Source organism: Musa acuminata, chromosome BXJ1-8 (assembly GCF_036884655.1).
Source record: "Musa acuminata AAA Group cultivar baxijiao chromosome BXJ1-8, Cavendish_Baxijiao_AAA, whole genome shotgun sequence".
Classification (NCBI taxonomy): Eukaryota; Viridiplantae; Streptophyta; class Magnoliopsida; order Zingiberales; family Musaceae; genus Musa; species Musa acuminata.
Window position 1 is genome coordinate 18,892,503 of NC_088334.1, and position 72,089 is coordinate 18,964,591.

At 41.0% G+C, this 72,089-nt stretch overlaps 2 protein-coding genes across 2 annotated transcripts; one reads left to right on the top strand and one right to left on the bottom strand.

The window, feature by feature from the left end:
* Positions 1-35,713: 35,713 nt before the first annotated feature.
* Positions 35,714-37,867, top strand: LOC103994819 (annexin-like protein RJ4). Its single transcript, XM_009415256.3, has 6 exons — positions 35,714-35,841; positions 36,567-36,712; positions 36,795-37,010; positions 37,085-37,297; positions 37,388-37,477; positions 37,571-37,867. The coding sequence occupies exons 1-6, from the start codon at positions 35,766-35,768 to the stop codon at positions 37,766-37,768; spliced, it is 939 nt and encodes a 312-aa protein (XP_009413531.2). The 5' UTR covers positions 35,714-35,765; the 3' UTR covers positions 37,769-37,867.
* Positions 37,868-40,650: 2,783 nt separating this feature from the next.
* On the bottom strand, positions 40,651-41,024 carry LOC135680307 (uncharacterized). Its single transcript, XM_065194189.1, has one exon. The coding sequence runs from the start codon at positions 40,792-40,794 to the stop codon at positions 40,651-40,653; it is 144 nt and encodes a 47-aa protein (XP_065050261.1). The 5' UTR covers positions 40,795-41,024.
* Between the last annotated feature and the right edge of the window lie 31,065 nt (positions 41,025-72,089).

Consider the following 72,089-nt stretch of genomic DNA (forward strand, 5'->3'; position numbering starts at 1 on the left):
AAACGTTAGATTTTTTGTTGTTCCATTAACTCATAAAGAGTTTTGAAAAGTAATGGTCTTACTAGAACTCTATTCATGACATAACATGTAGTATTTATGGCTTCGGCCCAAAAATATTTGGGTAGGCTATGTTTGTTTAATATGGTTCTTGCCATTTCTTGTAAATTTTTATTTTTTCTTTCTACTACTTCATTTTGTTGAGGATTTCTCGGAGTAGAGAAATTATGGTTGTATTGATTAGATTCACAAAAATTTTAGAAATCATGATTTTGAAATTCGTCACTATGATCACTCCGAATTGATGAAATCATAAAGCCTTTTTCATTTTAAACAAGTTTACAAAACTTTAAAAAATACCTAAAGCAATCACTTTTGTGTGCCAGGAAGTATGTCCAAGTGTATCTACTATAATCGTCTACGATGACAAAGACGTATTTGCTACCTCTTAGGCTTGATGTAGTAATTGGTCTGAACAAGTGATCAATTGCAATGATTTAAAGGTGCTTATTTGGTTCTTTGGTTTGAAACTATCCTTTTTTTATTTTCCTAGTTGACATGCATCATACATATTGTCTTTGATGAACTTAATGTTATGAATGCCTCTAACAAGTTCTTTAGATAAGATTTGAGAGATTAGTTTCATGCTAGCATGACCTAATCTCTAAAACCAAGCATTGTCATTAAAAACTGAAAAACACATTTCATTACAAAGATCATCAATATCGATAGTGTATACATTATTTTGTTTTAATGCAATCATAGATTTGTTTTGGTGTGGTTTTTTAATAATGCAAGCATTGGATTCAAATATAATGATGTATCCTTTCTCACACAATTAACTAATGCTCAAAAGATTATGCTTTAAGCCATCAACCAACAATACATCTTCAATAAAAAAATTAGATTTGTTACATATGGTTCCTTTACGAATGATTTTACCCTTGTTGTCTCCGAAGGTGACATATTCTTCGTTTAGGCTAGTGAGCTTAGAGAATTGAGATAGATCTCCGGTTATATGCATTGAGTATCCACTGTCAAGGTACCATCTATTGCTCCTAACTTGTGATGGTAAATATTTTTACAAAAGATGGTGATTTTTAGGTAGTCATTTAACCTTGGATACCTTAAAAATCGATCTACTCAACTTATCATTTTGCATAGAGTTCTTTATGGTTCTTTTAGAAACCCCAAATCAATTTGTGTGAACTATATCTCTTAAGTGGACATTTATAGGTAATATGTCCAAGTTTGCAATAAAAGTTGCATTTGATGTGGGGTGGGTGATACATGCAAGGTAGGGCTTTTAACAAAGGTGGTTGGATTTTGGTGAGAGCTACTCACAAATCCGATTCCGCCTTGAACGTGCCTTTATTGGCAAGGATCATGTTCAAGGACTTGCTACCAACCTCAAACTTTTCTAAGGTTTCTTTGAGTAGTAAGTTTTTCTTTTTAAGCATTTCTAATTCATAACATTTTGTACAAGGAGCTAAACTATTATCATGCTCAATTTTTAGTCTATCAAAATCACTAACAAAAGAAGCATGCTCCTTTTTTAACACTTTATATTTTTTACTAACTAATTTACATTCATTAAATAAATCATAAAAAGTGCTTAAAAGCTCATCAAAAGATAAATTTGTATCTAATGAACTGCTTACCTCATCTCCAATAGTCATTAGTGTATAGTGAGCAACTTGCTCGGTGTTGGTTGGCTCATCTTCTTCAAAAGCACTTAATCGTTCCAAGTTACTTTAAGAGCATTCTTCTTCTTTGGTTGCTTCTTTTTTGCCTAAGGACATTCACTTTTGAAATGTCCCGACTTCTTGCATTCGTAGCATATAACTTGTTTTTTCTTAGGTTCAAATTTATTTTTAGAGTCATTTTTAAATTTGTTCCTTTTTATGAATTTTTTGGACTTTCTTGTCAAGAGTACCAAGTCATCATCATAGTCCTTATCACTTAAATTTTCTTTCAAGTGGTCTTCTTGAGTTCTTAGTGTCATATCTTTCCTGTTCTTTGGAAAGTTATTCTCAAACTCTTCATTAGCATTACAAGTCATCTCATAGGTCATTAGTGACCCGATTAGTTCCTCGAGAGGAAAGTTATTTAAGTCCTTGGCCTCTTGAATGACCGTTACTTTAAGGTCCCAACTCTTTATAAGGGATCTTAAAATTTTATTAACAAGTTCAAAATCTGAGAAACTTTTTAGACCATTGATGACATCTGTAAATCGGGTGTACATGCCTCCAATGGTATCACTCGGTTTCATCCAAAACAACTCATAAGTATGAACTAAAAGATTATTTTTTTACTCTTTTACTCTACTAGTGCCTTCGTGAGTAACTTCGAGTGTGTGCCAAATATCAAAAGCCATTTCACAAATAGACACTCGATTGAACTCGTTTTTATCTAAAGCATAAAATAAGGCATTCATAGCCTTAGCGTTTAAAACAAAAATCTTCTTCTCCAACTCATTTCAATCGTTCATTCGAAGAGAAGACTTTTGAAAATCATTTTCGACAATGTTCCATAGCTCAAAATCCATAGAAATCAGAAAATTCCTCATTTTAGTCTTCCAATAAGTGTTTTTCATTCCATTGAACATGGGCGGACGTGTAATTGAGTGACCCTCTTGGTTGTCGGAAAATGCCATCTCTCTTAGGTTTTGACACTTTCAAATTAACATATCTCCGAAACAGTTTTCGTCGAAATCAATTTTAATCGAACGAAAGATTTTTAAAACTGACATTTTTATCCGCTGCACTAATTCACCCTCCCCCCCTCTTAGTGTCGACTCGATCCTAACACGACCATTCCTGCTCATAGCGATCAAAACAAAGCAACCACGACCACCACAGCCACCGTCGTTTCCTCAACCGCACACGATCCCTCGACGTCACCAGTGCCTCCTTTCGCAATACGACAGAGACAGAGCAACGCTGCCTTCCGAAGAGCCTCAATATAGACGGAGATGCAATCCATGTTAGGATCAATAGCACTAAGAGGGGAGAGGGGGGGGGGGGGGGGGTTGGGGTTTGGGGAGGGGGTGAATTAGTGCAGCGAAAAACTTTCGATGATTTAAAACAACGTTCATACTATAAAAACACTTTCGATGAAAAACCAATTTGGAAAGTTCTTCAACTTAAGATTAAGCGAAGTACAGTTGAAGAAAAGCAATGGAGGCAGTTTGTAGTTAAGATAGAGAGCAGAATGTAAATGCAAACCGAGATTTAGAGTGGTTCGGTCAATCTTGACCTATATCCACTTTTGGCTTCCTCCTCCGATGAGGCCACTGACGTCCACTAGAGGCCTTCCTTCAATAGGCGAAGGCCAACCACCCTTTTACAGCTTTACTCCTTTTTACGGGCTTAGGAGACAACCCTTACAGATTTTCACTCCTCTCTTGAATGATCAAAACTTAGAAGGAAAGAGCGAGAAGAACTTCTAGCCTTTTACAACACTTTTAAGCTCTCAAATTCTTAGAATAAATGCAAGCTTTTGGTGCCCTTTCATGCAGGAAAGGGTGGGGTTTATATAGGCCCCAACTGGTTCAAATTTGGAGCTAAAAAATGTCATCTCCCGGATTTCTGGGGTCCTAGCGGTACTACCACCATAACTGGGTGGTACTACTGCCCGACATAGCTCGGAGACCGAGCTCAAGCGGTACCACTGCCTAACTTCGCTCGGAGACCGAGCTCAGGTGGTACCACCGCCTGATAAGGGCGGTACCACCGCCTAGCATTCCTGGGAGACTGAGCTCCTAGGCGGTGACACCGCCGGCCAGGAATTCTGGGTCCAAATAGGCTGATCTATTCGGCCCAATTTGGATATGTCAAGGGTCCAATTGCCCCCATATTAAGTTAATGGGATCACCTCCCATTCCTAACTTAATCTACATGCTAACTACGATATTTAAGACATTAATACTGTAACTTGCTCCGGTGCGTCAATCGCTTCTTTCGGTGAGCTTCCTGCAAACTTCCAGTGAACATCCGATGAACCCTCTACGATGCTCCGGTGGACTTTCGGCAAACTCCTGGACTTGCGACGATCCACTTGGCGAGTTCCGACGAGCTTCTTTGGCAATCTCCTGGACTTCTCGGATTTGTTCCCGTAGAATCTCCGACGATCGTCCGGACTTCCGTTGAACTCTTGAACCCCTAATATGATCATGGTCTTAACTTCGACGTAACTCCTACTGCATGTCTTACTGCCATCGTCGTTAATCCTGCACATATAAAATAAACTTCGATATAGACAATTAATACTAAGCATTAATCAAGTTGTCCGGCATGTCATTGGTCCCTCGATGCTTCATCCGATTCTTCGGTGCATCATCCTCTCCTGCGGCTTATTACCCAATTGGCCATTTGACTCCGTAACTCCGATATCCTTGGCGCAATGTCCGCTCTTCTTAGCCCGATGCCCGAATCCACGGCCTGAAGCCTTCTGTCGATACATTGACCGATCCACCGGCCCGACGTCCAATCTTCTGACATGTTCCTCTGGCCCAACATGATTTTTCCTGCTTTAATTGTCTCATCCTGATTGAAGCATCCTACGTCACTCAAAACGCAGATTAAAACATAAACATAATTATCAATTGGTTTCATTATCAAAATACAAAATTCAACAATCCAGTGATATGATTAGTATGAAACTTGCCATGGAGTTCCCTCGTGGAAGCAGTTCAAGAGAGAGCTTCTTGTTCGCTTTGGCCCATCAGAATACGAGAACGTTGATGGACAGCTCGCAAAAATTCGTCAGACTTCTACAATGTTGGAATATCAGAGTAGGTTTGAAATATTATCAAATCAAGCTAGAGATTAGTCTGAATGACAACTCGTGTGTACATTTATCGAAGGACTCAATCCAGATATTCGGTGTGAAGTTAACGCTCGTCAATCACGTACTATGATAGCTACGATCTCATTTGCATGCCTACATAAGGAAAAAATCAACATAGAATATCGTCGAAATAGATGTGTCAATAAATAGGTGATCAATAAGCAGCCCACCCCATCTACTCCTAGTCAAAATCCTAACACTCGAAGACTAACCCGAGAAGAGCTCAAAGAAAGATCAGCGAAGGTTTTGTGCTAGCATTGCGATGAAAAGTAGAGTAAGGAGCACCGATGCAAACAAGAGAAACTTTTAATGATTGAGCCGAACAAGGAGGAACCAGAAGTAGAAGAGTTGGACTCCGATCATGAAGGTGTGAAAACTGATGAAGATACTGAAGCCATCACATATACAGTGCATGCATTGGCTAGCTACACTAACCTACAAACTATGGAAATTGGAGAAACTTTGAAACATTAGCCTCTCACTGTTTTGATTGATATTGGTAGCACTAACAATTTTATGGACAATAAGGCTGCCGACCGATTTGCCTACCATATTGAAGGTTGTGACATATTCGAAGTAAAGATCGCTGATGGACGGATTTTAACTTATGATAGCAAATGTTCAAAGAAATTGATTATACAGGGCCAGGAGTTTCTTGCAATGATTACTACACTGAAATGTTGACCTATTGCTTACACTATAAAAAAGTGGAGACCATACTTACTTGATCAATGCGTTGTGATGTGCTATAGATAGCCTATGACTGAAGTGTTGAAAGAGAAGCTCTCCGAGTTTAATGCTGCTCAACCTTAAGGACAAGGTTGATTTGAAGAGAGAGGAATTGCTAGAATCCTGTTATTTTCTAAGCTTTTGAATAATATTTATTGAGTATGTTTAGTTTAGTTAGGGTCGAATAGAAGTTTATTTAATATTTATTATTAGAGTTTAAGTCCTGGTTGACTCTATGTGTAACTCTATGAATAGTGATGTAATACAATGAAATATTATTCAATCTTTTGACAAACCCTAGGAGGTCGATCCTCTCAAAGTGATCAAAGAGACTGATCCCCTCGAAGCGATCATTCTCTTTTCTCCTCTTTCTTTCATGATAAAATCCTAGGGTCTTATCACTATGATGAGGAGTTGTTATTTGGGTAACAAAAGATAAGAGTCTATGTATCTTTGTAGAGTTGTGTTGAATCTTGTAATCATTAGACATAATAATAGCATGACACCAAGTTGATAGCAATGTGGAGTGACGATTGCGTAATAGTTTGTTGTTTCAATAGATATATGAACACCGTAGAGTTAGCAATTAACCTACATAGGAAAATATCATAATCCTTATCAAGATTAGATTCTTCATTGATCCAAGTGTCTTGTTCTCAAGAATTGAAGAATTTGAAAGAGTAATTGAGTTTAGATTCCACCAATATCTAGCAAGAGGAGACATAGGAGCATATAAAGAAAATATAAAAAACTAAATCCTGAAATAAATTATAGATATGACAGGGAGATATTTGAGAATAATAAATTCTCGATAACTATGATGAAATTGGGCACTGACGCCAAATAATCTTCCAAATGAATATTTTTACCTTTGGAGGTATATTGAGGGCTCAAACCATCTTTTCAGCAATCCAGATGCTATCAAAAACTTGTAAGCACCTTAACTGCTACTGGCATTGAGAGGGTGTGGCGTCCATATCTATAAGCAAAAGGAAGCATAGGGACCAGAATAGCTAAGACCTCTTCCACTAGATCATGTGAGAATAACCAATAGCACTTGAATAGTTATGCAGCAGCTCGGCTACATTGTGAAAATTATTGATTTCATCTATGTTAATAAATGTAGTTTCCTTACCAATAAGCTTCCTAAAGCTTCTTTTTGCTGATAAGGCAAAGTAAATCCCTCAAAGCCTATGAAATCCCTTTAGATGCATTCGAGCTCCCGAGGAAGGGGATCCATCCTTGGCAATAAATAAATAAGCCAAAAGTGTCACATCCTAGATTTATAAAATATAATAAATTATCATTTTATTATTCATAATTTATTTTTTTCTTTATTTTTGAATTCAAATTCTTTCATTTAAAATGATAAATATTTTATTAACTATAAAAAGGATTACATGGTAGGATTATAAGTCTCTTCCACCCAACTTCAGATATATTATAAAATAATAGATTATTCTGAAAATAAATATAAGATAAAAACATATCAACAACCATAAATGCGAGTAGGAACCTTTGAAAAATCATAAAAATAATCTTCAATATTTATAAAATATATAAAAATATCAATAATTTAATAAAAAATGATAATATATCGATTTCTCATAAAACTTATGCATCAGAAATATAATATAATTTCTTATATAATAAATAAAATCATGCATTAGCCACATGTAATATATACATAATAATCAGATAACAAAGGCATACATCACACTTGATAGTGCACTCTTCCAACAGCGGATGGAGAGGCATACTCCACGAGATAGATTCCTCCCAATAGCGGATGGAGATAACCCATATCGTACTCCCAACAACGGATGGAGTGATATTCCTCACATGCCCAAGTGGGGACACATTCCTTTCAATAATGGATAGAGGAATCATCTAACTGTCACGTATGATGGCTTGATAATCCTCGAAAGGAATCATCATACCTGTATTCGACAAGGATACATAAACATTTATGATCATTCATTTACATTTATCCAATCACTCACGCATGCATGAAGAAATCAATATAATTAAATATTATGAGAGACTATGCTTGATAAATGATCTGCTATACTATGTTCATTAGTGGCTCCATACTATAATGGGCCCACAGTTCATTTCATAGGTTGCACTTCCAATGTGAACCACTAGCCTAGCCACATTTACTAGTCATAGGTGCCCTAAAAGCTAATCACGTGAGTGATGACACGTGTGACATAACACACAGTCTTTTTGCTTATTATTATTATGATATTTTCTTACTTTATACTACTTGATGCATAAGTATATTATAATATTCATGGATCTATGCAATGAGAATCACATTGTGATAATATCACAATAATGAGATTGATTCATCTTTAAACACGGGCTCTAAATAATCTTCGTCATAGGTTACTCGAGAGGAACATCGAGATTACCGGAGAGATCGGTATGTTGTATACCTATCCATATGATAGAGGCGTCTGGTTTTATAGTTGTTTATGTGGGGACAATAGGGCTATAGTGCAGGTGCTCATTAGAGAATGAGTTCACTAATTGATTCGCTCACGGAATACTAGATGGTTGATGATACCTCATTGTCAAATAGTGATTCTGTCATTCCAGTGGTGTACCTAGTCCTTAGACTTGAGATACTAAGAACGTCCTGTATGAGTACTCCACTATTTGATTCCGGACTTATAGGTTTGAAAGTTATAGATCTAGTACAACTGGTCACTAGGAGTGACAACCAACCTTACAAGAGTTATTGAGTATCGATAGAGGATTATTCACTCTCGGAATCATGAGAGGAATATCCCATGTATTCTTACTTAGAGAAATCCTTAGTCAAGGTCATTCTGATTGAGAGAGAAAGAGTTCTCTAGGACAATCCGATTAGAGTGAGACTTAAGGAGAAACCATATGGGCCTGACAACACCATGCCAAGTATACGAAATATGGGATGTTAAATGAATGAGAGACTATAGGTACACGGTAATTGAGGATATATAGGTCCAAAGGATTGGATTCCTTTATATTGTTTAGGGACTACGACGTAGTGGTCTAGTACGTCCATAGTCAATAAGTCGAGTGAATTATTATAAAGATAATAATTCACTGAGCTAGAAGGAGTTTTGACAAGTATGAGCTAGTCATAGGTGCTAGTTATAGGTGCATTGCAAGCCAATCATATGAATGATGACACGTGTGATTTGACACATAGTATTTTTGCTTATTATTATTATTTGATATTTTATCACTTTATATTACCTATTGCATTAATATATTATGATGTCCATGGATCTGTGCAATGAGAATCAGATCGTGATGAGATCATAATAATAAGACCGATTCACCTTTAAACACAGATCCTAAATAATCCTGATCATAGGTTACTCGAGAGAGACATCCAAATAACTAGACAGACTAGTGTGCTATATACCCATCCATATGATGGATGCAGTTGGTCTCATAGCTACTCATGTGGGGACACTATAGATACAATGCAAGTGCTCATTGGAGAATGAATTCACTAATTGATCCGCTCATGGAATGTTGGATGGTTGATGATGCCTTATTATCAAAGAACGATTCTGTCGTCCTAGTGGTGTATTTGGTCCTTAAACTTGAGATACCAAGGATGTCCTGTATGAGTATTCCACCCTATGATACCGGATTTATAGGTCTAGAGGTTCCAGATCTAGCACAACCTATCATCGGGAGTGGTAGCCAACATTACGGGGGCTATTGAGTGTCGATAGAGGATCATCCGCTCTCAGTATCATGAGAGGAATATCCCATGTGTTTTTGCTCAGACAAATCTCTAACTAGGGTTATTCAGATTGTGAGAGAAAGAATTCTTCAAAAGAATTCGATTAGAATGAGAATCGAATAGAAACTATATGGGCTTGATAGTGCCATGCCCGGTATACAATCTCTAGGATATTAGATGGATGAGGGACTATAGATACACGGTAACTGAGTATAGATAGGTCCAAAGGATTATATTTTCTTGTATCATCTAGGGATTGCGGCGTAGTGGCTCAGTACATTTGTAGTCGATGAGTCGAGTGAATTATTATAAATATAATAATTCACTGAGTTAGAAAGAGTTCTGATAGGTATGACTCACGACCAGCTCGATATTGGGCCTAGAGAGTCACACATATATAGTAGGTGTTGCGACGAGTAGAGGTTCGGATATGAGATATTCGTTGGAGCCCCTATCTTATTGGATATCCAATAAGCCCCTAAATTATTGGATCCTATGAATGAGATCCTACTAGTCATATGTGCCTAGCAAGCCAATCACGTGACTGATGGCATGTGTGACTTGAAATGTAATCGTTTTACTTATTATATTTTGGCATTTATCACTTTATATTGACTATTGCATATATGAATGTATATATTATGATGTCGTTGGATCTATGCAATGAGAATCAGATCATAATGAGATCACGATAATGAGACCGATTCGCCTTTAAACACAGATTCTAAATAATCCCGATCATAGGTTACTCGAGAGGGACATCGAGATAACCGAACAAACTTGTGTGCTGTATATTCATCTATATAATGGATGCAGCTGGTCTCATAGCTACTCATGTGGGGACACTAGGGATACAGTACAGGTGCTCATTGGAAAATGAGTTCACTAATTGATCCGCTTACAAAATGCTGGATGATTAATGATACCTTATTGTCAGACATCGATTCCGTAGTCCTAGTAGTGTATTTGGTCCTTAGACTTGAGACACCAAGGATATCCTGTATGAGTGCTCCATTCTTTGATACCGGACTTATAGGTTTGGATGTCCCAGATCTAGTACAATCGGTCATCAAGAGTGGTAGTCAACCTTACGAGGGCTATTGAGTGTCGATAAAGGATCATCCACTCTCGGTATCATGAGAGAAATATCCCATGTGTTCTTGCTTAGACAAATTTCTGGCTAGGGTCATTCGGATTGAGAGAGAAAGAGTTCTTTGGGAGAATCCGATTAGAGCAAGACTCGAGAAGAAACCGTATGAGTTTGACAGCACTATACCCGGTATACGATCTCTGGGATATTAGATGGATGAGGGACTATAGGTACATGGTAACTGAGGACAAACATGTCTAATAGATTGGATTCTCCTGTATCGTCTCGGGACTACGGCGTAATGGCATAGTACGTCTGTAGTCGATAAGTCGAGTGAATTATTATGAAGATAATAATTCACTGAGCCAGAAGGATTTCTAATAGGTATGACTCACAACCAGCTAGATATTGGGCCTAGAGGGTCACACACATATGGTAGGCGTTGCGATGAGTAGAGGTTCGGATATGAGATATCCGCCAAAGCCCCTATTTTATTGGATATCCAATAAGCCTCTAAATTATTGGATCCCATGGACGAGATCCAATAAAAGCCCATGAGAGATTATTGGATAGAGATCCACTAATCTAAGAGGCTTGGGTAGTTGGATGAAGATCCAATGCCCAATAGGGGAGGATCCATTAGGGTTAAGATGACAGGGGACCTCTATAAATATGAGGGATTCAGTGGTTCATAGGCTAGAGCCTTTGCTTGCCTCTCCTATTCTCCTCTCCCTCTCCACCTCAAAGCAAGCCTGGAGTTTGGAAGAGTGTCATCGCAGCCCTACTGTGTGAATCACCACTAGAGATGAAGGCGCTTGACCTCCTTCGTCCTCTCCTAGAGATCTGCAAGGATTCAGGGATATACGATCTCCCTAGGTAACACAATATGTTCTATATGTAGTTTTAAGTTTTGTGAATTTTTGCGCTCCAATCTTCACACAACGACGAATAAATCTTTGGGAAATTAGGGATTTTATTTTCTATTCTTCTGCTGCGCATGTGATGTTGCCCCCAAGAGTACCCAACAGATCTAATAAGAGCTAATAAGAGATTACTGGAAAGAGACCTACTAATCTAAGAGGCTTGGATAGTTGGATGAAGATCCATGCCCAATATGGCAGGATCCATTACTGTTAAGTTGATATGAGGCCTCTATAAATAGGAGGGAACCAAAAACCTATAAGCTAGAGGTTATTTTTGACTACCTCCTCCTATTCTCCTCTCTCCCTCTCCTCCTCATACTACAGCCCCTATTTGGGGTGTGTAGACAACAAGAAGGGGCAACCCCTTCTTGATTGCGTGGTGGGCACGAGGAAGAGTTTTAGGCAGCGATTTGAGGAACATCTTCGTAGCCCCTACCGTGTGGATCACTATTAGAGAGGAGGACACTTGACCTCATTCATCCTCTCCCATAGATCTGTCGGGTTTTAGGGATATACGATCTCCATATGTAATTCTCTTACGCATAGTTTTTCGGTTTCGCGGGTTTTTACGCACCAACTTTTGTACGACGATGAAACCTTCTTTTCTATGAGAATTCTAGGATTTTGTTTTTTTGTTCTTCCTCTATGCATGTGATATCGTCCTAGATTTCCCAATAATAGGTGCCCTACAAGCCAATCACGTGAGTGATGTCACGTGTGGTATGACACGCACTCTTTTTTTCTTATTATATTATTTGATATTTTATCATTTTATATTGCTTGTTCCATGAATATATATTGTGATGTCTATGGATTTGTGCAATGGGAATCGGATCGTGATGAGATTACGATAATGAGACTGATTCACCTTTAAACAGAAACCCTAAATAATCCCAACAATAGGTTACTCGAGAGGGACATCGAGATAACCAAACAAACTGGTATACTATATACTCGTCTATATGATGGAGGCAACTAGTCTCATAGCTGCTCGTATAGGGACACTAGGTATACAGTGTAGGTGCTCATTAGATAATAAGTTCATTGATTGCTTCGATCATGGAATGTTGGATGGTTAATGATGTCTTATTGTCAAATAATGATTCCATAGTCCTAGTGGTGTATTTGGTCCTTAGACTTGAGACACCAAGAATGTCCTATATGAGCACTCTACTATTTGAGACCAGACTTAGAGGCCTGAAAGTTTTAAATCTAACACAATCGGTCATCGGGAGTGATTGCCAACATTACGAGGGCTATTGAATATCAATAGAGGATTATCCGCTCTTGATATTATGAGAGAAATATCTCATATATTCTTACTTAGACAAATCTTTGGCTAGGGTCATTTGGATTGAGAGAGAAAGAGTTCTCCGGGAAAATTCGATTAAAGCGAGACTCGAGTAGAAATCATATGAGCCTAACAACACCTTGACCGATATATGGTCTCTAGGGTATTAGATAGATGAGGGACTATAGATATATGGTAACTAAGGATAAACAAGTCCAATGGATTGGATTCCCCTATATCGTTTGGGGACTACGACGTAGTGGCCTAGTACGTCCATAGTCGATGAGTCAAGTGAATTATTATAGAGAAAATAATTCACTGAGCTAGGAGTTATAACATATATAACTCATGACTAGCTCGATATTGGGCGTAGAGGGTCACACATATATGGTAGACGTTGTGATGAGTAGAAGTTTGGATATGAGATATCCACTAGAGCCCCTATCTGATTGGATATCTAATAAGCCCTGAATTATTGGATCCTATGGATGAGATCCAATAAGAGCCAATAAGATATTATTGGGTAGAGACCCACTAATATAAGAAACATGGGTAGTTGGATAGAGATCCAGTACCCAATATGGTAGGATCTATTATGGTAAGTTATAGAGGACCTCTATAAATATAAGGGAACCAAAGGGCCATGGGCTAGGTTCTTTTTGGCTGTCACCTCCTATTCTCCTCTCTCCCTCTCCTCCTTATACTGCAGCGCCTATATGGGGAATATGGACAACAAGAAGGGGCAGCCTCTTCTTAATTATGTGGTACACGCGAGGAAGAGATTTGAGTAGTGATTTAAGGAGTGTCTTCGCAGCCCCTGTTATGTGGATCACCACTAGAGAGGAGGACAATTGGCCTCCTTCATCCTCTCCTATAGATCTATAGGTTTTCAGGGATATATGATCTTCTTAGGTAACACATCTTTCTTATATGTGTAGTTTTTTAATTTTACAAGTTTTTGCGCACTAATCTTTACATGACGATGGAACCTTCTTTTTTTTATGGGAATTCTGGGATTTTGTTTTCTGTTCTTCTACTGTGCATGTGATGTCACTCCAGATTTCCCAATAGTATAACTCACGACCAGTTCGTTATTGGGCCTAGAGGTTCACACACATGATAGGTGTTACGACAAGTAGAGATTCAAATATAAGATATTCACCGGAGCTCCTACCTTAGTAGATATCCATTAAACCCATGAATTATTGGAACCTATAGATGAGATCCAATAAGAGTCGATGAGAGATTATTGGATAGAGATCCACTAATCTAAGAGGCTTAGGTAGTTGGATGGAGATCCAATACTTAATATGGTAGGAATCCATTAGGGTTAAATTGATAAAAGGCCTCTATAAATAGGAGAGAACCAAAGGATTATAAGCTAGACCTTCTTGGTTGTCACCTCCTATTCTCCCCTTCTCCTCCTCCGATAGCAGGTGTGGAGATTTGAGCAGCAATTTGAGGAGCTTCTTCATAGCTCTTGCCATATAAATCATCGCTAGAGAGGAGAGCGCTTGACCTCCTTCATCCTCTTCCATAGATCTGCAGGAATTCAAGGATATATGATCTCCCTAGGTAACATAACTATCTCACATGTTGTTTTCATTTTTGCGGGTATTTGCACATCAATCTTCGTACGACGATGAACACCTTTTGAGAAATTTAGGATTTTTATTTTATGTTCTTCCTCTATGCATGTAATGTCATCCCTAGATTTTCCTACAACATCTACTACACGATAACAATCATATCAATATCATAAAGTTAAGAAAAGTAAAAAATAAATAATTATTTTTAAATGACATCTTTAAATAAAACCTTTAAGTTTATCAAATCGTAAGAGCATGAAACATCAATATCTTAATAGTCCTCAATCAACCGAAATCCTAATTGGATTAGCTTAATTGACTTAACTAAACCCAATTCAATTATTACCTAATAGAACTAACCTTAAATCCTTATAGACCCAATTTGGAATCACCATCTAATTTAGATTTAATTGATCCCGATTAAATCAAGTAGATTTAAACTAATCAAGTTCATCTAGAATCACCCTAAACTAACTTAAACCGATCAAACATATCTAATTCAGTCAATTAACGAGCTTAAACTAATAAAAGAAGAGGAATCAGACTATATCGTATAGTGCTTTCCTAAATTGAACTGACCACTTGAGTCTTGGACGAGTCACGTGTGTCGCACATGCTTATCCCAAGTAATAGGTTGGGCTGAAGTACAACAGGTTGGATAGAGGAATGACGATATGCCTAGTGCCAATCGCATAGCTGAGCATGCTTAACTTCACTAACTAGGTTAAGCCTCATTTACAAGTTGAGTTGAGCTTTACCACTAAACTAGGCCATGCTTAGCTTGCGGGTTGGGTCGTGCCTAGAGACATGAGTTGGGGTCATGTCTAACCACATATACTAGGTCGAACTTAGCCACATGAGTTGGATCATGCTTAGCCATATGGTTGGGTCATACCTTATCTCATAGGCTAGGTCTTACATAGTCATATGGAGTAGATCGTACCTGGCTAAATGAGTTGGGTCGTGCTTGGTCATATGGGTTAGGTCATATCTCGCTTTTTTGGGCTAGCTTTTACTTGTTCACATGGGCTGGGTCATGCCTAATCACATGGGTTGGGTCATACCTAGCCACATGGGCTAGGTCGTACATGAGCACATGGGCTGAGTCGATTCAATCAAACAAATCAACCTAACTCAAGTCAAATCCCAATTAGACTCCTCTTATCAAATTATATTTTAATATTTTAAATTATTAAAGAATAACTCAAATTCGTGAATTAAAAAAAATAAATTTATGATATGAAATTTAAAACTAATTACATCATAGAAATTCATACATAATTATTGAAACATAGATATATCTAATTAAATAAATTAGAACTATTGTGTTAATCCAAAAATAAGAATTTTAATAATTAAATCAATATTAAAATTTACTTAAGCTTAAAGAATTAATATAAATCAAATAATCATTCTAACATCACAAATCAATTATTATTATTTACTAATCATAAAATTTTAAAATTAAAACATCATTATGCATCATAAAGTTATAACAATCCCAATATTAAGATTTCAAAACATAAATCAAAACTAATTAAGAAAGGAAATGATCTTATCTCTCCTCGATTATCCTTTCTTTGAAATCATCTCCTCGGAAAGTCCTTTCCTCAATCCTCTGTCAAGCTAGGTGAGGAATGTAGGAGGAAGAGCTCCCTTTATATAAGAGAAGATGAGATATTTGAAAGGTAAGTAATAATTTAATTTTTATATTTAATTTATTTTTATTTTACTTTCACACGTAAAGAGAGAAATATAATATTCATTTCTTATGATTCATACACAAAGAATGTAAACTATTTACTTCCTAAAAATTAAATCACTCATTAGAAAATAAATCAATTAATAATTTAATTGATTAGTAAAATTTTTAACTTATCCACATGATTAAGGAAATCAAATTTAATAATTTCCATAACTATAGTACATAAATATGAAAGTTAATAATAAAGTAATACATTATTTATAGTAATTAATTTATGTTAAGAGAGAAATTATCGGTGATTACATTTCTCCCTCATTTAATAGAAATTTAATCCTAAGTCAAAAGATAATATTAATAGAAATTTAATAGATTAAAATTTAATAGAAATTTAATAGATTAAAATAATATTAATCAATATATTTAGCCCTTAAAATACTAAGTCAAAAGATAAATCAAAATTAGCTTGAAAATTATTTAGATCAAATGTGCCACTCGAAAACTTTTAGTCAATATATATATATATATATATATATATATATATATATATATATATATATATATTGTATATTTTCTTTTTTTAACATAAAATATATAAGAAATTAATGAACCCCATTCAATAATTTGGTTTTAGATTACCCAAAACAAGCATATCAAATTTTATATCTAATACATCACTAGAATTTTTAAATTTTAAAAATTAATTGATTGTTGACATAAAATATAAGTTAAGGTGTAACTCAACAAACAAAACAATTGAAAAGATGAAAATTTATCTAACTATTCAATATATATTCTTTTATGTGCCAAAGAAATAATATTATATTTAATTCTCATTAGATCTTGTCATTACATTAGATAAATAACGTAGTATTCAACTAGCACTTTTTACTTTACTTAGATATGTGCAAACTAACAATTTTTTATTCTCTTTTGAAATGTGGAAGTTAGCACTTTTTACTTCTCTTGAGATATGCAAGTTAGCAATCTTGCTTTTCTTTCTCCCCTTTATCATTAAATAAAAAAAGGGAAGGATATAAAGGAAAAAAAAATTACATTAATATTTCAATCATCACTTGAGAGATATTAAAGATCATAAAAGATCAATATGAAACATCATGATTCATTTTAAAAAATCTCTTCTATAGCAAAAAGTAAGAATTCATGAAAACTTAAGTCATGAAAACCAATACCAATAAAAATCATAGTGAACGATCTTGATTCTTAAGAAAACTTAAATAATGAAAATTAAAAAATTAAGATAAAATATATGAGAAGAATTCATGTGTTTGAAAATTTAACATGTCTAACTCTCTTCTAATAAAATCAAATTGTTCCTCATTCAATGGTTTAGTAAAAATATTTGTTAATTGATGTTTTGTGTCAATAAAATTTAAAGATATATCATTATTATTAATTTGATCTCTAATAAAATGATGTCTAATATCAATGTGTTTAGCTTGAATGAGATTCTAAGAATTCTTTTAACTACTTTAAGATGAGATAACTTAGGATTATATTGAAATCTAGTACAAAGTCCTACACTAAACATGATGTTCGGTCTAGTTACGGTAAGGTATAGTAAACTATCTATCATATCCCTATAAGTTTTTTGATCAAAGATTTCTTCACTTACGTCATTGTTTAACTTAGTGGAGGTACTCATAGGAGTATTGATAGCCTTTGAACTATTAATATTAAACTGTTTTAGTAAGTCTAATGGATATTTTGTTTGACTAAGAAAGATATCATCACTTAGTTATTTGGTTTGTAAGCTTAAAAAGAAAGTTAGTTCACCCATTAAACTCATTTTGAATTCTTGGCTCATACTTTTGGCAAATGATTTGCATAATGATTCATTTATAGAACAAAAAATAATATCATCAACATAAATTTGAACAATAAGAAAATTATTTTTAAATTTTTTAATAAATAATATAGTATCGATCTTGCCTTTAGAGAAATTATTTTGGATAAGAAAGGAGCTAAGTCTCTCATACCAAGCCCTTGGGGCTTGTTTTAATCCATAGAGAGCTTTAGTCAATTTAAACACATGATTCGAAAAATTATTATTCTCAAATCCGGGAGGCTGTTCAACATAAACTTCTTTGGAAATAAAGCCATTAAGAAAAGTACTTTTAACATCCATTTGAAATAACTTAAAATTATTACAACTAGCATAGGCAAGGAGTATCCTTATGACTTCTAATCTTGTCATAGGAGCGAATGTTTCTTCATAATCGATACCTTATTCTTTGTTGAAATCCTTGGCCATACTAATCTAGCTTTGTTTCTAACCATGATACCAAATTCATCTTGCTTGTTTCTAAAGACTCATTTAATACCAATAACTAAATGGTCACTTGGTCTTGGAACAAGCTCTCATACCTCATTTCTCTTAAATTGGTTCAACTCTTATTATATTGTGATAACTCATGAATCATCTTTCAAGACCTCGTTAATGCATTTAGGTTCAATTTGAGAAAGAAAAGCAGTATTGGTACAAAAAATTTTAAGAGAAAAATGAGTTTGAACCTCTTTTGATGTATCTCCTATGATTATCTCCTTAGGATGAGCATCTACGTACTTCCATTCCTTGGATAAGGATGTTTTAGAAGAAGATGTATCCAAGTTGCTAGTTGGAGGAGAGGGTTCATTTAAATTTAAAGTATCGAAATTAAGATCATCATCAAACTCATTTTTCTTAAATTTGAAAACTTCATTAAAGACAACATGAATAGACTCTTCTATAATCAAAGTTCTTTTGTTAAAGATATGAAAGACTTTAGTAATAGAAGAATAACAAAGAAAAATGCCTTCACCAGATTTTGCATCAAACTTTCCTATGACATCTTTTTCATTCAAGATAAAACATTTACAACCGAAAACTTTAAAATATGAAATGTTGGGTTTTTTGTTATTCCACAATTCATAAGGAGTTTTGGAAAGTAATGATCTTACTAGAACGCTATTCATGACGTAGCGCGTCGTATTAACGGCTTTGGCCCAAAAATATTTGGGTAGGCTATATTTGTTCAATATGGTTCTTGCTATTTCTTGTAAATTTCTATTTTTTTCTTTCTACTACTCTATTTTGTTGAGGATTTCTCAGTGTAGAGGAATTGTGGTTGTATTCATTAGATTCATAAAGATTTTGGTAATCACGATTTTAAAATTTGCCACTATGATTACTCCAAATTGATGAAATCATAAAGCCTTTTTCATTTTGAACAAGTTTGCAAAACTTAAAAAAATACCTAAAGCAATCACTTTTGTGTGCCAAGAAATATGTCTAAGTGTATCTACTATAATCATCTATAATTAAAAGGGCATATTTGCTACCTCCTAGGCTTGATATATCAATTGATCCAAACAAATTCATATGGATCAATTGTAATGGTCTAGAAGTGCTTATTTAATTCTTTGGTTTGAAACTACCTTTTATTTGTTTTCCTAGTTGATATGCATCACACACATTATCTTTAACAAACTTAATGTTAGGAATACCTCTTACAAGTTCTTTGGATGAGATTTGAGAGATTAGTTTCATGCTAGTATGACTTAATCTTCTATGCCAAAGCTGAGCATCATCATTCAAAACCGAAAAATATATTTCATTACAAAGATCATCAATGTCAATAGCATGCACATTATTTTGTTTTAGGGTAATCATAGAGGTTTTTTTGTGTGGTTGTTCAATAATACAAGCATTGGATTCAAATCTAGTGATATATTCTTTATCACATAATTGACTAATGCTCAAAAGATTGTGCTTTAAGCCATCAACCAACAACATATCTTTAATAAAAAAGTTGAATTTGTTACCTATGGTTCCTTTGCCAATGATTTTACCATTGTTGTCGTCTCCGAAGGTGATATACCTTTCGTCTAGGCTAGTGAGCTTAGAGAATTAAGATGAATCTCTAGCCATGTGCCTTGAGCATCCACTATCAAGGTACCATCTCTTGCTCCTAGCTTGTGATGGTAAATATTTCTAAAAAAATAGTGATTTTTATGTACCCATTTGACCTTGGGTGCCTCAAAAGTCGATCGACTCAACTTATCATTTTGCATGGAGTTTTTTATGGTTCCTTTAGGAACCCAAATCAATTTGTGTAGACTATATCTCTTAAACGGACATTTATAAGCAATATGTCCAAATTTGTAACGAAAGTTGCATTTATTTCAGGATGAAATATGCAAAGTTGGGCATTTAACAAAGATGGTTAGATTTTTATGAATGTTACTCATAAAGTTAATTCCATCTCTTATATGAACATGATTCTTATTTGCAAGGATCATGTTTAAGGATTTGCTACCTATTTCAAATTTTTCTAAGGTTTCATGTGTTAGGATCGAGAGCACTAAGAGGGGGGGGGTGAATTAGTGCAGCGGAAATCTTACAGCGATTAAAAACCAAAAGCTGCGTTCGTTAAAAAAAAAAAACTATTATGATGCAAAAGCTAATTCTCAGTTTGTATCTAAGTGCAGTTTGCGTCTAAGCGCAGATTGCGTCTAAGCGCAGTTTGCGTCTAAACACAGTTTGCGTCTAAGCGCAGTTTGCGTCTAAACACAGTTTGCGTCTAAGCGCAGTTTTACGTCTAAGCGCAGTTTACGTCTAAACTCAGATTTACGTCTAAACGCAGTTTTACGTCTAAACTCAGATTTACGTCTAAACGCTGTTTTACGTCTAGACGCAGATTTACGTCTAAACTTTGAAACTCGTTTGTATACTCGCAGAAAGCAGTATGCAGTTGAAATCAAGACGTAAACGTGAACTGAGAACTGATGATTGTGAGAGGAAAGCCGATTTACGTCTAAATGCAGTTTTACGTCTAAATGTTGAAACTCGTTCGTAAAATTGTAGAGGACAGTTTGCAGTTATCAATAGGATCAAAATATAAGTGTAAACTGCAAAGAAACTCTTTCGTAAAAGCACCGAAGACAGTTCTGCAGAATCAAACGTAAACGTAAACTGTAATGTACGAAAATACGAATTTACGTCTGAATGCAGATTCGGAAGAACAGCACTTAGAACTTGTTCGTGAAAGCGCAGAGAGCAGTAGTAATGGAGGAGGTTTGCAGTAATGATAAAGTGCTCAAAAATAAACGCAAACCAGAGATTTAGAGTGGTTCGGTCAGCCTTGACCTACTCCACTTTTGGCTTCCTCCACCGACGAGGTTGCCGACGTCAACTAGGGGCCTTCCTTCAATGGGCGAAGGCCAAACTGCCCTTTTACAGTTTCTCTCCTTTTAACAGGCTCAGGAGACAACCTTTACAGACCTTTCTCTCCTCACTTTACAACTGAAAACTTGAAGAACAGAAGGAGGAGACTTAAAGGCTTTACAACACTTTTGAGCTCTTAGAATCACAGAAAAGATCAAGATTTCGGTGTGGGTCTGTTTCATTTCAGTGCTGAATGGGTGGGGTATTTATAGGCCCCAACCCAATTCAAATTTCGAGCTCAAAACGATCAAATCCTGAAATTCCGGGATCAGGCGGTTGCACCTCTTGACTGGAGAGGTGGCACCGCCTGGCAGAGCTCGAAGTCTGAGCTCAGGCGGTTGTACCTCTCGACTGGAGAGGTGGCACCGCCTGGCAGAGCTCGAAGACTGAGCTCAGACGGTTGCACCTTCTCTGTCAGGGGTGGTTGCACCTTCCTGCCAGAGCTCGAAGACCGAGCTCAGGCGGTGCATCTCCTGACCAGAGAAGTTTCTCTTCTCTGCCAGAGGTGATCGCCCCTTTCTGCCAGAGGTGGTTGCACCTCTCTGCCAGAGGTGGTTGCACCTCTCTGCCAGAGCTCGAAGACTGAGCTTAGGCTGTGCATCTCCTGGCCAGAGAGGTCGTACTTCTCTTCCAGAGCTCGAAGACTGAGCTCGGTGATTGCATCACCAGGCAGAGCTCGAAACTTGAGCTCAGGCGGTGCTACCGCTTGACAGAGGAGGTTGCACCGCCCAGTCTCGCTTGGAGACTGAGCCCTGGGCGGTTGCACCGCCTGGCTGGAGCGGTTGCACCTCCCAGTCTCGCTGGGAGACTTAGCCTGGGCGGTGGCACCTCCCTGCCTGGGCGGTTGCACCTCCCACAGCTTCTTGGGTTCGAATGGGTTGAACCATTCGACCCAACTTGAGTTCTTCAGGGGCCCAATTGCCCCAGGATTAAGCTAATGGGATCACCTCCCATTTCTAACTTAATCACCGTGCTAACTACGATTAAATCTAAGACAATTTCTACAGCTTTGCTTCGGTACGTCAATTGCTTTTTCCGGCGAGTTTCCGGCGAACTTCCGTCGATCATCCGATGAACCCTCGGTGATGCTTCTGCGGACTTCCGGCAAACTCCTGGACTTTGCGACGATCCACTTGGCGAGTTCCGACGAGCTTCGCTTGGCAAGCTTCTGGACTTCTCGGATCTGTTCCCGCAGAACCTCCGACGACCGTCCGTACTTCCGTCGAACTCTCGAACTCCCAACGTGATCATGAACTTGACTCCGGCGCAACTCCTGCTGCTTGTCTATCTTTCATCGTAGTTAATCTTGCACACTTATCTCAACACATAGATTAGACAACAAATGACAATTGACTTCATCATCAAAATCCGAGATTCAACAATCTCCCCCTTTTTGATGATGACAATCAATTGATAATGGAGTTATCCTTAACTCCCCCTGTCTATATGCCATAGTTGAGATAAGTCAACCTTGAATTCAAGACCTAAGAATTCAAGTGACGTATTGATAAGTTAGATCAGTTAAACTTATCAATACTCCCATCATGATACCTATCATGATGTATCTCTTCAAGGATGATGTCAAAGCTTGACATTCATCATCAAGTTTGTATGATAGTGTTTGTGACTATTCATCATGTAATTGAACATTATCATTTAAAGCTCGAAGGACTATTACATGATGCACACATATTATCATTCTAGCAAGTTTGCATTTACTTCACAAAATAGGATATCAACTCAAGACATAATGCAAACTATAGCACATGTTTCATATATCTCTTGGTGATGCAAGGATGGCATTGTGCAAACATTATTTATAGCATCACTCAAGGTATTTCTAATCACAGTGTTTATCAATTCATATATTTCTCCCCCTTTGTCATCAACAAAAAGCATTGTTATACAAGGAAGACCAATTTAGACGAAAGCTTATAGAGGGATTTTACATAGATTGCTTTGAAAACTTCTTCCCCCTTTTGTTATAATTCATTTTACCCGTAAAGATATTACAGAATGACATACATATTCAGGAATCACTTTATCAGATTTATTTCAAAAAACTCATTTTTCATGAAAGTGTACGAATAAATCTGTTTTATAGCATTCGAACAACTAAGATGCATTTGGACAAGATTTTGTTACAGATATAATCATAGAAAATGGCATTCATGTGATCTGATCATTCAATATAGTCCGAAAAATAATTCTAACAAGTTTATTTATTCGGACACATGAGCATTCCTAACTCTCTTCTAATGAAATCAAATTGTTCTTCACTTAGAGGTTTTGTAAAAATGTCAGCTAGTTGATGTTTAGTATCAATGAATTCTATGGTTACGTCATGATTGGTGACATGATCTCATATAAAGTGATGTCTAATATCAATATGTTTTGTTCTTGAGTGTTGTATAGGATTTTTGGTTAAGCATATTGCACTTGTGTTATCACATTTAATTGGAATATTTTTGAGATGAACTTTATAATCTTCTAAGGTATTTTTCATCCATACAACTTGTGCACAGCATGCACTTGCTGCAATATATTCAGCTTCGGTTGTTGATAGTGCAACTGAGTTTTGTTTCTTTGATGACCAGGAAACAAGGGCATGTCCTAAAAATTGACATGATTCTGATGTGCTTTTTCTATCTAATCTACACCCAGCAAAGTCAGCATCAGCATAAGCAATTAACTCAAAATTTTCTGATTTTGGGTACCATAATCCTAGATTTGTGGTACCATTAAGATATCTAAATATTCTTTTAACTGCTTTGAGATGAGACATCTTAGGGTTTGATTGAAATCTAGCACAAAGTCCTACACTGAACATGATGTCTGGTCTGGTTGCAGTGAGGTAAAGTAAACTTCCTATCATACCCCTATAAGTTTTTTGATCAAAGCTTTCTCCACTTTCATCAATTTCTAATTTAGTGGAGGTGCTCATAGGAGTGTTACTGGCCTTTGAGTTGTTCATGTTAAACATTTTTAATAAATTCATGGCATATTTAGTTTGACTAATAAAGATGCCATTGCTTAGTTGTTTGATTTGTAAACCTAAGAAGAATGTTAATTCTCCCATTAAGCTCATTTCGAATTCAAGACTCATAGTTTTACCAAACGATTCACAAAGAGATTCATTTGTAGAGCCAAAGATGATATCATCAACATAAATCTGAACAATGAGAAAATTATTTTCAAAATTCTTGATAAACAATGTAGTATCAACCTTGCCTTTTATGAAATTATTTTCAATGAGAAAAGAACTAAGTCTCTCATACCAAGCCCTTGGGGCTTGTTTTAAACCATAGAGAGCTTTAGTTAGTCTAAACACATGATTAGGGTAGCCATTATTTTCAAATCTAGGGGGTTGTTCAACATAAACTTCTTCGGAAATGAAACCATTTAGAAAAGCGCTTTTAACATCCATTTGAAATAACTTAAAATTATTGCAACTGGCGTAGGCAAGGAGCATCCTTATGGCTTCCAATCGAGCCACAGGTGCGAAGGTTTCTTCGTAATCGATACCTTCTTCTTGGTTGAAACCTTTGGCCACTAATCTAGCCTTGTTTCTAACCACGATACCATTTTCATCTTGCTTGTTTCTAAAGACCCATTTAGTACCAATAACTAAATGGTCATTTGGCCTAGGAACAAGCGTCCACACCTCATTTCTCTCAAATTGATTTAATTCATCTTGCATTGCGATAATCCATGAATCATCTTTCATGGCTTCATCAACACATTTGGGTTCAATTTGGGAGAGAAAGGCGGCGTTGGCACAAAAGTTTTTAAAAGAAGATCGTGTTTGAACCCCCTTTGATGTGTCTCCTAGGATTAGCTCCTTAGGATGAGCATCTATATACTTCCAATCCTTGGGTAAGGATGTTTCGGAAGTGGATGCATCCAAGTTGCTAGTTGGAGACGGGGTTTCGTTTAAATTCAAGGAATCAAAATCATCATCAAGATCATTTTTCTTAATTTCTGAAATCTCATTGAAAACAACATGGATGGATTCTTCAATAATTAAGGTTCTTTTATTGAAGATACGAAAAGCTTTAGAAACCGAAGAATAACCAAGAAAGATTCCTTCATCAGATTTAGCATCGAATTTTCCTAAGTTATCCTTTTCATTCAAGATAAAACACTTACACCCAAAGACTTTGAAATATGAGACATTGGGTTTTTTGTTATTCCATAACTCATAAGGAGTTTTGGTGAGTAAGGGTCTTACTAGGACTCTATTTAAAATATAGCATGCAGTGTTTACAGCTTCGGCCCAAAAATATTTGGGTAGGCTATGTTCATTCAACATTGTTCTTGCCATTTCTTGTAAATTTCGATTTTTTCTTTCTACTACCCCATTTTGTTGAGGATTTCTTGGAGTAGAGAAATTATGGTTATATCCGTTGAGTTCACAGAATTCTTGGAAGTCATGGTTTTGAAATTCTCCACCATGATCACTTCTAATTGACGAAATCATAGATCTCTTTTCATTTTGAACAAGTTTACAAAACTTGGTAAAATATCTAAAGCATTCATTTTTCTGTTTTAAGAAGTAGGTCCATGTATATCTGCTATAGTCATCAATAATGACAAAGGCGTATTTGCTACCTCCTAGACTCGATGTAGAGATTGGTCCGAACAAGTCCATATGGATCAATTGTAAGGGCCTAGAGGTGCTTATTTGATTCTTAGCTTTGAAGCTACCCTTAATTTGCTTACCTAATTGGCAAGCATCACATACATTATCTTTGATGAACTTGATATGAGGAATTCCTCTTACAAGTTCTCTAGATGATACTTGAGTGATTAGTTTCATGCTAGCATGACCTAATCTTCTATGCCATAGCCAAGCATCCTCATTCATAACGGCAAGGCACATTTCATCACATAAGTCATTGATGTCAATAGTGTATACGTTGTTTTGTTTTAATGCAATCATAGATATATTTTTGTGTGGTTTTTCAATGATGCAAGCATTAGATTCAAATCTTATAATATATCCTTTATCACATAATTGACTAATGCTCAAGAGGTTATGTTTTAAACCATCAACTAGTAAAACATCTTCAATAGAGAGGTTGGATTTGTTACCTATGGTTCCTTTGCCAATGATTTTACCCTTGTTGTTGTCTCCGAAGGTGACATATCCTTCGTCTATGCTAGTGAGCTTAGAGAATTGAGATGGATCTCCGGTCATATGCCTTGAGCATCCACTATCAAGGTACCATTTCTTGCTCCTAGCTTGCGATTGTTTAGTTTTCTACAAGAAAGGATGATGTTTAGGTACCCATTTGCTTTTGGGTGCCTCATAAATAGATCTACATTTTCTATCATGTTGCATAGAGTTTATCATGGTTCCTTTAGGAACCCAAATTAATTTGTTTGGACTTATTTTCTTGAATGGACAACAATGTGTCTTGTGTCCAGATTTGCAACAAAAGTTACACTTGGTTTGGTGTTGAACATGTAAGATGGAGCCTTTTATGAAGGTGGTTGGATTTTGGTGAGGATTTCTCACAAATCCAATCCCGCTCCTTTTTGGAATGTGACCCTTGTTTGCAAGGATCATGTTTAATGACTTGCTACCAACCTCGAATTTCTTCAAGGTGTCCTTGAGTAGCAGGTTTTCTTTTTGCATAGTTTCTAAATCATGACATTTGATACATGAATTTAAACTATCATGATGTTTGACTTTTAACTTATCAAACTCACAAGTAAGACTATCATGCATCTTTTTCAGCAATTTATATTTTCTACTTATACTCTTGCATTCGTCAAATAAGTCATTGAAAGCATTTAATAATTCATCGAAAGATAAATCAGCATCTATTGAATTTGTTACCTCGTCTTCGATGGCCATTAAGGCGTAATGAGCAACTTGCTCGGTGTTGGACTCCTCTTCCTCAGATGCGCTCGAATCATCCCATGTTGCTTGGAGCGCCTTCTTCTTTGTTGTTCTTTTCTTGACTTGGGGACAATCACTTTTGTAGTGTCTCGGCTTTTTGCATTCATAGCAGATCACTTGGTCCTTTTTGGGTTCAAGTTTATTTTTTGCATCATTCTTAAACTTGTTTCTTTTAAAAAACTTTTTAAACTTTCTTGTTAGAAGTGCCAAGTCATCATCACAGTCCTCATCACTTGAGTTTTCTCTCAAGTGGCATTCTGACGTTTTGAGTGCCATATCCTTCCTGTTCTTTGGAAGGATGTCTTCTTGCTCTTCATGAGCTTTACAAGTCATTTCATAGGTCATTAGTGACCCGATTAGTTCTTCAAGAGGGAAATTTCGCAGATCTTTTGCCTCTTGAATAGCGGTGACTTTAGGATCCCAACTCTTAGGAAGGGATCTTAGTATCTTATTAACAAGCTCAAAATCCGAAAAGCTCTTTCCGAGTCCTTTTAGACCGTTGACGACATCCGTGAAACGGGTAAACATGTCGCCAATGGTTTCACTCGGTTTCATCCGAAAGAGTTCGAAAGAGTGTAACAGCAAATTGATTTTTGACTCTTTTACTCTACTTGTGCCCTCATGGGTCACTTCGAGTGTGTGCCAAATATCAAATGCAGTTTCACAAGTTGAAACACGGTTAAACTCGTTTTTATCGAGTGCACAAAATAAGGCATTCATAGCCTTTGCATTTAGAGCGAAAGCCTTCTTCTCCAAATCATTCCAATCGATCATTGGAAGAGAAGACTTTGAAAAACCATTCTCGACAAGATTCCATAATTCAAAATCCATAGAAATAAGAAAGATCCTCATTCGGGTTTTCCAGTAGGTGTAGTCCGTCCCATTAAACATGGGTGGACGTGTAATAGAATGGCCCTCTTGGTTTCCGGCGTAAGCCATCTCTCTTGGGTTTTAATCCTTTTGAGAGTTAACCGGGCTCTGATACCAATTGTTAGGATCGAGAGCACTAAGAGGGGGGGGGTGAATTAGTGCAGCGGAAATCTTACAGCGATTAAAAACCAAAAGCTGCGTTCGTTCAAAAAAAAAACTATTATGATGCAAAAGCTAATTCTCAGTTTGTATCTAAGTGCAGTTTGCGTCTAAGCGCAGATTGCGTCTAAGCGCAGTTTGCGTCTAAACACAGTTTGCGTCTAAGCGCAGTTTGCGTCTAAACACAGTTTGCGTCTAAGCACAGTTTTACGTCTAAGCGCAGTTTACGTCTAAACTCAGATTTACGTCTAAACGCAGTTTTACGTCTAAACTCAGATTTACGTCTAAACGCTGTTTTACGTCTAGACGCAGATTTACGTCTAAACTTTGAAACTCGTTTGTATACTCGCAGAAAGCAGTATGCAGTTGAAATCAAGACGTAAACGTGAACTGAGAACTGATGATTGTGAGAGGAAAGCCGATTTACGTCTAAATGCAGTTTTACGTCTAAATGTTGAAACTCGTTCGTAAAATTGTAGAGGACAGTTTGCAGTTATCAATAGGATCAAAATGTAAGTGTAAACTGCAAAGAAACTCTTTCGTAAAAGCACCGAAGACAGTTCTGCAGAATCAAACGTAAACGTAAACTGTAATGTACGAAAATACGAATTTACGTCTGAATGCAGATTCGGAAGAACAGCACTTAGAACTTGTTCGTGAAAGCGCAGAGAGCAGTAGTAATGGAGGAGGTTTGCAGTAATGATAAAGTGCTCAAAAATAAACGCAAACCAGAGATTTAGAGTGGTTCGGTCAGCCTTGACCTACTCCACTTTTGGCTTCCTCCACCGACGAGGTTGCCGACGTCAACTAGGGGCCTTCCTTCAATGGGCGAAGGCCAAACTGCCCTTTTACAGTTTCTCTCCTTTTAACAGGCTCAGGAGACAACCTTTACAGACCTTTCTCTCCTCACTTTACAACTGAAAACTTGAAGAACAGAAGGAGGAGACTTAAAGGCTTTACAACACTTTTGAGCTCTTAGAATCACAGAAAAGATCAAGATTTCGGTGTGGGTCTATTTCTTTTCAGTGCTGAATGGGTGGGGTATTTATAGGCCCCAACCCAATTCAAATTTCGAGCTCAAAACGATCAAATCCCGAAATTCCGGGATCAGGCGGTTGCACCTCTTGACTGGAGAGGTGGCACCGCCTGGCAGAGCTCGAAGTCTGAGCTCAGGCGGTTGCACCTCTCGACTGGAGAGGTGGCACCGCCTGGCAGAGCTCGAAGACTGAGCTCAGACGGTTGCACCTTCTCTGTCAGGGGTGGTTGCACCTTCCTGCCAGAGCTCGAAGACCGAGCTCAGGCGGTGCATCTCCTGACCAGAGAAGTTTCTCTTCTCTGCCAGAGGTGATCGCCCCTTTCTGCCAGAGGTGGTTGCACCTCTCTGCCAGAGCTCGAAGACTGAGCTTAGGCTGTGCATCTCCTGGCCAGAGAGGTCGTACTTCTCTTCCAGAGCTCGAAGACTGAGCTCGGTGATTGCATCACCAGGCAGAGCTCGAAACTTGAGCTCAGGCGGTGCTACCGCTTGATAGAGGAGGTTGCACCGCCCAGTCTCGCTTGGAGACTGAGCCCTGGGCGGTTGCACCGCCTGGCTGGAGTGGTTGCACCTCCCAGTCTCGCTGGGAGACTTAGCCTGGGCGGTGGCACCTCCCTGCCTGGGCGGTTGCACCTCCCACAGCTTCTTGGGTTCGAATGGGTTGAACCATTCGACCCAACTTGAGTTCTTCAGGGGCCCAATTGCCCCAGGATTAAGCTAATGGGATCACCTCCCATTTCTAACTTAATCACCGTGCTAACTACGATTAAATCTAAGACAATTTCTACAGCTTTGCTTCGGTACGTCAATTGCTTTTTCCGGCGAGTTTCCGGCGAACTTCCGTCGATCATCCGATGAACCCTCGGTGATGCTTCTGCGGACTTCCGGCAAACTCCTGGACTTTGCGACGATCCACTTGGCGAGTTCTGACGAGCTTCGCTTGGCAAGCTTCTGGACTTCTCGGATCTGTTCCCGCAGAACCTCCGACGACCGTCCGTACTTCCGTCGAACTCTCGAACTCCCAACGTGATCATGAACTTGACTCCGGCGCAACTCCTGCTGCTTGTCTATCTTTCATCGTAGTTAATCCTGCACACTTATCTCAACACATAGATTAGACAACAAATGACAATTGACTTCATCATCAAAATCCGAGATTCAACATCATGTAGTTATAAATTCTCCTTTTTAAGCATTTCTAATCCATCACATTTTGTGCAAAAAGCTAAACTATCATTATGTTCAACTTTTAATCTATCAAAATCACTAAGAAGAGAAGCATGCTCCTTTTTTAATACTTTATACTTTTTACTAACTAATTTATGTTTATCAAATAATTTATGAAAAATACTTAAAAGCTCATTGAAAGATAAATTTGCATCTAATGAACTACTTACCTCATCTTCGATAGCCATTAGTGCGTAGTTGGCGATCTCCTTGTTGCTTTGTTCTTCGCCTTCGAAATCGCTTGAGTCATCCCATGTTACTTTGAGCGTATTCTTCTTTTTTTTATTGCTTCTTCTTTACTTAGGGATATTTGCTTTTGAAATGTCTCGGCTTCTTGCATTCGTAGCATATAACTTGTTCTTTTTTGGGTTCAATTTTATTTTTAGTGTCATTTTTAGATTTATTTCTTTTTATGAAATTTTTAAACTTTCTTGTCAAGAGTGACAAGTCATCATCATAGTTCTCATCACTTGAATTTTCTTTCAAGTAGTCTTCATGAGTTCTTAGTGCCATATCCTTCTTGTTCTTTGGAAGATTGTTTTCAAGCTCTTTATGAGCATTACAAGTCATCTCATAGGTCATTAATGACCCAATAAGTTCTTCGAGAGGAAAATTATTCAAGTCCTTGGCCTCTTGAATAACTGTTACTTTAGGGTCCCAAATCTTTGGAAGGGATCTTAATATTTTATTAACAAGTTCGAAATTAGAAAAACTTTTACCAAGTCCTTTTAGACTATTGATGACATCTGTAAACTAGGTGTGCATGTCTCCAATGGTCTCGCTTAGTTTCATCCGAAACAACTCATAAGTATGGACTAAAAGATTAATTTTAGACTCCTTTACTCTACTAGTACCTTCATGGGTGATTTCGAGTGTGTGCCAAATATCAAAAGTCATTTCAAAAATAGATACTCGATTGAACTCGATTTTATCTAAAGTACAAAACAAGACATTCATAGCTTTGGCATTTAAAGCGAAAGTCTTCTTTTCCAACTCATTCAATCGTTCATTGGAAGAGAAGACTTTTGAAAGTCATTTTCTGTAATATTTCATAAATCAAAATCCATAGAAAATAGAAAAATCCTCATTCTAGTCTTCCAATAAGTATAGTCTGTCTCATTGAAATGGGTGGACATGTAATTGAGTGACCCTCTTGGTTGCCGGTAAATACCAACTCTCTTGGGTTTAAATCCAAACCGAGAGTGACCTTGCTTTGATATCAATTGTTAGGATCAAGAGCGGCACTAAGGGGGGAGGAGGGGGGGGGGGGGGTGAATTAGTGCAGCAGAAAAAATTATCGGCTTTGTAAGAAATTCGTTCGTTGAAAACCAATCTCGGAAAGTGCTTGACTTTAGAGTAAATGAACTAGCAATTAACTTAGAAAGTAATGGCAGTAATGAAAAGTAGAATAAAAATGAGCACATCGAAATTTATAGTGGTTCGGTCATTGTGACCTATATCCACTTCTAATTCCTCCTCCGTCGAGGTCACCAGCATCCACTAATGGTCTTCCTTCAATGGGCGAAGACAAACCACCCTTTTGGAGCTCTCTTCTCCTTTTCATGGGTTTATGAGACAACCTTTATAAGACTCACACTTCTTTTGAATGATCATAATACTAGAAAGGAAGGAGGAGGACTTTTTGCACTTTTACAATATTTTCACACCCTAAGACTTCAATATTTTGTTCACAATTTTGTGCCCTTTCATGCAGAAAAGGGTGGGGTATTTATAGGCCCCAATGGATTCAAAATTGGAGTCAAAAAGTGTCTAATCCTGGATTTCCGGAGTACTGGAGGTACCACTGCCATTATTGGATGGTACTACCACCTACAAATTGACACTGGTTGGTACCACCGTTCAGTTTGGGCGATACCACTGCTCAGTCTAGGCGGTACCATCGCCTGGCAGTATTAACTACCGATGATACCACCGCCCAGACCACTTGGGAGATTGAGTCACCAGGCGGTGCCACTGCCAGTCATGACTTCAGGTGCTGAATAAGCTATTCAACCGGCCTAGTTCAGCCCTGTTAAGAGCCGAGTTAGCCCCTAACTGAGTTAGTGAGATTACCTTCCAATCTTAACTCAACTTAGGTCTAACCATGATAATTAAAATATTTAAACAGTCAATCTCTATCCGGTATGTCGATTGTTCTTTTAGCGATCTTTCGATGAACTTCTCAGTGAACTTCCGACGAACTCCCAACGAACTCTCAGCGAACTCCCGACGAACTCTCGGTGAGCTCCCAATGAACTCTTGGTGAGCTTCCGGGAAACTTCCAGCACATCGTCCGAATCTTTGACGTATCATCCGATCTTTGACTCTGGCCCAACATCTGCTTTATGCCTTACTATTAATCCTGCACACTTATCTCAATATATAGATTAGATCAAACACTTTACCAATTGATTTCATCATCAAAATTCGAGATTCAACAAAAATAAATCTTTTAAATGAGGATCTAGATGAAAAAAATTACATGGAATGACCTAAAGGATTTGAAGAGAAAAGAAAGAAAAGTTTAGCTTGTAAACTTAGGATATCTATAGCCCCTAGATAGTGGTATATAAAAGTTTTATAATACTATTATTTCTTTTAAATTTTAAAAAAATATTGTTGATTAGTATTTATATTTGAATGTCAATGGAAACAAATTTATTATACTAGTATGTAGATGATATTTTTGCTTGCCAAACCTGATCTTGGTTTATTGTATAAAATCAAGATATTTCTCATCAAGAATTTTAAGATAATCGATATGGATGAGAATACTTATGTTATTAACATTAAGATATTTAGGAATAGATCTCAAAGATTGTTAGGACTATCTTAGAATGAATATATTCATCGAGTCTTGGAGAGATTCTGTATACAACTTATTTAGCTTATGATACACCTGTTATTATAGATAAATTTTTGTTAAGTCCGATGTCCTAAGAATAACTTAGAATAAAATAAAAAATATGTATTCTTTATAAATGTATAATTGAAAATCTATTATATGCTTATGTTTATACTAGACAAGATATTAATTTTACAATAAAAAATACTAAGTAAATATTAGAATTACCCATAAATAGAACATTGGAAGGTTGTAAATAAAGTAATAGAATTTTTGTAAAAGATGAAGTATTATATGCTCATATACAACAGATTAGATTAGCTTGAAATAATAATATTTTCAAACACTGATTCTACAAATTACCTTAATAGTAGGAAGCCTATTTTATTATTTATGTTTATATTAACTAAAAAAATAATTTTTAAGAATAATATAATATATATTATATTATTAAAAATAAAAATTAACTTCGTGACATACTTTGAGGATACTAATTAAGATTTACGATTGTAAAAGTTTATCTCATGACTTAGTAGGGTCAAACTCAATTATCAAGTCACTAAAAATACTTTCTATCATATCATAGTAATTTTTTTCTTTAAGAATGATAAATACTCTAGTAATTTTATGCATTATAGTATAAAATACTTGATAGTTAGAAAAAAAAGTCTAAAAATAACTAATGTCAATTAAGAACTTAAATTTTACTGCATTGATTGTTAATCTATTAACAAATATCTTACTGACTAAGATATATAAAAAAATATATTCTTATGATTGAGTTTATGAGCGACCTATAAAAGATATGATGATACATATTTAAGTGGATATCATAATTGATATTTTGCTTACATAATTAAAATTATTTATTTATATTATTCTATTCATATTTATGTATGTACATATTATGGTTGGATGTGATAACATGATTGTGATAAATTACAAGAGTCATTATGAACTATATTAGGAAAGACTAATAAAGTTTTGATGCATAAAAGGGAGTATGATATTGATGACATACAATCGCTATGATTCGTATTGATACTCAAATTTAATGTATTAGTTATTATTATATGTATTTGACTTTTTAACTTGTTTTATAGAATTCGTAGCCACGTGTAAAACACTTTTCAAAATTTTAGAATCCAATCAAGTAAAATTATTTTTAAATAAAAATTTATTTTATTTATTTTATTTTTAAATTTATTTATATTTTACTAATTAATATACAAAATAGGAGAATATTAGATTATGTTATACTATTTAATTAGATAAGATATATTATAGATCTAATTAGATTCTGAGTAAGGTTATCAACTAATACAAAAAAAGCCAGTTAAATAAGATTTCATAGGAGATATGAAAAGAACTCTCCTAATCACCTATCATAAATCTTTTGCTCTCGCTAATAAATAAATTAGATATCCTAAGAATGGTATATTATATGAGAGGAGATCTATTCTATCGCTTATGGTGTTCCTATAATAGGAAGAAAGAAAGAAAAAATGAATCCAATTCTTCTTATCTGAGTATCATTGCTTCCTTCAGATGGAACGATGATGTATTTACAAATGAAAAGAAATATATTCTGAATGACATTAAGAGATATATAATCATAATCTTTGATCTATAGTTATATGGTTTTAATTTTTATATTATTATTATTATATAATAATATAATTATATTTTTATACTTACAAACGCTCAATTACATTCAAAGCTTTTCCTAAGGGTAATAGGAATCTTCATGTTAAGAATATCCATAAGCACAAGCACCTCGGAACCTAATTCACTATGTACACCACACATTGTGAAACCTCCATCGAGTCGTTCCTTCATGTACTTTGGAGTCCAATTCAATGTGCATGTATTGCGAAGCCTCTTTGAGTTTGGACAAAACAAGGTAAATTAATTTTTCTTTATGTAGGAAAAGCCAGGTGATATAGATCTTGGGGGAAAAAAAAAGACTTCGAATGGGAAAGAAAAGGCCGGTGGTCATGGAGCTTAGACAAACATGACGACATTGAATGGGTAGGAAAAGTCATGAAAGATGAGTGGGAAAAGCCGGGTGATAAAAGGAGTTAGATTGATTATATGAGTGTGAAATGCCTGCCTGATATGATCTATGCTTAAGTCAGTAACTTACTAAAAATAAAAGTTTTTTGTAAAATAATTGATTTCGATTATTGTGATCTAAAAATTTTTATAATAAATTAAATCAGAAAAAATATTCTGCAGTATAGATGATAAATTCTTTTAATATTTTTTATATTAGACTGATGTGGCTTGCCGTGCTGATTCGAGATATGATTGGGATGAAGCGGCACTAAATGGGTAGGACATTTGCCTGTAGCGTACGTTACGTATTCACTCTTAAAGCAAGCTTTGATTCTTCTGTGCGAGTCAGCAAGGCGTTATCCTCGAAGTTCCTTACGTTTCCTTCGCTACATCTCAGCCCTACGTATCTGTTACACATGCCACCAAGGTGTATTTAAACTGTCTTCTTGCACCACTACTTTCTGGTTCATCTTTGAAGACAAGTGGAGAGAGGGGAATAGTACGGAGAGGCTGTCATGGCGACTCTTGCAGTGCCTGAAACCATTCCGTCTGCATCAGAGGACGCCGAGCAGATCTGGAAGGCATGCAAAGGTATCATCTCTCTTCTCTGGTACATGCAAAGATTTAATTGGAAGTATGATATCACTATTGTTACACATCCTCCGAATATATATATACATATATATACATACATATATATATATATATATATACATATATATATATATATGTTTGTGTGTGTATTTTTCTTAGGCTTCTTACAGTTTTTTATTTATTTATTTTTTGATTTTGTTTGGGCTCCAAAAATGGTGCCATGTAAACCCCACTCCCAGGTGTCATGGTGAGATGAGCCGGTGAAAAATAAAGTCCCCCTTTGCTTCTTTCTCCCACAAATTGCAATGCAACATCTCACCTATCCCATCTTGCTTTATTCTTCGATTCTTTACTGCTTACTTTCTTTTCTATTATTTTTAACAAAGAATCAAATGGAATATTTTTTTTATTGTTAAAAATCACCCCCTGTGAATCGAACTCTGTTATGTTTGAAAACTAGAACATATTTGCATCAAGATGTAACCCTTTGATGGATATATATATGGCTGTGTTCTGCATTGGTTAGGTGTAGTGGCACCCATTCTTTGATGTTGATAAGTCTTGCTTGTATTTGTAGGAAACCTATTTGCATATGAAAACAGGTCATTTTGACGTGCTGCTACTATTTAAGAATTAGCTTCGCCTTATTGCCACAGCGAAATCTAAGATTAGCATCACAAACTCGTAAGCTCTAAACGGCACATTTTAATTTGTTGTGTTAGGTTGGGGAACAGATGAGACGGCAATCATCACTATATTAGCACATAGAGATGCTACTCAAAGGAAGATAATAAGATTGGCTTTCGAGGAACAGTACAAGGAGAATCTTATCCTGCGACTTGAATCGGAATTATCTGGAGACCTTGAGGTACCTACATTTATCTTCTGCATCCTGCTTGCCTTAGCTTACGTATATATACCTCTTAATTTGATCACACTTCCTCCTGAAGAGAGCTGTCTACCTCTGGATATTTGACCCGGTTGAACGAGAGGCTATCATCGCTAACATCGCCGTGAAGAAGAACATCGACTACCAAGCGATCATAGAAATTGCATGCGTCAATTCCCCGAAAGAGCTGCTGGCGGTGAAGGAGGAATACCATGCTCGTTATAAACGTTCCCTGGAAGAAGATATTGCGGTCCACACTGTTGGAGACTTTAGACAGGCATGCACTTCAGAATTGTGGCATATATATACATTGGCGGTGATATGTCATCTATATAATGGCTTGTATTGCAGCTTTTGGTTTCACTGGTGAGCACATACAGATACGATGGTGACGAGACCGACACAGGCGTAGTTCGTTTGGAAGCCAAAACTCTTCACGATGCTATCAAGTCACAGACCTTCAACCACAGTGAGGTCATTCGAATCCTGAGTACCAGAAGCAAGGCCCAACTTTGCGCTACCTTTAACTATTACAAAGACGAATACGGCATTCCCATTACAAAGGTGACTTACACTTAGAGTGGCATTCATACAGAACGAACTGTCTTAGGTACTGAATTGATTTGCTGATTCGTGTGCTATGACTATGACTAGGCTTTGACTTCTGAGTCTCCAAATGAATTTGCATTGGCACTACGAATGGCGATACGATGCATTGTGTCACCCCAGAAGTACTTTGCAAAGGTGAACATCCATCAAATCTACGAAAGAAGATCTCATCTTTCTCGTGTATATTCATCTCCGGCTATTTACTTGACCGGGTAATTTGAGCTGCAGGTTCTCGAGAATGCAGTCGGCAAAGCAGGTACTGATGAAGATGCACTCACTCGCGTCATCGTCATGCATGCGGAGAAGGATCTGAAGGTGATCAAAGAGATTTTCCATAAGAGAACTAATGCCACGCTCAAACATGCAGTGGGTACCGAGACATGTGGGCATTACAATAGCTTCCTCCTTGCTTTAGTAGGGAACTAAATATGTTTATTTCAGATGATGAACTCTGACATCCTTGTTTGTTTAATTGCTGCTGTGGTGTAGAAGCATTTCATTGTTGCACTTTTCTTCAAGGTTTGAGGTTTGATTTAAGACAATGGCATTCTATCTTATGATCTGTTTGAGTCCGTTTGTTTTCGTGTCTTAATTCTAGCAATGGCTAAATCAATTCGGTATGATTAATCTGAACTTCAGTATATCTTTTCTGATCTAAAGTTTCATGATCATTTTGAAGATTTGAATGCACCAAATTAGCTGTGCAATTTCGTGAAGAATTTATCTTCATGTTTGATGCTGGATTGCGTCAACCACTTGCTTAATCCAGCCATCGACATATTCTTAGGATTAAGATTCTTTTGGTCTCATCAACATCGTAAAAGGAAGAGGAGATTCAAGACGGCTGGCTAAACGAAGTAAGATAGATAGATTACACAGTTTTTTTTTTTTTTTGGAGAAAATAATTAAGAAGCTTCATTTACTCAAGAAACATACTTAAAGGGATTATGCACAGAAACCATACAAAAAGAAGAGAACCCAATGATTCTAGCAAAAGCAATTACGAAATTGATAATAGGCAAAACATCTATGCGAATTAAAATATTTCTCATTGATGAGATCTAGCTTATATGAGGGTTCCAAGAAGGGTGGTGACAAAATTGATAATATGCAACACATCCATGCGAATAAAAATATTCCTCCATTGATGGGATCTAGCTCATATAAGGGTCTCAAAAAGAGCAAGGGATTCAAACAAAATAAATTTATCTTGAGCATTGAGGAAGATATATCCCAAGAACAGACATGTTTATTATTGACATTTTAAGTATGTATGTCAAATGTATTCTTCATGATTACATGTTTATTGTTATCAATCATTAAAAAATTTGTCACGATAACCTTAATATAAACATTAAAATAAAAGAATTATTGTTCTAATATCATCAAGATGATATGTTAGCTTATAATGGACCTTCCTGTGATAAAAATTGAGCTTTTGTGATAGATTAGATCCGTCGAAGGAGATTTAATATAGCAATAATAAATTGATTGTTCGGCCAAGGAATATATTATAAAATAAAGAATTAAAAATATATTAGTGCACGAATGAATGTTTATTGTTTTAATATATTTTTATTGGTTTAATAAAGAATTAAAACTCCAAAACCTATCCGTATGAAAAATGTTTATTGTTTTAATATAGACTTTACATACATCCCTGCTTCACTTTGTTTCTTTTAGATGGAAAAGTTCAAACTTTATAAAGTACTTCATTGCATAATAGAAGCCTCGAGCAAGCATTTTGTTATTCTATTTTTATTCATTAATTATTTTAATTCTAATCTCTAAAAATTTAAAGTTTTATGAGAGATCATTGGATTCAATTTTTAAAATTAACTTTTGATGATTATATATGAAAAGACATGTGATTTGGATAAATACTTTTTAGGGTGATCTTTGGGGCATTTTTAGGCTTTATAAATAGAGTACTAAACCCCTAATTGATCTAATCTCATGAGATAATACTAATTGAATCTTGAGATGAAAATCTTGATTAATGCTATAAGTAGAGATGTGATTTCATCTTAAATAGTAATTACATGCCTTTAGGTTCTTTTTAAACTTTATCCTTATATTTGAGAATGTGAGTACCCAATGAATTATGAGTGCATATGTGTCAGTAAAAGTCTTTAATATTTTGAATATATATATATATATGTATATATATATATATATGTATATATATATATATGTATATATATATATATGTATATATATATATATGTATATATATATATATGTATATATATATATATGTATATATATATATATATATATGTATGTATATTTATATATGTATGTATATATATATATATGTATATATATATATATATATATATATATATATATGTATACATATATGTATATAATTATATAAGATTCTGAACTTATAACGATATACATGTGAGTTGACTAATAATTTTTCAAATGAGTGAAGCAAACTGACTTAGACCGAATCAATTAATTTAATTTCTCAATTCTTTTGACTTCATTTCGAAGGGTTTTTATTTTTCAGTGCGACCAAATACCAATGGATTAGTCCTTCTCAATATTTATAGGACAAAATACTTTATTGTAGATCAGATAGCCTTTTAAGAATAACATTGCAAGACATGTCCATGAAAACCGGTGTTACATAAAAATTTAATGTGAATTTTCAAAATAATAACAAATAATAATAATAATAATAATAATAATAATAATAATAATAATAATAATAATAATAATAATAATAATAATAATAATAATAATAATAATAATAATAATTTGCTTTCGTAATTGCTGTATCGCTTCCCATACATAGTATGGCTGTGTGTTTCTAAGTTTTGCATCCAATAGCATTCATTAGCTTCGAGACCATGAGTTCATCATCCTCCTCTGTCCAGGGCTGAGAAGAGTTCATCATCCTCTAATATTTTCTCTGATCTATAAAAACAATCAAGCCATGCCTAAACTGAATGGAAGCAGATTTCAAGCCAGGGAAATGTGAAATTGTTCCATCACACATTCCTGCAGCAAAACATGTCCTCTGAACTCACCGTGTAGACCAAATTAACAGACAATTTTGCTGAATTGCTAAACATTTCTGGAGTAATGATCTCCGCTAAAATCTTCGATCCTGTTTGTGGATGAACATGATATGATGCTTTTTCTACAGTTGAACATGGACGAACATCTCTTGGTTACAAGAAGAACAAACATTTAAAGAGGTATGTACCTTTGAACACCTTAAGACTAACAGAGGTAAAGGACTAGAAGAACAGGAAGCTCGGACGGCGACGGCAGAGGAGAAGTGTACAGAGGCTTCATAGTACGCCGACGTTGCTGGTCCCGAGGGAGCGGGCGATCTCATCGGCTACCAACACACACGACAAGATCCATCCATCGAGCGCATCCCACACCATGTACATTATGTACACGGCAAGCTCCCACGGCATCGCCATCGGCATCAGCCCATGTTTGTTCCTTCAACCCCTTCTCTACCGATCTTGAGAACTACTAACTTTACCCTTAGAAGTCAATACATACCAAGGAACAAAGAAATACCACCTAAAACAAATTCTTAATGAAGAATCTGTCCTGCCGCCAATAAACAGTAGACTTATTTCTGTGTTCTATTGGAGAGAGAAATTGGAAGACGGTGGAAGACAAAAAAAAAAAAAAAAAGAAAGAAACAAAGTGGATATTTATTAGACGATGACTTAGTTATGGATATCCTTCGAAAGGGCAAAGGGAAGAGAGCGTCCAATACGCCTTCTCGATTGTATCATGGTCTTCATAAGACGTTGTTTTTATCGTTGATAAGGTAAATTTTGGGTTCAAGACAGGTCACAACCAATGCCACGCTGCATTACAGTCGGGTCAGCAAGGGGAGCACCCCCACATGTTAAGTCGGAATCCATACCGAGACACTGTTTGGCATGTCCCATCCCGGAAGCTCGGGGCGGTGCCGTCTGACGTCGTCCCGCGTGTCCCGGGACAACAGCCGCACGGTACCATCTCATCCCCCGAGAATCAGCCGTCATGCCGAACCCGTGTGCGACCGACCCTCGTACAATAGTATAAAATCCCTTGGCCGGCATCCTGCCAAGGAAGGGAGGCAAAAAACAATTCAACACAACTACTGACTTGCTCGTCGGATGGGCCAAAGTTGTAAATCACCCGACGAGGGCCATTTTTATAGGTAAGCGGCCACCCCTGAGCCACGAGCGTCTCGACCTAGGAATTGTCATCCAGTGAACGAAGGCGGGCTGCCAACCAGCCCGGGAAAGGAGAGACGGTGCTCAGCGCAAACGACGCTCGGACTTAGAAACATTGATCAACACCCCATCACGAGGGTCCGGTCTACCTCGGCGTCCAACTCAGCCGACAGAAGACTTCCAACATCGACCCGTGGACCGAGCCGTGCTAACTTACCAGCCATGGTACATTTGTTCACCAATATTTTTGGTGCTAGAAGGAGGGCCATGTCGCAGGTGTTAGGATCGAGAGCACTAAGAGGGGGGGGGGGGGGGGGGGGGGGTGAATTAGTGCAGCGGAAATCTTTTAGCGATTAAAAACGAAAGCTGCGTTCATTCGATAAAAACTATTTTGATGCAAAAGCCAATTCTAAGATTACTTATGATTAAGTGCAGTTTACATCGAAACACAGTTTGCGTCTAAGCGTAATTTACGCAGTTTGCGTCTAAATGCAGTTTGCGTCTAAATGCAGATTGCGTCTAAGCGCAGTTTGCATCTAAGCGCAGTTTGCATCTAAGCGCAGTTTGCGTCTAAGCTTAGATTATGTCTAAGCGCAGTTTGCATCTAAGCGCAGTTTGCGTCTAAGCGCAGATTGCGTCTAAGCGCAGTTTGCGTCTAAACACAGTTTGCGTCTAAGCGCAGTTTACGTCTAAACTCATATTGTGTCTAAGCGCAGTTTGTGTCTAAGCGCAGTTTGCGTCTAAACGCAGATTGCGTCTAAGTGCAGAAGGCAGTTTGTAGTTATAAATGGAATCAAAACGTAAACGTAAACTGCAAAGAAACTCGTTCGTAAAAGCGCAGAAGACAGTTTGCAGTTATAAATAGAATCAAAACGTAAATGTAAACTACAATGTAAGGATCGTACGAAAACACCGATTTACGTCTGAATGCAGATTCGGAAAGATCAGAACTTAGAAACTTGTTCGTAAAAGCGCAGAGAGCAGTAGCTATGTAGGAGGTTTGCAGTAATGATAAAGTGCTCAAAATAAAAGCAAACCAGAGATTTAGAGTGGTTCGGTCAGTCTTGACCTACTCCACTTTTGGCTTCCTCCACCGACAAGGTCACCGACGTCAACTAGAGGCCTTCCTTCAATAGGCGAAGGCCAACTGCCCTTTTACAGTTTCACTCATTTTGACGGGCTCAGGAGACAACCCTTACAGAACCTTTCTCTCCTCTCTTTACAACTCAAGACTTGAAGAACAGAAAGAGGAGAACTTTTGGACTTTACACAAATTTGAGCTCTTAGAATCACAGAAAAGATCAAGAATTCGATGTAGGTCTATATCTCTTCAGTGCTAAATGGGTGGGGTATTTATAGGCCCCAACCCAGTTCAAATTTGGAGCTCAAAATGATCAAATCCCGGAATTCCGGGATCAGGCGGTTGCACCTCCTGACTGGAGAGGTTGCACCGCCTGGCAGAGCTCGAAGACTGAGCCTCTGGGCGGTGCCACCTCTGTCAGGGGCGGTTGCACCTCTCTGCCAGAGCTCGAAGACCGAGCTCAGGCGGTTGCACCGCCTGACTGGGGAGGTTGCACCGCCTGGCAGAGCTCGAAACTTGAGCTCTGGCGGTGCTACCTCCTGACAGAGGAGGTTGCACCGCCCAGTCTCGCTCGGAGACTGAGCCCTGGGCGGTTGCACCTCCCAGCTTTGTTGGGAGAACCTCTCCTGGGCGGTGCCACCTCTTTCACTATTTCAGCTCACTTGGTTTGGCTTCAAACTTGGCCCAAACTAGTCCGAACTTGGGCCTAATTGGCCCCTACTTGGGTTATAGGATTAACACCTAATCCTAACCCTAATTAACATGCTAACTATGATTTTAAAGACATTTTCTAAGCTATTACAAAGTCCGCAAGTCAAGACTTCTTCTGGCGAGCTTCCGGCAAACTTCCGGCAAACTTCCGGCGGTCTTCCGATGAACTCTCGGAAACCATTCTACAGACTCCCAGCAAGCTCCTAGACTTCACGATTTGATCTTAGCGAGTTCCAACGAGCTTCTTCGGCAAGCTCCGATCTTTCTCGGTGTGCTCCGCGAACTTCCAACGAACCTTCCGGCGAGCTTCCGAAAATCCTTCGGCAAGCTCCCAACTCATTCTCGGCTAGTTCCGGTAGCATTCCCGATGAACCTTCGGACTTCCGTCGAATTCTCGAACTTGCAACAAATCCTTCGCGCTTAACTCCGACACTTTGTTTCGCTTTATGTCTTCATCGTTATCATAGTTAATCCTGCACAATTAAAGCAAAACTTCGATCGAGACAATTAATCCTAAGCAATTAACCAAGTTGTCCGGCATGTCATTGGTCCCTCGACGCTTCGTCTGATTCTTCGGCGCATCGTCCTCTCCTGCGGCCTATTGCCCAATCGGCCAATTGACTCCACAACTCTGATATCCTTGGCACAATAACCGCTCTTCTTGGCCCGATGCCCGAGTCCACTGCCCGAAGCCTTCTGTCGATACGTCGACCGATCCACCGGCCCGACGTCCAATCTTCTGACATGTTCCTCCAGCACAACATGATTTTCCTGCTTTAATTGTCTCATCCTGATCAAAGCATCCTGCGTCACTCAAAACACAGATTAAATCATAAACATATATCAAGTAGTTTCATCATCAAAATACGAGATTCAACAATCTCCCCCTTTTTGATGATGACAACTACTTGATGACGGAGTTAACCTTAACTCCCGGAGTTTAAACAAACTCCCCCTATCAATATGCCATATTGATAGAACCTTGAATTCAAACTGAATTCAAGTCATTGCAATATTCATCATGAATACTTGCAACACGTCATCATGAACTTATGCATAAACTTATGCATAACATGTCATGTCATCAACATACTTCTCCCCCTTTGTCATCAACAAAAAGGAGAAGTACCACAATCAAGTGTTTGTGATATAAGTTTAACTCATTGCATGAAAAACATAATATCTATTGTTATCATCATGCAAGTTTGCTATCATCAAATGGTAAGATATCAATATGTAAAATTGCGATTCAAGTTCTTGATATCTTAACATGATATGACATTCATAGCACCTATTCATATGAATGCTGCTTTTGATAACTCATCATAATATGACATTCATAACATCTATTCATATTCTTCAAATATGGCACTCATAGTATCAATTTATATATTTCTCCCCCTTTGTCATCAACAACAAGGAGACCGATATAAGCAAATTTTAAATATAAGTGCGATGTCATAAGTTGGTTCATGTCATTTTCTAACAGTGAGTGATAGAATACCAATTATGCAAACATCTCGAGGAAAACATGACATGGAGATAGCTTTTATTGCTTCTACCTTTTTATTTGTTATCTTTTTACATGAAGGAGGAAAGCCATATATGAAGTTCAAATTGATAAGATATTAAAGCACACTTCATTTTTGCAAGGATTAAGATATGTAAGTGAGTCAAATCCTTGTATGTAAAAATATCTTCCTTTTATAAGAGGGAATCATCAAATATGTTTCTCGAAAAATATTTTTCATATGATAAGTGCATTTGCTAGATGATTCCATATGTCAAAAATCAATGATGTGAATTAAACTAGATATGACATAAGCTTGTTAAGTTCGGAAGAGGATAATGTATCAAGAAAATCCAATTGTTAGAATCAAGAAAATCTGAAAATGAAATTTGACACTTTCATACATTCGGACAGTGTTTTACTAGAGATATTCAATTACAATCATGAAGGTAAAACATGCTTATTATCATGGAAATTTTTGTATTCAAGCACATAATTTCCAACATGTAATCATGGCAAGTAATTGTGTAAAATCATTATGGCAATCAGGTGATTTGATCATTCAATCAAAAAAGCCCGAAAAATAATTTTAACACGTTTAATCATTCGGACATATTTTTGCCATAGTTTTTTTAAATATAATCATGAAGATAAGGTATGCTCATCATCATGGTAGTATGATAGCAAGTTTACCATATACAAGCTAGCAAAAAATTTCTCAATTTTAAGGCCCGCAAGCTAGCAATTTTGAGATGTTCAAGAAAGCAACTCTTGCTTCTTGAAATATAAGTTTTGCTAGATGTGCAAGTTAACTTTTTGCTTCTTGAGATAGACAAGATAGCATTCCTTGGTGATGTTCAATATAGCTAAGTTCTACATCATGCAAGCTAGTGAATTTTTTAACATTTTAGAACATGCATAATCACCAAAGCATCATAAATTTTAATAATGTGCAAAATTATAAATTTTGCATGATTGCATTTGTGTGTCTTGAGATTTGCAAGATAGCACTTCTTGGTGATATTCAAGATAGCAATTTCTTCTCTTTTGAGAAGTGCAATTTTTGCTTTCTTCTTGAATTGTGCAAGCTAGCTATCTCCCCTTTTGTCATTGTCAAAAAGAAGGGAAAAACCCTTTACATCATTTTTTAAATCATGACAAAGGTTAGTATCAATCTCATTTGTGCATCATTATATTTTCAAATTAAAACATGCACATTTTCAAAACATATAAACTCATTATTATATGCATGATTCCAACTCATCATTCATATTATTTCAATCATTGTTTCACTCATCACTATAGCTTATCATGCATAATATGTAAAACCATCTAACATGATATAAACATTTATTTATTTAATTTTTTAAGCATTCATGATACATCATACATTATCATAATAAAAAGCATATGCATCATTCCAAATCATAAATATTTCAAATTATCATGGTATTAATTTGTCACATTGCATCCTACCATGCATGATCGAAACTTCTCATTTGCATACATCAATATAAATTCATGAATATCTCATGCATTCATATCATCACTTGAGGAATATTGAAAAGAAATAATTGGGTGATGAGATAAATATTTCATGAGTATAAAGAATTGCATAAAAATCATATCATGAATACAAGAAATACAAGTCACAATCATTCAAGAGAAAAATCATCATTCATTTTTGATTCATTCAATTTGATAAATCAAGATCATGATTTTGATAAAACTCATTTCAAATTTAAATCATCAAAATCATTTTTATGGCTCACAAAATTTATAACATAAATAGATTCATGATTTCATTGATAATATATTTTTCCCTTTTTAAGTGTTTCATTTTAAGTGGTCGATTTCATGTTAGCATGCCTTTTCATTTATGAAAACATGCATCAATTTTTTAAAGCCACTGTTATTATCATGAAAATTGATAATCAAGAATCATCATACATAATTTCAAAAATATATACTCATTAATCATAACTTCAAATTAAACATGATTTCATATACTCAAAATCGAGAAATAACAATGGAAATCAACATGATACACATTATTACTTTTCAACCACATATAGCATGATTTCACAAGGTATTTTTAATCAAAATTATTTTTTTTTTATCATAAACATGCAATTTTCATGATTATTTTCAAAATTACTAGAATGATAAGCATGATTCCTAATTGTTTGTATTTTCATTATAAAATTATTAAATATGCAATTTTCAAGAAAATTAAAAAAGGAGAAATGCTTTATGAAAAGCATCATGTAATTTCAAAGTAAATTAAAGGCATTTTGATTACCTCAGCGTCGAAAGGCGTAAAGGCGTAGTTTGCCACCTCGCCTTTGTTGATTTTCTCCTCGTCTTCGGAGGAGCTCGATTCATCCCAGTTTTTGTTCTTCTTCTTGCGTTCAAAGCAAGTAGTTCCGATCTTTTTACTTTTTAATTTTTGTTTCATTTTAAGTTCACCATCACTTGAGCTTATGCTCGAGTGGTCTTCAAATGTTCTATGTCCCAAATCCTTCCTGTTCTTTGGAAGGTAGTTCTCAAGTTCTTCACGTGCATTGCACGTCATTTCATATGTGATCAATGAACCAATTAGTTCTTCAAGTGGAAATTGGTTCAAGTTTTTCGATTCTTGAATAGCAGTTACTTTTGAATCCCAAGTTTTAGAAAGTGAGCACAAAACTTTGTTAACGAGTTCAAAATCCGAAAAGCTTTTACCAAGTGATTTTAAACCATTGACGACATCCGTAAAACGGGTGTACATGTCAACAACGGTTTCGCTTGGTTTCATATGAAAAAGCTTGAAATCATGCAGTAAAATATTAACTTTCGAGTCTTTGACTCTACTAGTTCCCTCGTGCGTGATTTCAAGAGTGCGCCAAATATCGAAAGCCGTTTCGCACAAAGAAACCCGATTGAACTCATTTTTGTCCAAAGCGCAAAATAAGGCATTCATAGCCTTTGCGTTTAAAGAAAAATACTTCTTCTCTAAATCCGACCATTCGTTCATCGGTTTAGAGGGAAGTTAAAAACCGTTTTCAACGATATTCCATAAATCCAGATTTAGAGAAATCAAGAAAACTCTCATTCGAGTTTTCCAATAAGTGTAGTCCAATCCGTTAAAGAACGGTGGATGAAAGACCGAAAAGCCCTCTTGAAGAGCCATTTCTTTCGGGTGTAAATCCGAAATGAGAAATACCCCGCTCTGATACCAATTGTTAGGATCGAGAGCACTAAGAGGGGGGGGGGGGGGGTGAATTAGTGCAGCGGAAATCTTTCAGCGATTAAAAACGAAAGCTGCGTTCGTTCGATAAAAACTATTTTGATGCAAAAGCCAATTCTAAGATTACTTATGATTAAGTGCAGTTTATGTCGAAACACAGTTTGTGTCTAAGCGCAATTTACACAGTTTGCGTCTAAATGCAGTTTGCGTCTAAATGCAGATTGCGTCTAAGCGCAGTTTGTATCTAAGCGCAGTTTGCGTCTAAGCTTAGATTGCGTCTAAGCGCAGTTTGCATCTAAGCGCAGTTTGCATCTAAGCGCAGATTGCGTCTAAGCGCAGTTTGCGTCTAAACACAGTTTGCGTCTAAGCGCAGTTTACGTCTAAACTCATATTGCGTCTAAGCGCAGTTTGCGTCTAAGCGCAGTTTGCGTCTAAACGCAGATTGCGTCTAAGCGCAGAAGGCAATTTGCAGTTATAAATGGAATCAAAACATAAACGTAAACTGCAAAGAAACTCGTTCGTAAAAGCGTAGAAGACAGTTTGCAGTTATAAATAGAATCAAAACGTAAATGTAAACTGCAATGTAAGGATCGTACGAAAACACCGATTTACGTCTGAATGCAGATTCGGAAAGATCAGAACTTAGAAACTTGTTTGTAAAAGCGCAGAGAGCAGTAGCTATGTAGGGGGTTTGCAGTAATGATAAAGTGCTCAAAATAAAAGCAAACCAGAGATTTAGAGTGGTTCGGTCAGTCTTGACCTACTCCACTTTTGGCTTCCTCCACCGACGAGGTCACCGACGTCAACTAGAGGCCTTCCTTCAATAGGCGAAGGCCAACTGCCCTTTTACAGTTTCACTCCTTTTGACGGGCTCAGGAGACAACCCTTACAGAACCTTTCTCTCCTCTCTTTACAACTCAAGACTTGAAGAACAGAAAGAGGAGAACTTTTGGACTTTACACAAATTTGAGCTCTTAGAATCACAGAAAAGATCAAGAATTCGGTGTAGGTCTATATCTCTTCAGTGCTGAATGGGTGGGGTATTTATAGGCCCCAACCCAGTTCAAATTTGGAGCTCAAAACGATCAAATCCCGGAATTCCGGGATCAGGCGGTTGCACTTCCTGACTGGAGAGGTTGCACCGCCTAGCAGAGCTCGAAGACTGAGCCTCTGGGCGGTGCCACCTCTGTCAGGGGCGGTTGCACCTCTCTGCCAGAGCTCGAAGACCGAGCTCAGGCGGTTGCACCGCCTGACTGGGGAGGTTGCATCGCCTGGCAGAGCTCGAAACTTGAGCTCTGGCGGTGCTACCTCCTGACAGAGAAGGTTGCACCGCCCAGTCTCGCTCGGAGACTGAGCCCTGGGCGGTTGCACCTCTTGGCTGGGGCGGTTGTACCTCCCAGCTTTGTTGGGAGAACCTCTCTTGGGCGGTGCCACCTCTGACCCTGGCGGTGCCACCTCTTTCACTATTTCAGCTCACTTGGTTTGGCTCCAAACTTGGCCCAAACTAGTCCGAACTTGGGCCTAATTGGCCCCTACTTGGGTTATAGGATTAACACCTAATCCTAACCCTAATTAACGTGCTAACTATGATTTTAAAGACATTTTCTAAGCTATTACAAAGTCCGCAAGTCAAGACTTCTTCTGGCGAGCTTCCGGCAAACTTCCGGCGGTCTTCCGATGAACTCTCGGAAACCATTCTGCGGACTCCCGGCAAGCTCCTAGACTTCACGATTTGAGGTCCTGGCGGTACTACCGCTAGTGTTGGGTGGTACCGTCACCTATAGCATAAAGAACTAGTGGTATCACCACTCAATTTGGGTGGTACTATTGTTAGGATCAAGAGCACTAAGAGGGGGAGTGAATTAGTGCAACAGAAAACTTTCGACGATTTAAAACGACGTTCGTACGATAAAAACGATTTCGGTAAGAAAGCCAATTCGGAAATCACTTTAACTTGTGATCAAGTGAGATGTAGTTAAAGTAAAGATATAGAGGAAGTTTGCAGTTAAGATAGAGAACAGAATGTAATTGCAAACCGAAATACGATATTCGTACGATAAAAGCGATTTCGGTATGAAAGCCGATTCGGAAGTTTCTTTAACTTAGATTAGGTGAAGTGCAGTTAAAGTAAAGCTATGGAGGCAGTTTGCAGTTAAGATAGATAACAGAAAGTAAATGCAAACTGAGATTTACAGTGGTTCGGTCAATCTTGACCTACATCCACTTTTGGCTTCCTCCTCCGATGAGGTCACTGACGTCCACTAGAGGCCTTCCTTCAATAGGCGAAGGCCAACCACCCTTTTACAGTTTCACTCCTTTTGACGGGCTTAGGAGACAACCCTTACAAACTTTTCTCTTCTCTCTTGAAGGATCAAAACTTGGAAGAAAAGAGGGAGGAGAACTTCTAGCCTTTATAACATTTTTGAGCTCTAAAAATCACAGAGTAAGATTGGATTTTCGGTGTTTTTAGTTGCCCTTTCATGCAGGAAAGGGTGGGGTTTATATAGGCCCAAAACTGGTTTGAATTTGTAGCTCAAAAGTGTCTTTTCCTAGATTTCCGGGGTCCTGGCAATACTACCACCTGACTGGGGCGGTACAACCGCCTGACAGAGCTCGGAGACCGAGCTCTGGCGGTGCCACTGCTTAATAGGGGTGTTTGCACTACTCAGTCTCGCTCGGAGACTGAGCCCAGGCGGTGCCACCGCTTGACTGGGGCGGTTGCACCGCCCAGTCTTGCTCGGAGATTGAGCCCAAGCGGTGCCACCGCCTGACTTGGGCGGTTGCACCACCCAGCTTTCCTGGGAGACCATCTCCTGGGCGGTGCCACTGCCGACCCTAGCGGTGCCACCACCTAGCAGGAATTCTGGTCCAAATGGGTTGATCCATTTGGCCCAATTTGGGTCTATCAAGAGCCCAATTGCCCCCAGATTAAGTTAATGGGATCACCTCCCATTCCTAACTTAATCTACATGCTAACTACGATATTTCTTAAGACATTTACTGCAACTTGCTTCGGTGCATCAATCGCTTCTTCCGGCGAGCTTCCATCGAACATCTGACAAACCTTTGATGATGCTCTGGTGGACTTCTAACAAACTCCTGGACTTGCGATGATTCACTTGGCGAGTTCCGATGAGCTTCTTTGGCAAGCTCTTGGACTTCTCGGATTTATTCCCGTAGAACCTCCGACGACCGTCCGGACTTCCGTCGAACTCTCGAACCCCCAACGTGATCATAGTCTTGACTCTGGCGTAACTTCTGTTGCATGTCTTACTTCCATCATAGTTAATCCTGCATATGTAAAATAAAACTTTGATCGAGACAATTAATCCTAAGCAATTAACCAAGTTGTCCGGTATGTCATTGGTCCCTCGACGCTTCGTCCGATTCTTCGGCGCATCGTCCTCTCCTACGGCCTATTGCCCAATCGGCCAGTTGACTCCGCAACTCCGATATCCTTAGCACAATACCAGCTCTTCTTGGCCCGATGCCCGAGTCCACGGCCCGAAGCCTTCTGTCGATACGTCGACCGATCCACCGGCTCGACGTCCAATCTTCTGACATGTTCCTCCGACACAACATGATTTTTTTTGCTTTAATTGTCTCATCCTGATTGAAGCATCTTGCGTCACTCAAAACGCAGATTAAATCATAAACATATATCAAGTGGTTTCATAATCAAAATTTGAGATTCAATAATCTCCCCCTTTTTTATGATGACAACCACTTGATGACGGAGTTAACCTTAACTCCCGGAGTTTAAACAAACTCCCCCTATCAATATGCCATATTGATAGAAACTCTTGGATTCAAAAATCCAAGCAACATGTCATCATAAACTTATGCATAACATGTCGTGTCATCAACATACTTCTCCCCCTTTGTCATCAACAAAAGGAGAAGTAAAACTATTCTTGTGTTTGTGATATAACTTCAACTCATTGCATGAAAAATGTTGGTGTAAACAACTTTATGCCGTGGCCTCGGGGCCGACGCGGCTTGGTCAGGGTTCCGAATGATGGAGATCTCGCGCAGCGTCCCTCGAGGTCCCTCAGTGGCCGATCACGACGGTCGGTCGGGACGAGGTTGTCGTTTCCTCTAGGCAAGAACTCCTCGCCTGCGCGTCCAGTGGGGACCTTCGGCTTCGCACCTGCACAAAGGTCGGGTCGGAAGCTCGGCCCGACCCCTCCGACGATCAAGTCAATGGGTGTGGAGGGGATTTTGGTATCCTGAAGTGCTCTCTCTTTCATTTAGAACTTTGGGGGTATTTATAGGTAAGTTTAGTGTTACCTGATGTGCCTGCCTGTAGGGGCAGGACCGTACCTCTAATGGTGTCTGACATTGCCGTTGGCGTTGCGTGGAGAACCGAACTGCCGCAGGGTATGGGCGAGCCTCGGTCGTCGTCCTCCTCTGCCTCGGTCAAGCGCGCGGGCTCAGGCAACGATGAAGTCGTTATCTGAGAGCGGGTGACGTCGACGCATATCGAGTCGGCATTATTGCCCTCCTCCTCGGGCAAAGTGTTGTCCAGGCGTGGCTGACGTTGTGGCGCGTCATGTCGCCATTATTACCACCATCATATTCCCCCCCCCCCGAAAGGAGCTATGCGTCGGTTGTTGTAAAAAGGGGGGAGTCCGAGGCATGTCTTCAGCCTCCGGTATCGTGGTAATCTCAAGCGATATGAGGTCAAGAACGTCTCGGGCGGCAAGCCGCGCCGAGGAGGTGGTCTTCGACCGAGAAGCACGCCTCAGGCGCGCGGGATGTGTCGCGCAGGTGTGGTCTCGGGGGCATGGAGCCGAGGAGCATGACGTAGGTGGGCTGGCCGTGCAGGTGTGGTCTCGGGGGGTATAGAGCCGAGGAGCACGACGCAGGTGGGCAGGCCGCGCAGGTGTGGTCTCGGGGGCATAGAGCCGAGGAGCATGACGCAGGCGGGCTAGCTGCGCAGGTGTGTACTCGGGGGCATGGAGCCGAGGAGCACGACGCAGGCGGGTTGGCCGCGCAGGTGTGGACTCGGGGGCATGGAGCCGAGGAGGTGGTCTCAGGCAACATGAGGCTGAAGAGCACGTCTCGGGTGGGCAGGCCGCGCCGAGGAGGTAGTCTCGGGCAACATGCAGCCGAGGAGCACGACGCAGGCGGGCTGGCCGCGCAGGTGTGGTCTCGGGCAATATGAGGCCGAGGAGCACGTCTCGGGCGGGCAGGTCCTGCCGAGGAGGTGGTCTTGGGCAACATGAGGCCGAGGGGCACGTCTCGGGCAAGCAGACCACGCCAAGGAGGTGGTCTCGAGCAACATGCAGCCGAGGAGCACGACGCAGGCGGGCTGGCCGCGCAGGTGTGGTCTCAGGCATCATGAGGCCGAGGAACAACTTTGTTTTGGTCAGTGACCGATCGCTCAACTGTGCACGGGAGCGGGCGGCCAGGTTGCTTTCTTCCTGGGGAAGCTCAAGGGGTCGTCTCTTTCGGGAGTCGCCGGCTTTCGAGGCTGATATGATTAGCGCCTCCGTACTTCGCACCGCACTGCAGTTGGCCGCCATGTCAGGCTATATTTATGGTGAAGTGACGTTTGGGTCTTCGCAGCGCACTTCCGGAGAGGAAGGGTTGCTGTTTTGGCGGGATGTGGCCTATAAATAGCACACCGTCGGCTTCCTGCACGTCCTGATACCTGCATTTGCTCAACCCTCTCTTCGGGCGACCGTGTTTCGTACCCATCGGCTGCCCTACCTTCCTTTCCAAGACTTGGTAAGAATGGCTTCTCCTTCTCTGCCCTTTTCTTCCTCGCTTCCCGCTTCCGGTATCGTCGGAGAGGGGGCATTGCCGGCGAGTCCTCGCTCATCGTCCGAGGAAAGGGCTGTCAAAGCCCTTGAATCGCTAATGTGGCCGCACGACCTCGACTCAATTGTGAGTGAGTCGTCGCTCGGCTCCCTCCGGGATCGTTATGGTATCCTGGCGGAGTTCACGCTCATTGCCCTTGAGCCGGGGCAGCGGGTGTATGATCCTATACCTAGGGGCTTCGCCCTAACCCTGGATGCCTTCGAGGCCGGGTTGCGCCTCCCTCTCCATCCAATCATAAGCTCCTGTGTCTCGTGGTGGCGCATCTCCCCTTCTTAGATGGCGCCAAATTCCTGGCGCTATCTGGTGGCGTTCCTAAGGGAATGCTACTACGCTAGGATTCCTCCGAGCCGGTCTCTTTTCCTCTCCTACTTCCGTCTATCCAAGGGGTCAGGGGATTATTACCTGTTCACCCGACCGGGCTTCCGGGTCAGCGGGGCTCCTTCCAGCAACAAGGGGTGGAAGGAGCGTTTCTTCTACGTATGCCATCCGGAAGGTTGGAATTTTGGGCTCCGGTGGGCGGCGCGCACCGTTGACAACACCGCCCCGGTTCTGGATGAGGAGGAGCGCCAGGCCCTTCGAAGACTGAAGGAGACCCTCCCGGCCTCCCGAGTCATCCAGAAGATGACCGAGGCGTGGCTAGTCGAGGCGGGTCTGAGCCTGGTGCCTCGAGGTATTCCTTAAAGAAGGTAGTGGCTGGTCTTCATGTTTTTTGGTGTTCTGACCGAGCTAGGTGTTTTCGTGCAGAAATGGTGAACCTCACTGCTATGCGCGGAGGGCGCTCTTCATCAACCACATCCCTGCGTCGTCCGGCCGAGCCAGGCATCGGTACGAGGGAGGCGCCGGTGGAGCTCGAGGCCGGGCGTCCTCGGAAGAAGGCCAATGTTGCTGCCTCGAAGAAACCGACTCCACCGAGGGCTCGGGCCTGCGAAGTGGCGGCGGAGCCGGGCTCACACGACCGGCGACGGGGACATGGCCGGGGGGAGGCCGGACCAAGCAACGAGGGGGCAAGAAAAGCGCTTAGGGAGCCCTCGATTCGGGACTTGTGTCGTCTGCCCGCGGGGGCACCGAACGAACCCTACCAGGCGCGCTTGATGGGCAAGCTTTCGGAGGGCCAACCCTCCGACCGGTTGGCGGCCCGCTGGGGGGGGCTGACCCGCGGGACCCGGGTATGGTCTGACGGGGAAACTGCAGCCGCATTCATCCGAGGAGGGCTTCATCCGGATTTGGCTCATGAACTGTATACCATGCCCTCGGATGTCTTGCTGGGCAAATCCGCGAAGTCATTGCTGTGGGTAAGCGTCTTGCTATTGGACCCCGACCTCCTGTTTGTCCGAGAATGGTTCTGACTTTTCCTCTATAGGGCCAACACTACACGATGGCGTTGGCAGACTGCGCGTGCGACGCGGGTCGGGCCCTTGGCATCCTGTGCAACCGGAATGCCGAGCTACGCAAGCAGCTCGAGGAGGTCCGTGCGGGGGCAGCTCCGGAGGCAGTTGCGGCGGCCGAGCAGTGATCCTCGGAGCTCGAGGCGGAGGTGACGTGCCTCAAGTCCGAGGCGAGGGCGACCGACCAGCGTATGTCAGCGCTGGAGGCTAAGGTCCTTCGCCTGAAGTCTGAGCCGAAGGCAGCTGAGGAGGAGAAGGAGGGTCTCCAAGTGCTCCTAAGGGTGACACAGACCGAGGCTCACCTGGCTCAGAGCGAGGCGGTCACCCTGACTCAGAATTTGGAAGGGGCCCTAGCTGAGGCGAAGGGGGCCTCATAAGCTCTGGTTGCCGAGCGGGATCAGCGGCCAAAAAAAGATAAGGAAATAATTGAGGACTACAAGCAATCCTCGGGCTTCCAGCTCTGGCTGGTCCGGTCAGGGCAGGTCACCTATGAGTACGGGTACCAGATTGCCTTGGGCCGGTTCAAGACGCGCCACCCTGGGCTGGAAGTCGAGGTGGATCCTTTTGCCTCGTATCCCGAGGATTTAGACGTAGATATGCCGGATGAGGTTCCCTTCGACGATAGCATCGGGGGCTCCGACGGTTAGGGTAGAATTTTGTAATATTTTTGGTGGTCGGCTCGGCTGAGTCGGGGTCGAGTCCTGTAATCTCTTTTTGTAATCCTCGAGTCCTATTACAATCGAGTCCTGTAATTCCCAGTTTTGAAATAAAAAGCAAATTTTTCTTCTCGTGTGTTGCTCGTCTTCTTCTTCTTCCTTTAGGTGAAAGACTTCCCCTTCCCTTGGGCGAAGAAACTTCTTCCTTAGATGAAAAAACTTCCTCTTCCCTTAGGCGAAAAATTTCTTTATTTAAACGAAAAACTTCCTAAGGTTCTGGACGTTCCATGTTCTCGGCAAGGGAGAACTGTCCATTGTTGCGAGCCGGTATGTACCCGATTGGGTTACCTTGACGACCCGGTAAGGTCCCTCCCATTTGGGGGCCAGCTTCCCCCTCGCTCGGGTCGGGTCGCTGACCTCAGTCTTGCGTAGGACTAGGTCGCTTAACTTAATTGGTCGGGGTCGTACCTTTCGGTTGTAGATCCTCGCGACAGCTCTTTTATAAGAGAGGGCCTTTAAGTGTGCGTCAGCACGCCGCTCCTCGAGCATGTCGAGGCCGGCTCGAAGCCCTTTGTTCGTGACTTTCTCGTCGTAGTTTCTTGTCCGAAGGGTGGCAATGGCTACTTCGAGCGGTAGGACAGCTTCGGTTCCGAACGCGAGGCTGTAGGGGGACTCTCCAGTCACGGTCTTGGGAGTGGTGCGTAATGACCATAAGACGCTTGGGAGTTCGTCCGTCCAGGCCGATCGGGCTACGGACACTCTTCTTTTGAGCCCGTCTATAATGGATCGATTGGTTACCTCCGCTAGTCCGTTCGTCTGAGGGTAAGCCATTGAGCTGAACCTTAGCTGGATGCCGTGGCTGGCACAGAACTCCCGGAACCTTCTACCAGCGAACTGAGGCCCGTTATCTGTAATGATGGTTTTGGGCAAACCGAACCGAGTCACCAGGTTCCTCCACACAAATTTTTCCATTTGTCGCTCCGTGATCGTCGCTAGTGGTTCGGCCTCGACCCACTTTGTGAAATAATCCACTCCCACGACGATGTACTTCCGATGTCCTGAGGCTGGCGGGAAAGGTCCGAGCAGGTCCAAACCCCACTGCGCGAACGGCCATGCGCAGTCGATGGGGGTGAGCGGGACCGCGGGCTGTCGGGGCGTGCTGGCGTGTTCTTGGCACGAACTACACCACTGTACATAAGCCTTCGCGTCCCGGCACATGGTCGACCAGTAGTAACCTTGGCGAAGTATTTTGTGTGCCAGGGTTCGCCCACCGATGTGTTCCCCGCCGACTCCCTCGTGGACCTCAGCCAAAACCGTCTAAGCTTCGTCGGGCTCCAAGCACCGCAGGAGGGGGTATGTGAAGGACTGCTTATAGAGCCGTCCACTCACCTCGGAGTACCACGCCTGCGTACGACGCAGGAGCCGAGCCGCAGCCTCGTCGGGGGGAAGGGTCCCGTCCCGCTTAAAGCGTAACAACTCTTGCACCCATATAATCGGCGCGTTGCCCGAGGCCGCAGCTACGATTTCGATGGCACGGGCAGGGAGCTCCTCGACCTCGAGCCGGGCTTCGGGGGCTGGCTTTGACGCCAGCTTAGCCAGCGCGTCGGCTCACTCGTTCTCTCCCCTCGGGATATTAGATAATGTAAAATGAGGGAACTTGGCGGTCAGGTTTTTTACCTATGCCAGGTATTTCACCATGATCGGGTCCTGAGCCTCGTATCCCCCGCTAAGTTGCTCGGCTACCAGCTGCGAGTCGGTGAGGATGTGAATGGCGACCACCTGCATTTCGAGGGCCAACCTGAGTCCTGCAAGGAGCACCTCATATTCCGCCTCATTGTTAGTGGCTTGGAACCCGAAGCGGAGGGAACACTCGAACGATCGCCCGTCGGGAGCTAGCAGCACTAGCCCTGCGCCGGCGCCCCTTGAGTTGGCTGATCCGTCCACGTGCAAGACCCAGGCTCCGGGAGGTTGCTTGAGATCCATGTCCTTGATCTGGGTTAATTCTGCGATGAAGTCGGCCACGGACTGGGCTTTGATAGCGGTCCTGGGCACGTATCGTATGTCATGCTCGCCGAGCTCCACCGCCCATTTGAGAAGACGCCCTGCAACATCAAATTTAGACAAGATCTACCGAAGAGATTGGTCGGTGATGACCTCTACCGGGTGAGCCTGGAAGTAGGGGTGTAGCTTTCGGGCTGACAGTACGAGCGCGAGTGCCAGTTTCTCAATCGGTGGGTATCGTTCCTCGGGCCCGTTCAGGACGTGGCTGACGTAATAGACCGGAAGCTGTTCGCCGGAGTTTTCTTTGACTAGAACGGAACTGATTGCGTACTGGGAGGCAGCCAGGTAGAGGCCTAGCTTCTCCCCAGGAGAGACTGAGGCAAGTTGGGGGAGGCTGGCCAAGTGCTGCTTCATTTGTTTGAAAGCTTCCTCGCATTCGGCCGTCCATTGAAAATTCTTCGGGTTCTTTAGCACCCTGAAGAAGGGGAGGCAGCGATCACCCGATCGGGCAAGGAAACGAGACATGGTGACAAGTTTCTCGTTAAGGCGTTGTAGGTCCTTGATTGTCCGAGGTAACTGCATATTGATGACTGCCTGGACCTTCTCTGGGTTGGCGTTGATTCCTCTTTCGTGTATGATAAACCCGAGGAACTTTCCTGAGGTGACACCGAAGGCGCACTTCGCGGGGTTGAGTCGCATGCCGAACTTGCGCAGCGTGGCGAATGTCTCGGCCAGATCGGCAAGGTGAGCTCTAGCCTCTTGGCTTTTTACAATCATGTCCTCTACGTAAACTTCCATGTTTCGCCCAATCTGGTGGGCGAATATCTTGTTCACTGTTCTCTGGTACGTAGCCCCAGCGTTTTTCAATCCGAAAGGCATGACCTTATAAAAGTATACCCCTTGGTCGGTGAGAAAGGCTGTATGCTCTTGGTCTTCGGGTGCCATTCTAATCTGGTTGTATCCCGAGAAGGCGTCCATAAAATGAGAGGTGGGCGTGTCCGGCCGTTGCGTCGATCAGCTGGTCGACCTTTAGGAGGGGGTAGCAATCTTTTGGGCATGCATTGTTAAGACTGGTGTAATCAACGCACATCCTCCAGCTTCCATTGGGTTTCTTGACGAGGACTACATTGGATAGCCATCGTGGGTATCTGGCTTCTTCTATGAAGCCTACCGCTAAAAGTCGATCCACTTCCTCTCGTATGGCGAGCTGCCGATTAGGGGCCTGCCATCTGGGTCTTTGCTTCACCGGGCGAGCGTCGGGTGAAATATTTAGGTGATGTTGTGCGACCTCTAGGTCGACGCCTGTCATGTCAGATGGTGACCAAGCGAAGACGTCGGCATTTTCCTGTAGGAAGCTGACGAGCTACTTTCGTTCTTGCTCGGGTAGCTCCGACCCGATTTTGACCGTCTGGTCTGGCCGACCCTCTAGCAGCGGTAGGTCGATGGTGGATCCCCTCGGCTCGGGATGAGGGGTTGGTTTCTTCATCTCCCGAGGATCCTCCAGCGGTGGTTCGATCCTTGCTTTCTTGTGTAACGAGACGGCGGTGAGGTAGCAATGCCTGGATTCTCAGGGGCTTCCTGCGACTTCTCCGACCCCGGCGTGAGTCGGGAACTTCACAGTTTGGTAGTAAGTTGAGACGATGGCTCTGACTTTGTTGAGGGTCGGTCGGCCGAGAATAGCATTGTATGTAGTGGGGAGGTCAACCACTAAGAAGGTGGTCATCACTGTCTTCGACCTCGGTGGGGCTCCCAGGGTCAAGGGCAAAGTGATTGGCCCCAGCGGTGAGATCGAATCACCGGTGAATCCGGTGAGCGCCGAGCACATCGGCTTCATGTTGTCTTTGGACAAGCCGAGCTTTTGGAAGGCGTCGAAGTAGAGTATGTTGGTCGAGCTCCCGATGTCGACCATGATCCTTCTTACTTGCGCATTGGCGATCCTGGCCAATATCACGAGCGCATCGTCGTGCTCGGATTGTTCGGATGCTCTGGTCGGGAAAGTGACCTCGGGCTCAGGCCCGTGCCTAGGAGCTTCGGTCGGGGCGGCTCGGGCGTATGCCTTTCTCCTGGTCATGGAATCCCCACCAGATGCAGGGCCGCCAGCTATCACGTCGATGTGTCGCTCGATGGGACCCTCCGGGCACGACGAAAGTTCCTTGTCCGGCTGAAGGTACTGGCCGAGATACCCTCTACGAATAAGCCCCTCGATCTGCCTTTTCAACTCCCGACATTGTTCAGTGTCATGCCCATGATGCCAGTGGAAGCGGCAGTACTTCAACCGGTCTGCAAGCTCTCGCGGACTCCTCATCGGGTAGGGATCCTTGAGTAGTCCCTTCTCCCTTATGTGGAGAAATATTTTTGTTTGGGACGAGCTCAAAGCGGGGAGAGGGGGCCTTGGTGCCGGCGGGTCGGATCTGTCCAACCTACGCCGTGATGCAACGGATTGCTGGTGCCGGGGCGACTCTGGCCTGACCCTCTTGTGCTCTTCGCGCCTCCCGGCCATCCATGTCTCTACGGCGATGAACTGGCTCGCTCGCTGGAGCATCTCGAGTACCGCCGTAGGGGGACGCTCCACAAGGGACCAAAAGAACCTGGAAGGCCGCAGGCCTATCATGAATGCCTGCATCAACAGAGAGGGGTGAGCGTCTGAGAGCCCTCTGATTTGCGTCGTAAAACGGTTCACAAAATGGGAGAGGGGCTCGTCCTCCCTTTGGTTGAGTCCGAGGAGCAATGCCACGGACGGCTTTGGTCGAGCGTAGGCCAGGAAGTTGAGCTCGAAGTTTCGAGCGAGCTGGTCAAAGGAGGTGATGGTCCCGGTCTTCAGGCCACTGTACCATGCGCGGGCCGGCCCCCTCAAAGTCGTTGGGAACGCCCTGTACATCAAGGCGTCAGAAGTCCCGTATAGCGCCATTTGGGCACGAAAGGCAGCTACGTGATCCGCGGGGTCGGTGGCGCCGTCATAGGCGTCCAGCGAAGGGAGCCGGAAGTGTGGTGGAATCACTTGATCTTGTATTTCGGGTGCGAACGGGGACCCTTGGTGTATGTCCGCTCTGAGCTCTCCTTTTGACCTGCGAACCTCCTGCTGTACTTCGTCGAGGCATTGACTAAAGAGGCGCAACTGGGCTCGCAGGGCGTTCGTCGAGTCCGCGGACAGCGCCCCAGGTTCTGGGCGACTCGACGTGTCTTCCGCCTCTCGGTTCTGGGCGTTCGTCGAGCGGGATGATGGCTTGCACCACGCCTGCCAGTGCTCGGACTTGATGAGCGAGGTCGTGGAAGGCTTCAGACGATACGGGCGACGGGCCGACGGGGGCGTCGGGTGGCGGTAAACCCGGGTCGTTGAACAACCGCCAGTAGCGCTCCGATGTTGTGGCGGGGCGTTCGTCTCGGGGTTCATCACATAGGGGATGTTCTTCCGAGGTGCCGACCGGATGCAACCACATAGTTGTGGGTTCGCCAGAGTGGATCTGCTGATCGCTCGACATTCGGGGCCCTCCTTCTAGCGCCAATCTGTTGGTGTAAACAACTTTATGTCATGGCCTCGGGGCCGACGTGACTTGGTCAGGGTTCCGAATGACGGGGATCTCGCGCAACGTCCCTCGAGGTCCCTCAGTGGCCAATCACGACGATCGGTCAGGACGAGGTCGCCGTTTCCTCCGGGCAAGAACTCCTCGCCTACGCGTCCAGTGGGGACCTTCGGCTTCACACCTGCACAAAGGTCGGGTCGGAAGCTCGGCCCGACCCCTCCGATGATCAAGTCAGTGGGTGTGGAGGGGATTTTGGTATCCTGAAGTGCTCTCTCTTTTATTTAGAACTTTAGGGGTATTTATAGGTAAGTTTAGTGTTACCTAATGTGCTTGCCTACAGGGGCAGGACCGTACCTCTGATGGCGTCTGACATTGCCGTTGGTGTTGCGTGGAGAACCGAAATGCCGCAGGGTATGGGCGAGCCTCGGTCGTCGTCCTCCTCTGCCTCGGTCAAGCGCGCGGGCTCAGGCAACGATGAAGTCGTTGTTTGAGAGCGGGTGACATCGGGGCACATCGAGTCGACATTATTGCCCTCCTCGGGCAAAGTGTCGTCCAGGCGTGGCTGACGTTGTGGCGTGTCATGTCGCCATTATTACCACCATCAAAATGACAGGTATGACTCACGGCCAGCTCGATATTGGGCCTAGAGGGTCACACACATATGGTAGGCATTGCGATGAGTAGAGGTTCGGATATGAGATATCCGACGGAGCCCTTGTCTTATTGGATGCAGATCCAATACCCACTAGGGAAAGGACCCATTTGTTGAATCTCGGATTTTGATGATGAAGTCAATTGTCATTTGTTGTCTAATCTATGTGTTGAGATAAGTGTGCAGGATTAACTACGATGAAAGATAGACAAGCAGCAGGAGTTGCGCCGGAGTCAAGTTCATGATCACGTTGGGAGTTCGAGAGTTCGACGGAAGTACGGACGGTCGTCGGAGGTTCTGCGAGAACAGATCCGAGAAGTCCAGAAGCTTGCCAAGCGAAGCTCGTCGGAACTCGCCAAGTGGATCGTCGCAAAGTCCAGGAGTTTGCCGGAAGTCCGCAGAAGCATCACCGAGGGTTCATCGGATGATCGACGGAAGTTCGCCGGAAACTCGCCGGAAGAAGCGATTGACGTACCGAAGCAAAGCTACAGAAATTGTCTTAGATTTAATCGTAGTTAGCACGGTGATTAAGTTAGAAATGGGAGGTGATCCCATTAGCTTAATCCTGGGGCAATTGGGCCCCTGAAGAACTCAAGTTGGGTCGAATGGTTCAACCCATTCGAACCCAAGAAGCTGTGGGAGGTGCAACCGCCCAGGCAGGGAGGTGCCACCGCCCAGGCTAAGTCTCCCAGCGAGACTGGGCGGTGCAACCGCTCCAGCCAGGCGGTGCAACCGCCCAGGCTAAGTCTCCCAGCGAGACTGGGAGGTGCAACCGCTCCAGCCAGGCGGTGCAACCGCCCAGGGCTCAGTCTCCAAGCGAGACTGGGCGGTGCAACCTCCTCTGTCAAGCGGTAGCACCGCCTGAGCTCAAGTTTCGAGCTCTGCCTGGTGATGCAATCACCGAGCTCAGTCTTCGAGCTCTGGAAGAGAAGTACGACCTCTCTGGCCAGGAGATGCATAGCCTAAGCTCAGTCTTCGAGCTCTGGCAGAGAGGTGCAACCACCTCTGGCAAAGAGGTGCAACCACCTCTGGCAGAAAGGGGCGATCACCTCTGGCAGAGAAGAGAAACTTCTCTGGTCAGGAGATGCACCGCCTGAGCTCGGTCTTCGAGCTCTGGCAGGTAGGTGCAACCACCCCTGACAGAGAAGGTGGAACCGTCCGAGCTCAGTCTTCGAGCTCTGCCAGGCGGTGCCACCTCTCCAGTCGAGAGGTGCAACCGCCTGAGCTCAGACTTCGAGCTCTGCCAGGCAGTGCCACCTCTCCAGTCAAGAGGTGCAACCGCCTGATCCCGGAATTCCGGGATTTGATCGTTTTGAGCTCGAAATTTGAATTGGGTTGGGGCCTATAAATACCCCACCCATTCAGCACTGAATAGACACAGACCCACACCGAAATCTTGATCTTTTCTGTGATTCTAAGAGCTCAAAAGTGTTGTAAAGCCTTTAAGTCTCCTCCTTCTGTTCTTCAAGTTTTCAATTGTAAAGTGAGGAGAGAAAGGTCTGTAAAGGTTGTCTCCTGAGCCTGTTAAAAGGAGAGAAACTGTAAAAGGGCAGTTTGGCCTTCGCCCATTGAAGGAAGGCCCCTAGTTGACGTCGGCAACCTCGTCGGTGGAGGAAGCCAAAAGTGGAGTAGGTCAAGGCTGACCGAACCACTCTAAATCTCTGGTTTGCGTTTATTTTTGAGCACTTTATCATTACTGGAAACCTCCTCCATTACTACTGCTCTCTGCGCTTTCACGAACAAGTTCTAAGTGCTGTTCTTCCGAATCTGCATTCAGACGTAAATTCGTATTTTCGTACATTACAGTTTACGTTTACGTTTGATTCTGCAGAACTGTCTTCGGTGCTTTTACGAAAGAGTTTCTTTGCAGTTTACACTTACATTTTGATCCTATTGATAACTGCAAACTGTCCTCTATAATTTTACGAACGAGTTTCAACATTTAGACGTAAAACTGCATTTAGACGTAAATCGGCTTTCCTCTCACAATCATCAGTTCTCAGTTCACGTTTACGTCTTGATTTCAACTGCATACTGCTTTCTGCGAGTATACAAACGAGTTTCAAAGTTTAGACGTAAATCTGCGTCTAGACGTAAAACAGCGTTTAGACGTAAATCTGAGTTTAGACGTAAAACTGCGTTTAGACGTAAATCTGAGTTTAGACGTAAACTGCGCTTAGACGTAAAACTGCGCTTAGACGCAAACTGTGTTTAGACGCAAACTGCGCTTAGACGCAAACTGTGTTTAGACGCAAACTGCGCTTAGACGCAATCTGCACTTAGACGCAAACTGCACTTAGATACAAACTGAGAATTAGCTTTTGCATCATAATAGTTTTTTTTTATTGAACGAACGCAGCTTTTGGTTTTTAATCGCTGTAAGATTTCCGCTGCACTAATTCACCCCCCCCCCTCTTAGTGCTCTCGATCCTAACAATTGGTATCAGAGCCCGGTTAACTCTCAAAAGGATTAAAACCCAAGAGAGATGGCTTACGCCGGAAACCAAGAGGGCCATTCTATTACACGTCCACCCATGTTTAATGGGACGGACTACACCTACTGGAAAACCCGAATGAGGATCTTTCTTATTTCTATGGATTTTGAATTATGGAATCTTGTCGAGAATGGTTTTTCAAAGTCTTCTCTTCCAATGATCGATTGGAATGATTTGGAGAAGAAGGCTTTCGCTCTAAATGCAAAGGCTATGAATGCCTTATTTTGTGCACTCGATAAAAACGAGTTTAACCGTGTTTCAACTTGTGAAACTGCATTTGATATTTGGCACACACTCGAAGTGACCCATGAGGGCACAAGTAGAGTAAAAGAGTCAAAAATCAATTTGCTGTTACACTCTTTCGAACTCTTTCGGATGAAACCGAGTGAAACCATTGGCGACATGTTTACCCGTTTCACGGATGTCGTCAACGGTCTAAAAGGACTCGGAAAGAGCTTTTCGGATTTTGAGCTTGTTAATAAGATACTAAGATCCCTTCCTAAGAGTTGGGATCCTAAAGTCACCGCTATTCAAGAGGCAAAAGATCTGCGAAATTTTCCTCTTGAAGAACTAATCGGGTCACTAATGACCTATGAAATGACTTGTAAAGCTCATGAAGAGCAAGAAGACATCCTTCCAAAGAACAGGAAGGATATGGCACTCAAAACGTCAGAATGCCACTTGAGAGAAAACTCAAGTGATGAGGACTGTGATGATGACTTGGCACTTCTAACAAGAAAGTTTAAAAAGTTCTTTAAAAGAAACAAGTTTAAGAATGATGCAAAAAATAAACTTGAACCCAAAAAGGACCAAGTGATCTGCTATGAATGCAAAAAGCCGGGACACTACAAAAGTGATTGTCCCCAAGTCAAGAAAAGAACAACAAAGAAGAAGGCGCTCCAAGCAACATGGGATGATTCGAGCGCATCTGAGGAAGAGGAGTCCAACACCGAGCAAGTTGCTCATTACGCCTTAATGGCCATCGAAGACGAGGTAACAAATTCAATAGATGCTGATTTATCTTTCGATGAATTATTAAATGCTTTCAATGACTTATTTGACGAATGCAAGAGTATAAGTAGAAAATATAAATTGCTGAAAAAGATGCATGATAGTCTTACTTGTGAGTTTGATAAGTTAAAAGTCGAACATCATGATAGTTTAAATTTATGTATCAAATGTCATGATTTAGAAACTATGCAAAAAGAAAACCTGCTACTCAAGGACACCTTGAAGAAATTCGAGGTTGGTAGCAAGTCATTAAACATGATCCTTGCAAACAAGGGTCACATTCCAAAAAGGAGCGGGATTGGATTTGTGAGAAATCCTCACCAAAATCCAACCACCTTCATAAAAGGCTCCATCTTACATGTTCAACACCAAACCAAGTGCAACTTTTGTTGCAAATCTGGACACAAGACACATTGTTGTCCATTCAAGAAAATAAGTCCAAACAAATTAATTTGGGTTCCTAAAGGAACCATGATAAACTCTATGCAATATGATAGAAAATGTAGATCTATTTATGAGGCACCCAAAAGCAAATGGGTTCCTAAAGATCATCCCTTCCTATAAAAACATTAAAAGTCTAGGCCGGAGCAAGAAATGATATTCTGCTCCTTGACTCTCAATGGTCATAAACCAAGAATCAAAAAGGAACTCGCAACGCTTAAGTAACAAGTGGAAGTTGTGAAATCACAAATTCGATACAACCTTATTAGAAACGTATGATATCCAAATTCACATACCCCCCTGATCTTCAAAACCCGTTCATCTACGAATTAATTCTTGTAGAAACTAAATATGATCTTAAAAGGGATACCAAACAAACATACGTATGCACGTTAAAAGATCTATCTTGATCGTACAAGAGCTTCTTCCTTAAATAAAAAACTCATACGAAATCATGTAACAAACATTAATTGCTCTGAAACTCTCCTCAAGGCAAAAGCTCCCTAATCAAATCATATTAGGTGCTCACTGGCTGCAGGCGGTGGCACCTCTCCAGCTGGCAGTGGCACCTCCAGCTATCACGGGTTGCCAGAGGTTGCACCGCTCCAGCCAGAGGTGCAACCGCCAGCAGCTCTGCCCTTTAAACCCACACTAGGGCCGGCTGTGAAACCGACCCCAGCTCACTTCCCTTCCCTTCTCTACTCCCCCAAACCTCCTCCATCTCCACTTCACCCCGTTGAGCTTCCCAAATACCTCCCATTTCGGAGCAAAACATCAAGAATCCTTCTCTCTTTTGAAGAATCAACCAAGGTATTCTCTAAGAACCTCTTAAATTCTGTTTTGCTCTCCATTCACTCTTGCTCATCTTTATCCCTCTAAACTGTTGTAGTTATGGGATCTAGAAGATCCTCAAGGGACAAGGGAAAGAGGAGATTAGTAGAAGAGTTTGATTTCACCCTCTTTGATTCGAAAAACCATGCTGAAAAATTTCCCTCTTTCGAACTTAGAAGCATCCATAAGGGAAAATACGCAGACATACATGAACTTAGAAACTTAGAAACTATCTAATGGTTTGCAAACCTAGATCTACTTCCAATCTTGCAGATTAATGAACCCATCTATCCTAGACTAGTTCGATTGTTTTACAATAACATAAAAATAGATGAGGAAGAAAGGATGTCCACCTATCTTTTAGGACAACACATCTCAATCACTAATAGATTCATTTGTGATATGATAGGCATTCCCATGAAAAGCATAGGACTTTACTTTAGAGGATCATGGGTTGATGAAACTATTGGAACATCCTATGCTGAAGCCTTAGGAACAATCTTGGACAATCCCGACATAACATTAGTTCCTAAAAGTTGTGAACATCTACTACCTATGAACACTAAATTACTTCATCATATCATGACTAGTATAATCCTTCCTAAACAATACCATCATGATGAAGTGAGTCAATTAGAATTAGGAACTATGTACTTAATCATGAAGGGACATGACATCTGTCTTGGCTATCTTATCCAACAAAGCATGTTAGAATTATCTAAGAAAGATATGATGCTCCCATATGGTGGTATAATCACTAGAATAATAAAAGCTTACGACATTCTAATATCACCAGAAGAAGAAGTAATGAAAGTAGATCGATACAGCATAATAAACAAAAATCTACTTCACCGACTAAGATGTTACTATAGAAACGGTAACTGGGTTAGACTCCCTAGAAGGACAGATCACCCTCAATCTGAACCAGAACCGGAAACACCAGTATTTAGGGGTACTCAATCTCCTCCAATCCTTCCCCTTGAGGAAACACATCCAGTTGAGCAAACTCATACATCCGTCGAAGAAATTGGGATTCGAATGGACCGATTCGAACAGAGACAAGAACGGATTGAACAACGACAAGATCAAATTCTATCAGAGCTACAGCAGATTCATAGTCAATTCGACTCCTTGTTTAGGCACTTTAATTTTCCACCTCATGAATGAACTTGTATGAACATTTGTTGTTGTAAACTTCTTATGTTACTTCTGACATGCTGGTTGTAAACATCTATTGTGGTAAACATTTGACATGTGCTTTGTGGTAAAGGTTATCTCGAACTTTAATCATATCGTTTTTTTTTTATATGTGATAAGAATATTGTGTTCTGAAACTAAAAGTTTTGAAAACCTTGTGCATTGATTAAGAATGTTGATGTGTCCGAATAAATAAACTTGTTAAAATTATTTTTCGGACTATATTGAATGATCAGATCACATGAATGCCATTTTCTATGATTATATGTGAAAATCTGTAACAAAATCTTGTCCAAATGCATCTTAGTTGTTCGAATGCTATAAAATAGATTTATTCGTACACTTTCATGAAAAATAAGTTTTTGAATTAAATCTGATAAAGTGATTCCTGAATATGTATGTCATTCTGTAATATCTTTAACGGGTAAAATGAATTATAACAAAAGGGGGAAGAAGTTTTCAAAGCAATCTATGTAAAATCCCTCTATAAGCTTTCGTCTAAATTGGTCTTCCTTGTATAACAATGCTTTTTGTTGATGACAAAGGGGGAGAAATATATGAATTGATAAACACTGTGATTAGAAATACCTTGAGTGATGCTATAAATAATGTTTGCACAATGCCATCCTTGCATCACCAAGAGATATATGAAACATGTGCTATAGTTTGCATTATGTCTTGAGTTGATATCCTATTTTGTGAAGTAAATGCAAACTTGCTAGAATGATAATATGTGTGCATCATGTAATAGTCCTTCGAGCTTTAAATGATAATGTTCAATTACATGATGAATAGTCACAAACACTATCATACAAACTTGATGATGAATGTCAAGCTTTGACATCATCCTTGAAGAGATACATCATGATAGGTATCATGATGGGAGTATTGATAAGTTTAACTGATCTAACTTATCAATACGTCACTTGAATTCTTAGGTCTTGAATTCAAGGTTGACTTATCTCAACTATGGCATATAGACAGGGGGAGTTAAGGATAACTCCATTATCAATTGATTGTCATCATCAAAAAGGGGGAGATTGTTGAATCTCGGATTTTGATGATGAAGTCAATTGTCATTTGTTGTCTAATCTATGTGTTGAGATAAGTGTGCAGGATTAACTACGATGAAAGATAGACAAGCAGCAGGAGTTGCGCCGGAGTCAAGTTCATGATCACGTTGGGAGTTCGAGAGTTCGACGGAAGTACGGACGGTCGTCGGAGGTTCTGCGAGAACAGATCCGAGAAGTCCAGAAGCTTGCCAAGCGAAGCTCGTCGGAACTCGCCAAGTGGATCGTCGCAAAGTCCAGGAGTTTGCCGGAAGTCCGCAGAAGCATCACCGAGGGTTCATCGGATGATCGACGGAAGTTCGCCAGAAACTCGCCGGAAGAAGCGATTGACGTACCGAAGCAAAGCTGCAGAAATTGTCTTAGATTTAATCGTAGTTAGCACGGTGATTAAGTTAGAAATGGGAGGTGATCCCATTAGCTTAATCCTGGGGCAATTGGGCCCCTGAAGAACTCAAGTTGGGTCGAATGGTTCAACCCATTCGAACCCAAGAAGCTGTGGGAGGTGCAACCGCCCAGGCAGGGAGGTGCCACCGCCCAGGCTAAGTCTCCCAGCGAGACTGGGCGGTGCAACCGCTCTAGCCAGGCGGTGCAACCGCCCAGGCTAAGTCTCCCAGCGAGACTGGGAGGTGCAACCGCTCCAGCCAGGCGGTGCAACCGCCCAGGGCTCAGTCTCCAAGCGAGACTGGGCGGTGCAACCTCCTCTGTCAAGCGGTAGCACCGCCTGAGCTCAAGTTTCGAGCTCTGCCTGGTGATGCAATCACCGAGCTCAGTCTTCGAGCTCTGGAAGAGAAGTACGACCTCTCTGGCCAGGAGATGCACAGCCTAAGCTCAGTCTTCGAGCTCTGGCAGAGAGGTGCAACCACCTCTGGCAGAGAGGTGCAACCACCTCTGGCAGAAAGGGGCGATCACCTCTGGCAGAGAAGAGAAACTTCTCTGGTCAGGAGATGCACCGCCTGAGCTCGGTCTTCGAGCTCTGGCAGGAAGGTGCAACCACCCCTGACAGAGAAGGTGGAACCGTCCGAGCTCAGTCTTCGAGCTCTGCCAGGCGGTGCCACCTCTCCAGTCGAGAGGTGCAACCGCCTGAGCTCAGACTTCGAGCTCTGCCAGGCAGTGCCACCTCTCCAGTCAAGAGGTGCAACCGCCTGATCCCGGAATTCCGGGATTTGATCGTTTTGAGCTCGAAATTTGAATTAGGTTGGGGCCTATAAATACCCCACCCATTCAGCACTGAATAGACACAGACCCACACCGAAATCTTGATCTTTTCTGTGATTCTAAGAGCTCAAAAGTGTTGTAAAGCCTTTAAGTCTCCTCTTTCTGTTCTTCAAGTTTTCAATTGTAAAGTGAGGAGAGAAAGGTCTGTAAAGGTTGTCTCCTGAGCCTGTTAAAAGGAGAGAAACTGTAAAAGGGCAGTTTGGCCTTCGCCCATTGAAGGAAGGCCCCTAGTTGACGTCGGCAACCTCGTCGGTGGAGGAAGCCAAAAGTGGAGTAGGTCAAGGCTGACCGAACCACTCTAAATCTCTGGTTTGCGTTTATTTTTGAGCACTTTATCATTACTGCAAACCTCCTCCATTACTACTGCTCTCTGCGCTTTCACGAACAAGTTCTAAGTGCTGTTCTTCCGAATCTGCATTCAGACGTAAATTCGTATTTTCGTACATTACAGTTTACGTTTACGTTTGATTCTGCAGAACTGTCTTCGGTGCTTTTACGAAAGAGTTTCTTTGCAGTTTACACTTACATTTTGATCCTATTGATAACTACAAACTGTCCTCTACAATTTTACGAACGAGTTTCAACATTTAGACGTAAAACTGCATTTAGACGTAAATCGGCTTTCCTCTCACAATCATCAGTTCTCAGTTCACGTTTACGTCTTGATTTCAACTGCATACTGCTTTCTGCGAGTATACAAACGAGTTTCAAAGTTTAGACGTAAATCTGCGTCTAGACGTAAAACAGCGTTTAGACGTAAATCTGAGTTTAGACGTAAAACTGCGTTTAGACGTAAATCTGAGTTTAGACGTAAACTGCGCTTAGACGTAAAACTGCGCTTAGACGCAAACTGTGTTTAGACGCAAACTGCGCTTAGACGCAAACTGTGTTTAGACGCAAACTGCGCTTAGACGCAATCTGTGCTTAGACGCAAACTGCACTTAGATACAAACTGAGAATTAGCTTTTGCATCATAATAGTTTTTTTTTATTGAACGAACGCAGCTTTTGGTTTTTAATCGCTGTAAGATTTCCGCTGCACTAATTCACCCCCCCCCCTCTTAGTGCTCTCGATCCTAACACCATTAGGGTTTTGACACGGGATCTCTATAAATAGGAGGGATTCACAGCCTCATAGGCTAGAGTCTTTGCTTGCCCTTCCTATTCTCCTCTCCCTCTCCACCTCAGAGTAGGCCTGGAGTTTTGAGGAGCGTCGTCGCAACCCTGCTGTGTGGATCACCGCTAGAGAGGAGGACGCTTGACCTCCTTCACCCTCTCCTGAGGATCTGCAAGGAAACAGGGATATACGATCTCCCTAGGTAACACAATCTCTATACGCAGTTTTGTGTTTTGCGGATTTTGCGCACCAATCTTCGCACGACGACGAACATCTTTTTGGGAATCGGGGATTTTTGTTTTCTTGTTCTTCCGCTGCGCATCAAGATGTCGCCCCCCATGATTTCCCAACACAAAAAACATAATATCAGGTTTTATCATCATGCAGTTTTGAAGCTAGAAAATTTAGCAAGTGTTACATCATGCTTAGAACATTCAAGCTATCAAGTTTTAGATATGCAAGTTTTACAACATACAAGATAGCACTTTTGCTTCTTTTGAGATAGCAACTTCTACATCATGCAAGCTAGCAAATTAGAGATGTTCAAGAAGGCAACTCTTGCTTCTTGAAATATGCAAGTTGCAAGCTAGCAAATTT

What these genes read in the sequence shown, in the direction of transcription:
- LOC103994819 (XM_009415256.3), top strand. Translation starts at nt 35,766, where the DNA reads ATGGCGACTCTTGCAGTGCCTGAAACCATTCCGTCTGCATCAGAGGAC. An exon ending in AATTATCTGGAGACCTTGAG is followed by an intron (nt 36,713 to 36,794) that starts GTACCTACATTT and finishes TTCCTCCTGAAG; the next exon opens with AGAGCTGTCTACCTCTGGAT. An exon ending in ACGGCATTCCCATTACAAAG is followed by an intron (nt 37,298 to 37,387) that starts GTGACTTACACT and finishes GACTATGACTAG; the next exon opens with GCTTTGACTTCTGAGTCTCC.
- LOC135680307 (XM_065194189.1), bottom strand. Translation starts at nt 40,794, where the DNA reads ATGCCGATGGCGATGCCGTGGGAGCTTGCCGTGTACATAATGTACATG.